We start from the raw sequence: 72,089 nt of genomic DNA, 5'->3' as shown, positions 1-72,089 counted from the left end.
ACAGGGCAGCTGCCCCAGTGCTAATGCTTCTCAGTCACAGGGCAGCTGCCCCAGTGCTAATGCTTCACAGTCACAGGGCAGCTGCCCCAGTGTTAATGCTTCACAGTCACAGTGCAGCTGCCCCAGTGCCAAGGCTTCACAGTCACAGGGCAGGTGCCCCAGTACCAACGCTACACAGTCACAGGGCAGCTGCCCCAGTGCTAATGCTTCACAGACACAGGGCAGTTGCCCCAGTGCTAATGCTTCACAGACACAGGGCAGCTGCCCCAGTGCTAATGCTTCACAGTCACAGGGCAGCTGCCCCAGTGCCAATGCTTCTCAGTCACAGGGCAGCTGCCCCAGTGCTAATGCTTCTCAGTCACAGGGCAGCTGCCCCAGTGCCAATGCTTCACAGTCACAGGGCAGCTGCCCCAGTGCTAATGCTTCACAGTCACAGGGCAGCTGCCCCAGTGCTAATGCTTCACAGCCACAGGGCAGCTGCCCCAGTGCCAATGCTTCTCAGTGAATGGGCAGCTGTCCCAGTGCCAACGCTTCACAGTCACAGGGCAGCTGCCCCAGTGCTAATGCTGCACAGTCACAGGGCAGCTGCCCCAGTGCTAATGCTTCACAGACACAGGGCAGCTGCCCCAGTGCTAATGCTTCACCGTCACAGGGCAGCTGCCCCAGTGCTAATGCTTCACAGTCACAGTGCAGCTGCCCCAGTGCTAATGCTTCTCAGTCACAGGGCAGCTGCCCCAGTGCTAATGCTTCACAGTCACAGGGCAGCTGCCCCAGTGCTAATGCTTCACAGTCACAGGGCAGCTGCCCCAGTGCCAACGCTTCACAGTCACAGGGCAGCTGCCCCAGTGCTAATGCTTCACAGTCACAGGGAAGCTGCCCCAGTGCTAACGCTTCACAGTCACAGGGCAGCTGCCCCAGTGCCAACGCTTCACAGTCACAGGGCAGCTGCCCCAGTGCCAACGCTTCACAGTCACAGTGCAGCTGCCCCAGTGCTAATGCTTCACAGTCACAGGGCAGCTGCCCCAGTGCCAACGCTTCACAGTCACAGGGCAGCTGCCACAGTGCTAATGCTTCACAGACACAGGGCAGCTGCCCCAGTGCTGATGCTTCACAGTCACAGGGCAGCTGCCCCAGTGCTAATGCTTCACAGTCACAGGGCAGCTGCCCCAGTGCCAATGCTTCACAGTCACAGGGAAGCTGCCCCAGTGCTAATGCTTCACAGTCACAGGGCAGCTGCCCCAGTGCCAACGCTTCACAGTCACAGGGCAGCTGCCCCAGTGCTAACGCTTCACAGTCACAGGGCAGCTGCCCCAGTGCTAACGCTTCTCAGTCACAGGGCAGCTGCCCCAGTGCTAATGCTTCACAGTCACAGGGCAGCTGCCCCCGTGCTAATGCTTCACAGTCACAGGGCAGCTGCCCCAGTGCTAATGCTTCACAGTCACAGGGCAGCTGCCCCAGTGCTAACGCTTCACAGGCACAGGGCAGCTGCCCCAGTGCTAATGCTTCACAGTCACAGGGCAGCTGCCCCCGTGCTAATGCTTCACAGTCACAGGGCAGCTGCCCCAGTGCCAACGCTTCACAGTCACAGGGCAGCTGCCCCAGTGCTAACGCTTCACAGTCACAGGGCAGCTGCCCCAGTGCCAACGCTTCACAGTCACAGGGCAGCTGCCCCAGTGCCAACGCTTCACAGTCACAGGGCAGCTGCCCCAGTGCCAACGCTTCACAGTCACAGGGCAGCTGCCCCAGTGCTAATGCTTCACAGACACAGGGCAGCTGCCCCAGTGCTAATGCTTCGCACTCACAGGGCAGCTGCCCCAGTGCTAACGCTTCGCAGTCACAGGGCAGCTGCCCCAGTGCTAATGCTTCACAGTCACAGGGCAGCTGCCCCAGTGCTAACGCTTCACAGTCACAGGGCAGCTGCCCCAGTGCTAACGCTTCTCAGTCACAGGGCAGGTACCCCAGTGCTAATGCTTCTCAGTCACAGGGCAGTTGCCCCAGTGCTAACGCTTCACAGTCACAGGGCAGCTACCCCAGTGCCAATTCTTCTCAGTCACAGGGCAGCTGCCCCAGTACTAACGCTTCACAGTCACAGGGCAGCTGCCCCAGTGCTAACGCTTCACAGTCACAGGGCAGCTGCCCCAGTGCTAACGCTTCACAGTCACAGGGCAGCTGCCCCAGTGCTAACGCTTCACAGTCACAGGGCAGCTGCCCCAGTGCTAACGCTTCACAGTCACAGGGCAGCTGCCCCAGTGCTAACGCTTCACAGTCACAGGGCAGCTGCCCCAGTGCTAACGCTTCACAGTCACAGGGCAGCTGCCCCAGTGCTAACGCTTCACAGTCACAGGGCAGGTGCCCCAGTACCAACGCTACACAGTCACAGGGCAGCTGCCCCAGTGCTAATGCTTCACAGACACAGGGCAGTTGCCCCAGTGCTAATGCTTCACAGACACAGGGCAGCTGCCCCAGTGCTAATGCTTCACAGACACAGGGCAGCTGCCCCAGTGCTAATGCTTCGCACTCACAGGGCAGCTGCCCCAGTGCTAACGCTTCGCAGTCACAGGGCAGCTGCCCCAGTGCTAATGCTTCACAGTCACAGGGCAGCTGCCCCAGTGCTAACGCTTCACAGTCACAGGGCAGCTACCCCAGTGCCAATGCTTCTCAGTCACAGGGCAGCTACCCCAGTGCTAACGCTTCACAGTCACAGGGCAGCTGCCCCAGTGCCAACGCTTCACAGTCACAGGGCAGCTGCCCCAGTGCTAACGCTTCACAGTCACAGGGCAGCTGCCCCAGTGCTAACGCTTCACAGTCACAGGGCAGCTGCCCCAGTGCTAACGCTTCACAGTCACAGGGCAGCTGCCCCAGTGCTAACGCTTCACAGTCACAGGGCAGCTGCCCCAGTGCTAACGCTTCACAGTCACAGGGCAGCTGCCCCAGTGCTAACGCTTCACAGTCACAGGGCAGCTGCCCCAGTGCTAAAGCTTCACGGAGTCGACTTTGTTTGATGGAAAACTGGGATATTGTCGCCGTTACAGGTTATTGGCTGATATTAACCAGCATTCCTAGGAATTTCAGATTGTAAATCAGAGCTCCAGACCAAGATGGAAGTGAACTGCACCGTGGCACAGTGGTTAGCACAGCTGTCTCACAGCACCAGAGACCCGGGGTCGATTCCCGCCTCAGGTGACTGTCTGTGTGGAGTTTGCACATTCTCCCCGTGTCTGCGTGGGTTTTCTCCCACAGTCCGAAAATGTGCAGATTAGGTGAATTGGCCATGCTAAATTGCCCATAGTGTTAGTTGAAAGGGTAAATGTAGGGGAAAATGTCTAGGTGGGTTGCTCTTCGGAGGGTTGGTGTGGAACTGTTGGGCCGAAGGGCCTGTTTCCACACTATAAGTAATCTAATCTACTCGCTGTATTTGGCTCATCAAATCTAACATCTTGTGAGACAGTAAGGGCTGCAGAAGCTGGAAGCCAGAGTCAATAGGCACGGTGTTGGAAAAGCACCGCAGGTCAGGCCGCATCCGAAGAGCAGGAAAATCGACATTTCGGGTATAAGCCCTTCATCAGGTTTGCTGCTGTGCTTTTCCAGCACCACACTCTCAACTCTGATCTCCAGTATCTGCAGCCTTCACTTTCTCCTCCCTGTTTCTATGAGAGCCGAACATGATTCCTTTACGGCAGAGCTCACTGCTCTCCTGGACACATTACCGACTGGAATGGACTGCAGCCTTTTAGAGATAAAGTTATAATAGGCTAGCAGGAATTAATTAGATGTGATATGAAATTTCTGTTTTTTTGTCAATGGGTAGTGATGTTGAGATTAATTCACTTAGATTGTTATGTATCAGACCATAAGATATTGGAACAGAATTAGACTATTCGATCCATTGTGTGTGCTGATATTTCCCAGCCTCATGACGAATCAAGAACTGATCCATCTCTGTGTTAAATACACTTAATGACTTGGCCTCCACAGCCCTCCGTGGGAGTGAGCTCCACTGGTTCACCACCCTCTGGCTGAAGAAATTCCACCTCATCTCAGTTCTAAAGGGCCATCCCTTCACCCTGAGGCTGTGCCCTCGGGTCCTAGTCTCTCCTACTGGTGGAAACATCTTCCCCATGCTATCTGTGCCTTCAGCTCCATCATCCAGATCATCATTGATGGGCTGAATGGCCTAATCCTTGTCCTATAGCTGTGGCCTTATGGTCTTGTTGCATTTCTAATAATCAGCTCAGGTGAAAGTAGATAAGAAGTAAGGCATATGTATTTTTTTGTTGTAGGAAAACACCACAAATGTTTACAGTAGGCTTTCTGAATGATATTGAGGAAACATCAGTTAGCACTGTGTCTAAATGTGCAGTCTTTCTCAACTTAGAACTGAAAAAACATACACAAAATATAATCCTGAAAGACAATCCCGGATAACATACGAAATGTATGATATCATTTTCCCTTTCACATTTTGAAGTTAGCATGACATTCTTTTTTTTTAGATTAGATTAGACTTACAGTGTGGAAACAGGCCCTTCGGCCCAACAAGTCCACACCGACCCGCCGAAGCGAAACCCACCCATACCCCTACATTACCCCTTACCTAACACTACGGGCAATTTAGCATGGCCAATTCACCTGACCCGCACATCTTTGGACTGTGGGAGGAAACCGGAGCACCCGGAGGAAACCCACGCAGACACGGGGAGAACGTGCAAACTCCACACAGTCAGTCGCCTGAGTCGGGAATTGAACCCGGGTCTTCAGGCGCTGTGAGGCAGCAGTGCTAACCACTGTGCCACCGTGCCGCCATTTATGTGACAATATGCACCAGCAACTCTTTATCACATCAAACACTAAGCTCCAAATTATTACCAGCAAATCTGCTGTAAAGATCAACCTATTACTGAAATGATAAGCCAACATAAGAACAAAAGTAAATATTGGAAGAGAACAAACAAAAGGTTTGTCAAACAGAAACTCTATTGTAGGATAAAATAATACATGGATGTGAACACTTACCTGGTGGCAATAGGAAACTAAAAGAAAATGAATGTCTGTTTTTTTTTAACAATAACAGAATCCTAGCGATTTTGTACAAACTTATTTATTCTACTCTGTATAATGAGCGTTGACTGCTCAGACTGCATCAGGTGGTCTGTTAAGTGCACAGCGGTATAATACAACAGAGAACCTCTGTTGAGGCTGTCACATTAATACAGCAGAACAAGGGCATTTAAAGCTGGTCTGCTAATGCTGCATCATCAGTGACATCAGATCACATGGAACAGGGGCATGAGTGAAGAGCATTCCAATACAGTCCAACTGACCCATGTCTGTGTAAATAATCATGAAACAGCCATTAATTTGTAACATGTAGTTTCAGTTAGGTCACATACCTGGCTGGTTGGTTTTTGATGCAGATTGACATCATCAGCACAGAGTCATAGAGTCATAGAGTCACAGAGATGTACAGCATGGAAACAGACCCTTCGGTCCAACCCGTCCATGCTGACCAGATATCCCATCCCAATCTAGTCCCACCTGCCAGCACCTGGCACCATATCCCTCCAAACCCTTCCTATTCATATACCCATCCAAATGCCTCTTAAATGTTTCAATTGTACCAGCCTCCACCACTTCTTCTGGCAGCTCATTCCATTCACGTACCACCCTCTGTGTGAAAAGGTTGCCCCTCAGGTCTCTTTTATATCTTTCCCCTCTCACCCTAAACCTATGTCCTCTAGTTCTGGACCTCCTGACCCCAGGGAAAAGACTTTGTCTATTTATCCTATCTATGTCACTCATAATTTTGTAAACCTCTATAAGGTCGCCCCTCAGCCCCCGATGCTCCAGGGAAAACAGCCTCTCCCTGTAGCTCAATTCCTCCAACCCTGGCAACGTCCTTGTAAATCTTTTCTGAACTCTTTCAAGTTTCACATCTTTCCAATAGGAAGGAGACCAGAATTGCAGGCAATATTCCAACAGTGGCCTAACCAATGTCCTGTACAGCCGCAACATGACCTCCCTACTGCTGTACTCAATACTCTGACCAATAAAGGAAAGCATACCAAACACCTTCTTCACTATCCTATCTACCTGTGACTCAACTTTCAAGGAGCTATGAACCTGCACTCCAAGGTCTCTTTGTTCAGCAACACTACCTAGGACCTTACCATTAAGTATATAAGTTCTGCTAAGATTTGTTTTCCCAAAAAGCAGCACCTCACATTTATCTGAATTCTCCATCTACCACTTCTCAGCCCATTGGCCCATCTGGTCAATCTGAGGTAACCCTCTTCGCTGTCCAATACACCTCCAATTTTGGTGTCATCTGCAAACTTACTAACTGTACCTCTTATGCTCACATCCAAATCATTTATGTAAATGGAAAAAAGTAGAGGACCCAGCACCGATCCTTGTGGCACTCCACTGGTCACAGGCCTCCAGTCTGAAACAACAACCCTCCACCACCACCCTCTGTCTTCTACCTTTGAGCCAGTTCTGTATCCAAATGGCTAGTTCTCCCTGTATTCCATGAGATCTAAACTTGCTAATCAGTCTCCCATGGGGAACCTTATCGAACGCCTTACTGAAGTCCATATAGATCACATCTACCACTCTGACCACATCAATCTTCTTTGTTGCTTCTTCTAAAAACTCAATCAAGTTTGTGAGACATGATTTCCCATGCACAAAGCCATGTTGACTATCCCTATTCAGTCCTTGCCTTTCCAAATACACGTACATCCTGTCCCTCAGGATTCCCTCCAACAACTTGCCTACCACCGAGGTCAGGCTCACCGGTCTATAGTTCCCCAGCTTGTCCTTACCACCCTTATTAAACAATGGCACCACTTTAGCCAACCTCCAGTCTTCCGGCACCTCACCTGTGACTATCGATGATACAAATATCTCAGCAAGAGGCCCAGCAATCACTTCCCTAGCTTCTCACAGAGTTCTGGGGTATACCTGATCAGGTCCTGGGGGTTTATCCACCTTTTTGCATTTCAAGACATCCAGCACTTCCTCCTCTGTAATCTGGACATTTTGCAAGGTGTCACCATCTATTTCCCTACAGCCTATATCTTCCATATCCTTTCCTACGGTAAATACTGATGCAAAATGCTCATTTAGTATCTCCCCCATTTTTTGCGGCTCCACACAAAGGCCGCCTTGCTGATCTTTGAGGGGCCCCATTCTCTCCCTAGTTACCCTTTTGGCCTTAATGTATTTGTGAAAACCCTTTGGATCCTCCTACTCTGTAATATGAACATTTTGCAAGTGGTCATGATTTCCTATGCACAAAGCCCAGCTGACTATCCCTAATCAATCCTTGCCTTTCCAAACACATGCCAATCCTTTCTCTCTGAATCCCCTACAACAACTTACCACCACAGTTGTTATGCTCACCGGTGTGTAGTTCTCTTGCATTTCCCTGCAGTCTTTCTTGGATAATGACACATTAGCCACCCTCCAGTCTTCTGGAAATTCCTTCATGCTGTTGTAACTGTACGGTATGGGAGTGGGCGGACCCCATGTTGGTTCAGACTCACCACATTGCAGCAAGTGCTAGATGTTTGAGGAACTCCAACTCAACGTTGATGAGCTGGAGTCTGAACTTTGAACACTGTGATGCATCAGGGAGGGGGAGAGTTACCCGGACACTGTGATGCATCAGGGAGGGGGAGAGTTACCCGGACACTGTGATACATCAGGGAGGGGGAGAGTTACCCGGACACTGTGATACATCAGGGAGGGGGAGAGTTACCTGGACACTGTGATACATCAGGGAGGGGGAGTGTTACCCGGACACTGTGATACATCAGGGAGGGGGAGAGTTACCTGGACACTGTGATGCATCAGGGAGGGGGAGAGTTACCCAGACACTGTGATACATCAGGGAGGGGGAGTGTTACCCGGACACTGTGATACATCAGGGAGGGGGAGAGTTACCTGGACACTGTGATGCATCAGGGAAGGGGAGTGTTACCTGGATACTGTGATGCATCAGGGAGGGGGAGAGTTACCTGGACACTGTGATGCATCAGGGAGGGGGAGAGTTACCCGGACACTGTGATACATCAGGGAGGGGGAGAGTTACCTGGACACTGTGATCCATCAGGGAGGGGGAGAGTTACCCGGACACTGTGATACATCAGGGAGGGGGAGAGTTACCTGGACACTGTGATCCATCAGGGAGGGGGAGAGTTACCCGGACACTGTGTTTCAAGAGGCAATCTGACCCCTTTGATTAACTATTTCAAATTCAGTCAGTTGCCAGGAACAGGGCGGTGTGTGATTATGAGTGAGGCAAGTAGAGTGTTTCAGCCCTTGAGCTTGTCTAATAATTTTTGCACAGTGGTTAGCACTGCTGCCTTACAGCGCCAGAGACCCGGGTTCAATTCCCGCCTCAGGCGACTGACTGTGTGGAGTTTGCACGTTCTCCCCGTGTCTGCGTGGGTTTCCTCCGGGTGCTCCAGTTTCCTCCCACAGTCACAAAGATGTGCTGGTCAGGTGAATTTGCCATGCTAAATTGCCCGTAGTGTTAGGTAAGGAGTAAATGTATGGGTGGGTTGCTCTTCGGCAGGTCGGTGTGGACTTGTTGGGCCGAAGGGCCTGTTTCCACGCTGTAAGTAATCTAATCTAAAATTCTTGGTCCCTGTGTGGATGACAGCGAAAGCTATCGGGAGAATGAGCAAACTGACCACAGCATCATGGCACAGGGAACCATTGAAGAGGGGATAGAAACACCAAGTGTAATTGTAATTGGGATAGTCTCGTCAGGGAAATAGACACTGTTCTCTGTGGCCAGGATTGAGAGTCCCGAAGGCTGGGTTGCCTACCTGGTGCCCAAGTTCAGGATTATCTTATCTGAGCTGCAGAGTAATCTGGAGTGGGAGGAGAAAGATCCAGTCTAGGTATATTCAATATACCATATATACTCAAGTGATAGTTGAATTTTTCATTTACTTATGGGCTGACTATTACATGGATAATATTTTTCAGTGGGGCTGAAATTCCTACCCATCAAAATTCATACCATATCATTAGCAAAAGCCCAACTGATCTCTAAACAAATAAAGAAATGAAAGCACAACGAACTACGGTAATTCTGGAAACCCGGAGCAGAGTGTCACGGGAGGCAGACTGACTCGTACAGGTTGAACTGTTATCTGTGAAGAACTGGGGTCAACTTTTAAACGAGATATATGGAAAAACATTCCAGATTTTGTAACTAAAAATAGAAGGGTCAACTCTGACATGAGATCAACTATTACTCAAGTATATACAGTAGGTCGCAAGAGAAAAGAGAGAGTGTGAATCAATAAGGTAATAATCTCTGGGTTACTCCCAAAATCACGAGCTAATTGGCACAGGGTCAATAAGATTAAATAGGTAAGGATGTGGCTCACAGACTGGTGTGGGAGAAACAGATTTCAATTCATGGGACCTTAGCTCCAGTCCTGGAGAGGGAGGGAGCTGGTCTGATGGGATGGGCACCACCTGAATTATAATGGGACAAAAGTCCTGGAGAATCACATAACCAAGGCTGTACATATAATAGCTAAGGGCTGGTGGGTGGGGGCAGTGTTGGCAGAGGGGGTTATGGGTGGTGGGGGTGGGATCTTGGAGGTGGGGATGGTGTTGACAGAGGGGGTTACCAGTGGTGGGGGTGGGATATGGCAGGGGGTGGTGTTGAGGAGGATATTGGCTGGGGAGAGTGTGTGGGTTCAGTTTGCATGGATAATTATAAAAATAAAGTTAAAAATCACACAACACCAGGTTATAGTCCAACAGGTTTAATTGGAAACACACTAGCACATTAGCTCATCAGGTGATAGTGGAGGGCTCGATCGTAACACAAAATTTATAACAAAAATTTACAGTGTGCTGTAACTGAAATTATATATTGAAAAATTGATTGTCTGTTAAGACTTTCATCTGTTAGAATACAGTGATAGTTTCACTTCTTTCATGTGTAAATCACAAAATCGTTGTTTTAAAAGTTGCATTCTCGGGTTAGCTGTTAACAATGGTGATAGCTAGACAATATGTTGAAGGTGTTGGCCCCCTGTGTTCTCTGTCTATGCCATGATGTTTAGATTGATTCTAATCTAAAAAGTGAGATAATGGAGTTTTACAAAAATTCATACAGTTTTTGAGCTCAGAGTTCTACATGAATGCATGTTGTTTTTTGAGCAAAGTACAATGTAACTCTGCAAGTACAAATTTACCCCACAAAATATATGTGTGCATGTGGGTCTTTGTCTGTCTGTGTGTCTGTCTGTCTGTCTGGGGTGGGGGTTGTGAGTGTGAGAAAGTGTAGGTGTGTGTGTAATGAGTGCACAGCGTCTTAAGTCTGTGAGGGGGTGCATGTGTGAGTGTGGGAGTGTGTGTGTGTGTGTGTAGTACAATGGTGGTCACCTACAATGTGACATGAACCCAAGGTTGTAGGATGGTGTTTGGAGACTGGCAGTTGGTGTTGAGTACTGAGGCTGTTGCTGCGATGCCATCCTTGTGGGGGGTGCTGGTGTAGAGTGCGGAAACGTCCATTGTGACGAGGAATTTTCCTGGTTCGACTGGTCTGTGGGTGTTGAGTTTCTGTAAGAAATCCGTAGTGTCGCGACAGAAGCACTATCCTACAGCTCATCTGCTTTATCCTCAATCATAACGTCTTCACCTTTGAAAACCAATTCTTCATCCAGACACAAGGAACAGCCACGGGGACCAAATTTGCACCCCAAAATGCCAACATTTTTATGCACAGGTTCAAACAAGATTTCTTCTCTATGCAGGATCTCCAACCAATATTGTACACCAGGTACATTGATGACATTTTCTTCCTCTGGACCCATGGTGAGGAGTCACTGATAAAACTACACAGTAACATCAACAAGTTTCATCCCACCATCAAACTCACCATGGACTACTCTCGGCTATCTGTCTCATTCTTGGACACATGCGTCTCCATCAAGGGTGGAGACCTCAGCACCACACTCTACCGCAAACCCACAGACAACCTCACAATGCTACACTTCTCCAGCTTCCACCCAAAACATATTAAAACAGCCATCCCTATGGACAAGCCCTACGCATACACTGGATCTGCTCAGATGAGGAGGAAAGTGACGGACACCTGGAAGTACTCAGGGATGCCCTCACAAGAACGAGGTACGATGCTCAATTCATCGACCGCCAGTTCCGACGTGCCACAGCAAGGAACCGTAATTACCTCCTCAGGAGACAGACATGTGCTGCAACTGACAGGATACCCTTCATTGTTCAGTACTTCCCAGGGACTGAAAAATTACGCCATGTTCTTCGTAACCTGCTACACATTATCAATGAGGATGAGCACCTCACCAAGACCTTCCCCACACCTCCACTACTTGCCTTTAAACAACCGCCAAACCTCAAACAGATCATTGTTCGTAGCAAACTGCCCGGCTCTCAGGACAACTCCATACAACCCTGTCACGGTGGACGCTGCAAGACGTGTCAGAGTGTGGCCATAGATACCACTATTACGTGTGGGAACACCTCCCACCTTGTACATGGCAGGTACTCATGTGACTCAGCCAACGTTGTCTATCTTATACGTTGCAGGCAAGGATGCCCGGAGGCATGGTACATTGGGGAAACCGAGCAAAGGTTACAACAACAGATGAATGGGCACCACACAACAATCAACAGACAGGAAGGTTCCCTTCCAGTTGGGGAACACTTCAGTGGTCCAGGACATTCAGCCTCAGATCTTTGGGTGACCATCCTCCAAGATGGACTTCAGGACAGGCAGCAGAGGAAAGTGACCGAGCAAAGGCTGATAGCTAAGTTCGGTCCCCATAGGGAGGGCCTCAACCGGGACCTTGGGTTCACGTCACATTACAGGTGATCACCATTGCACTACACACACACACAGATATTACACACGGACACAGGTACACACAGACGCGCACACAGACACCCACACACACCCTTATAGGCACACACACTCCCACACTCACACATACACCCCCTCACAGACTTAAGACACTCTGCACTCACTACACACACACACCTACACTTTCTCACACTCACAACCCCCACCCCAGACAGACACACACACACAATCAGACAAAGACCCACATGCACACATATATTTTGTGGGGTAAATTTGTACTTGCAGAGTTACATTGTACTTTGCTCAAAAACTACATGCATTCATGCAGAATTCTGAGCTCAAAAACTGCATGAATTTATGTAAAACTCTGTCATCTCACTTTTTAGATTAGAATGAATCTAAACATCAGGTCATAGACAGAGAACACAGGGGGCCAACACCTTCAACATATTGTCTAGCTATCACCATTGTTAACAGCTAACCCGAGAATGCAACATTTTTAAAAAAAAGGTTTTGTGATTTTCACATGAAAGAAGTGAAACTATCACTGTATTCTAACAGACGAAAGGCTTAACAGACAATCAATTTCAGTTACATCACACTGTAAATTTTTGTTATAAATTCTGTGTTACGATCGAGCCCTCCACTATCACCTGATGAAGGAGCGTCGCTCCGAAAGCTAGTGCTTCCAATTAAACCTGTTGGACTGTAACCTGGTGTAGTGTGATGTTTAATTTTGTATACCCCAGTCCAACACCGGCATCTCCAAATTATAAAAACAAAAATATAGCAGAAGGGAGGATTTCTGGTTGGTGATGAGGTGGAGTGTAATCAATTGTTCTTCCAGCTTCCTGTTTGTCTACGAGAGAAACTCAATAACAGACGCAATGTACCTTAATGCACAAAGCACTCACTGTATCGTGGATTGCTGGTGCAAATTGAGGTAAATCAAGATCACAAGGACTTTAAATAGCTTTAGTGGGTGGGAGGGATTCAGGAATGGAAAAGGGTCAGGAATGTAACCATAGGCACAACAGATGAAGGAACTATGGGAAGGGGAACAGTCAACACAGGACTGAGGGTGTTGTACTGAAATGCACACAGTATACGGGAGAAGATGAAGGAGTTTGTAATGCAGATTATAATTGCCAGGTCCAATGTTGAGGGTATCATAGAGGCATGGCTGCAAGGGGATCAGGGCAGGGAACTAAATCTCCAGGATGTACATCCTACCTGCCTATCTCCTTTTCCACCGATCCACTCCACCCTCTCCTCCCTGACCTATCACCTTCATCCCCTCCCCCACTCACCCATTGTACTCTATGCTACTTTCTCCCCACCCCCACCCTCCTCTCGCTTATCTCTCCACGCTTCAGGCTCACTGCCTTTATTCCTGATGAAGGGCTTTTGCCTGAAACGTCGATTTCGCTGCTCGTTGGATGCTGCCTGAACTGCTGTGCTCTTCCAGCACCACTGATCCAGAATCTGGTTTCCAGCATCTGCAGTCATTGTTTTTATCCTCTCAAAAGGGCAGGCCAATTGTCAAAGGGCCTGGGATTGCCTTGTCAGTAAGAAATGAAATTAAATCAATAACAAGAAATGATATAGAGTCGGAAGGCTTAGAATCTGCGAGGGTAGAGTCGAGGTACCACAAAGGAAAAAAGACCCTGATAGAATTTATGTTCAGGAGCCCCGAGCAGTAGTCAGGAAAAGGGCAGAAAATAAATCAGGAGATAGAAAATGCACATAAGGAAGGCCCTGTGACAATACATGATAACGTCAATATGCAGGTGCACTGGGAAAATCAGGTTGGTGACAGATCTGAAGAAAAATATTTTGTGGACTACGTGCACAATGACCTTTTAGGAGCAGCTTGTAACAGAGCCCACTAGGGAACAGGCAGTTCTAGACTGACTGCCGCGAGGGGTCAGAGTTTGAAGATATTAGGCGGAAGGTATAGTGGGATGTTAGAGGTAGGTTCTTTATATAGAGAGTTGTGAATGTATGGAATGCGTTGCCAGCTGTGATGGTGGAAGCAGAGACATTAGGGACATTTAAGTGACTGCTGGACATGCACATGGATAGCAGTGAGTTGAGGGGTGTGTAGGTTAGGTTATTTTATTTTAGATTAGGATTAATCCTGGGCACAGCATCGTGGGTCGAAGGGCCTGTTCTGTCCCGTACATTTCTGTGTTCTGTGTTCTCAGAGCCTTTTTAGATATCTGCAAGGTGACAGAGAGGCAAGACATTGAACTGCTGGAGTAGTCATAATGGGGAACAAAGAAATGGTGGAGGAACTAATTAGGTATTTTGCATCAGTTTTCACAGTAGAAGACACCAGTAACATACCAGAACTTCAAGACAGTCAGGGGGCAGAGGTGAGTGCAATGTCCATCACTAAGGAGAAGATGCTGGGGAAGCTGAAAGGTCTGAAGGTGGATCAATCAATTGGACCAGATGGACTACACCCCAGAGTAATGAAGGAGATAGCTGAGGAGATTGGACAGGCATTGGAGGTGAGCTTTCAGGAATCACTGGACTCAGGGAGGGTCCTCAAGGTCATGAAAATGGCAAATGTAACACCCCCCTCCCCCGGTTAGGAATGGAGGGTGGCAGAATTCCTCATGAAGGGCTTATGCCTGAAACATCGATTCTCCTGCTCCTTGGACACTGCCTGACCTGCTGTCCTTTTCCAGCACCACACTCTCGACTCTGATCTCCAGCATCTGCAGTCCTCACTTTCTCCTCCCGACAGGAAGCTATTGGCCAGTTAATCCGACCTTGGTCATTGTTAAAATTTTAGAGTCCATTTTTATGGATGACCTTAGAGATTATTTGGACATTCAAAGTAAAATAGGACTGAGTCAGCGTGGGGATTTGTCGGTGGTGGGGGAGTCATGCCTGACGACTCTGTTAGTATTCTCTGAGAAGGTAATGAACAAGTTAGAGAAAGGAAAGCCAGTGGGTGGGATCGATTTGAATTTCCAGAAGGTCTTTGACAAGGTGCCACATGGGAGGCTGCAAAATAAGATCAGAGCCCATGGTGTTGGGGGCAAGGTACTGGCATGGAGAGAGGATTGGCTGACTGACAGAAGGCAGAGAGATTGGGGATAAAGGTTTGGTTAGAATTTTTGAAATGCTTTGTAGCTCGGGTTGGGGGTGAGGTGGGTAGTTTATCCGCTGAGCTGATGTGTTTTTCTGCATAGGTTTCATCACCTCACTAGTTGACATCATCAGTGCACCTCTGTCCCACCTAGTATTTCTGTGTCTCTGTTTTCTGGTATTTCCAGTATACAGGGTCCACTTCAATATGTTCATTAATCGAGTTCCATTTTGAGTGCCAGACTTCAAGGAATTCTCTGGCATGTCTCTGTTCAGCCTGTGCTGGGATGGTTACATTGTCCCAGTTGAATTTATATCCTTTGTTGTCTGTATGTTTGGAAATGAGAGAGCGCTGGTCGTGTCTGGGAGCAGGGAGCTGCTGTTCATGCATTCGTGTGTTCAGTTTTCTTCCTGTTTGTCCAATGTTGTGTTTTTCACAGTCCTTGCTGGGTACTTTGTAGATAACACATTCATCCTGTTGGATGTAGGTCAGAGAGTCATAGAGATGTACAGCATGGAAACAGACCCTTCAGTCCAACCCGTCCATGCTAACCAGATATCCCAACTCAATCTAGTCCCACCTGCCAGCACCCGGCCCATGTCCCTCCAAACCCTTCCTATTTAGTTACCCATCCAAATGCCTTTTAAATGTTGCAATTGTACCAGCCTCCACCACATCCTCTGGCAGCTCATTCCATACACCTGAAAAAGTTGCCCCTTAGGTCTCTTTTATATCTTTCCCCTCTCACCCTAAACCTATGCCCTCTAGTATGGACTCCCCAACTCCAGGGAAAAGACTTTGCCTATTTACCCTATCCATGCCCCTCATAATTTTGTAAGCCTCTACAAGATCACCCCTCAGCCTCTGACGCTGCAGGGAAAACAGCCCCACCCTGTTCAGCCTCTCCCTGTAGCTCAGATCCTCCAACCCTGGCAACATCGTTGTCAATCTTTTCTGAACTCTTTCAAGTTACGCAACATCTTTCCGATAGGAAGGAGACCAGAATTGCACGCAATATTCCAACAGTGGTCTAACCAATGTCCTGCTTAGCTGCAACATGACCTCCCAACTCCTGGACTCAATACTCTGACCAAGGAAAGCATACCAAATGCCTTCTTCACTCTCCTATCTATCTGCAACTCTACTTTCAAGGAGCTATGAACCTGCACTCCAAGGTCTCTTTGTTCAGCAACATTCCCTAGAACCTTACCATTAAGTGTATAAGTTCTGCTAAGATTTGCTTTCCCAAAATGCAGTATCTCACATTTATCTGAATTAAACTCCATCTGTCACTTCTCAGCCCATTGGCCCATCTGGTCCAGATCCTGTTGTAATCTGAGGTAAACTTCTTCGCTGTCCACTACACCTCCAATTTTGGTGTCATCTGCAAACTTACTAACTGTACCTCTTATGCTCACATCCAAATCATTTATGTGTCGGATCTTTAATCTTTGTGAGGAGCTGGTGAAAGGTGTTTACTGGTTTGTGGGCTATTAAGATTTCTCAGGGTCTGAGTAGTTGGATAGTCATTTCTGATATTCCTTTGATGTACAGTATGGTTACTATTGTGTCTGGTCATGTAGTATTTTCTTCTTTGGGTTTGTTCTGTAAGTATCGGAGGATGGTGTTATTGGGGTACCTTTCCATTGAAGTTCCTTGAGTCAATGTTCCTGTTCTGCTTTCTGTAGTGTGTCCTTACCCATTTTAATAACGTCCAAATGCAGCTCCATCTGTGGATGCTCAGAATGGCAGCCAGTGACTGGTAGAACAAGGTCAGTGTTGGAACCGACACTATTCACATCATACGTTAATGATGAGGAACAGAGGGCACTGCTGCTAAATCTGCAGATAACACAAAGATTGGAGGGATGGATGGGTAGTGTTGAGGAAGAGGGAAGGCTGCAGAAGGAGTTGGACAGGAGAGGAGGTAAAGACATGGCAGATGGAACACAACATGGGAAACTGTGAGGTTGTGCACTTTGGTCAGAAAAATCGAGGCGTAGACATTTCCCGTTTTCTTAATGGGGAAAGGCTTCAGAAATCTGCAGCACAGAGGGGCTTGGGAATCCTACTTCAAAATTCTCCCAAGGCAGGTTCAGTTGGCAGTTAAGAATGCAAAGGCAGTGTTAACATTTATTTCAAAAGGGTTAGAATACACGAGCAGAGATGTATTGCTGAGGCTGGATAAGGCTCTGGTCAGACTGTGTTTGGAACATTGTGAGTGGTTTTGTGCCCCCTATCTAAGGAAGGGTGCGCTGGTGTTGGAGGGGGTCCAGAGGATGTTTCCAAGAATGTTCCCGGGGATATAGACCTTGTCATATGAGGAGTGGTTGAGGTCTCTGGGTCTGTATTCAATAGAAGGATGAGGGAGGATCTGATTGAAACTTAGAGAATACTGAGAGGCCTGGATACAGTGGGCATGGAGAAGACATTTCCATTCATAGGAGAGACTAGGACTCAAGAGCACAGCCTCAGAGTGAAGGAACGACCCTTTAGAATTGAGATAAAGAGGAATTTATTCAGCCAGAGGGTGTGGAATCTGTGGAACTCATTGCCACAGAGGGCTGTGGGAGTCATGTTATTGAGTGTATTGAAGACAGAGATAGATAGGGTCTTGATTGGTAAAAAGATTAAGGTTACAGAAAGAAGGCAGGACAATAGACAATAGGTGCAGGAGTAGGCCATTCTGCCGTTCGAGCTTGCACCACCATTCAACATGATCATGGCTGATCATCCTTAATCAGTATCCTGTTCCTGCCTTATCTCCATAACCCTTGATTCCACTATCCTTGAGAGCTCTATCCAACTCTTTCTTAAATGAATCCAGAGACTGGGCCTCCACTGCCACTTTACCAAAATTAATTCCATTTAGGTAGTAATCTGCCTTCCTGTTCTTGCCACCAAAGTGGATAACCATACATTTATCCACATTAAACTGCATCTGACCACTCACCTAATCTGTCCAGGTCACCCTGTAATCTCCTAACATCCTCCTCACATTTCACCCTGCCATCCAGCTTAGTATCATCAGCAAATTTGCTAATGTTATTGCTGATACCATCTTCTATATCATTAACATATATTGTAAAAAGCTGCGGTCCCAGCACGGATCCCTGCGGTATCCCACTGTTCACTGCCTGCCATTCCGAAATGGAGCCATTTATCACTACTCTTTGTTTCCTATCAGACAACCAACTTTCAATCCAAGTTAGTACTTTGCCCCCAATACCATGTGCCCTAATTTTGCTCACTAACCTCCTATGTGGGACTTCATCAAAAGCTTTCTGAAAGTCCAATTACACTACATCTACTGGATCTGCCTCATCCATCTTCTGAGTTACATCCTCAAAAAATTCCAGAAGATTAGTCAAGCACGATTTCCCCTTCATAAATCCATGCTGACTCTGTCCTATCCTGTTACTACTATCCAGATGTGTCGTAATTTCATCCTTTATAATAGACTCCAGCATCTTTCCCATCACTGAGGTCAGACTAACTGGTCTATAATTTCCTGCTTTCTCTCTCCCACCTTTCTTAAAAAGTGGTACAACATTAGCCACCCTCCAATCCGCAGGAACTGATCCCGAATCTATCGAACTCTGGAAAATAATCACCAACGCATCCACGATTTCTCGAGCCACCTCCTTCAGTACCCTGGGATGTAGACCATCAGGCCCTGGGGACTTATCAACCTTCAGACCTAACGGTCTCTCCAACACCGATTCCTGGCAAATATAAATTCCCTTCAGTTCAGGTCCTTCAGCCACTGTTACCTCAGGGAGATTGCTTGTGTCTTCCCCAGTGAACACAGATCTGAAGTACCAATTCAATTCTTCTGTCATTTCTTTGTTCCCCGTAATATATTCCCTTGTTTCTGACTTCAAGGGCCCAATTTTAGTCTTAACTATTTTTTTGCCTTTCACATACCTAAAAAAGCTTTTACTATCCTCCTTTATATTATTGGCCAGTTTATCTTCGTACCTCATTTTTTCTCTGCGTATTTCCTTCTTAGTAATCCTCTGTTGTTCTTTAAAAGCTTCCCAGTCCTTCGTTTTCCCACTTATCTTTGCTATGTTATACTTTTTCTCTTTTAACCTTATATGTTTCTTAATTTCCCTCATCAGCCACGGCCACCCATGCCTCCTCCTGGGATCTTTCTTCCTTTTAGGAATGAACTGATCCTGCAACTTCTGCATTATACAGAGAAATATCTGCCATTGTTCCTCCACTGTCATCCCTGCTAAGGTATTGCACCATTGAACTTTGGCCAGCTCCTCCCTCATAGCTCCACAATTCCCTTTATTCAACAGAAATACTGTCATTTCTGATTGTGCCCTCTCCCTCTCAAACTGCAGATTGAAGCTTATTGTATTATGGTCACTACTTCCCAATGGCTCCTTCACTTCGAGGTCCCTGACCAATTCTGGTTCATTGCACAATACCAGATCCAGAATTGCCTTCTCCCTGGTCGGCTTCAGCACCAGCTGCTCTAAGAATCCATCTCGGAGGCACTCCACAAAGTCTCTTTCTTGAGGTCCAATACCATCCTGATTCTCCCAGTCTACCTGCATGTTGAAATCCCCCATAACAACTGTAGTAACATATTTGCGACAGACCAATTTCAGCTCCTGATTCAACTTACATCCGACATCCAGACTACTGTTTGGGGGCCTGTAGATAACTCCCAAGAGGGTCTTTTTACCCTTAGAATTTTTCAGCTCTATCCACACTGACTCTATATCCCCTGATTCTAGATCCCCCCACGCAAGGGACTGAATATCATCCTTTACCAACAAGGCCACCCCACCCCCTCTGCCCGTCGGTCTCTCCTTACGATAGCACGTGTAGCCTTGAATATTCATTTCCCAGGCCCTGTCCACTTGAAGCCACGTCTCAGTTATCCCCACAATATTGTATCTGCCAATTTCCAAAAGAGCCTCAAGCTCATCCATCTTATGTCTAATGCTTCTTGAATTCATATATAATATTTTTAATTTGTTACTGCCCTCACCCTTCCCATCAACTCCTACTTCACTCAACCTTACAGCATGATCCCTTTCTGAGTTTTCTGCCTCATTGATGCAGTTGTCTTTCCTGACTTCCCTTGTTCTACTTTCCCTCCAATTTCCTCCTTAAACATCCAGTTTGTCCCCTTCCTCCCCCGCCCCCCCCCCCCCCCCCCCCCCCCCCCCCCCCCCCCCCCCGCTACTTAGTTTAAACGTAGCTGTGTTGCAGTAACAAACCTGCCCGCCAGAATGCTGGTCCCTAACCTATTAAGGTGCAAACCGTCTCTCTTGTAGAATTTATGCTTACCACAAAACATACCCCAGTGATCCAAGAATTTAAATCCTTGCTTCCTGCACCAGATTCCCAGCCACACGTTCAAGTCCATTATCTCCCTGTTTCTGACCTCACCAGCCCGAGGAACTGGAAGCAAACCAGAGATAACCACCTTGGACGTCCTGCTTTTCAGCCTTCTTCCTAGTTCTCTGAAATCCCACTGGAGTATGTTCCTCTTCTTCCTGACAACATTTGTGCCGACATGTACCACCACCTCTGGCTCTTCGCCTTCGTCCTTGAGGATTTCCCGCACTCTGTCTGTGATGTCTTTAACCCTGGCACCAGGAAGGCAACACGCCATCCTTAAGAGAAATGTATCTGTCACGATCACATGACAGAACAGATTCGACTTGCTGAGTAGCCTATTTGTGCTTTGATATTGTTTGTCTGACAGTGTTACAGATCAGACAGCCCAAGAAAAGATCTGTCCAGCTCCCTGACTTGTACCTATGCATCTTCTTGACGACATTAGTCATACTCCAGGACTGATGGCGATGAAACCAACAGAGTGACCATGACCCCGTTCCTGCCAAGTAGTGGACTCCAATCTCCTGGATTAGTGTGGAATTCATGATGGTGGCAGTGCATCACTCTCTTTAAAGTTTTCTCTGGGACCAGCACTTTCCTTAACAATGAAAAAGAGTGCCAATTAGGAGCATGTTCTTTCAGAAAGATGAAGATCAGTTTAACTTTCCCACAGCAGTCAATTCTGTCAAATTGGTATCAGAATCAAAGAGTGTGGTGCTGGAAAAGCACAACCATTCAGGCAGCATCCAGGAGAGGGGAGTTGATGTTTCGGGCATCAGCCCTACTTCAGGAACCCGAAATGATGACTCTCCTGCTCCTCGGATGCTGCCTGACTGGCTGTATTTTTCCAACACCACACTGTTTGTCTCTAATCTCCAGCATCTGCAGCCCTCACCTTCACCAACCTGGTATCAGCCAGGATACAGCTGACAGAACTTGTGCTGTAGATGCTCAGCTTTGGGGCTGAGTGGTTAACACCAACAACCCAAAGGATCTGAGTCCAAACCCAGTTTTACTGAGTTCTGAAAATGAGATGGTATAATAGTGGGGATGTTCCTGGAATAGTATTCCCATGGTCGGTTTGATGTTCTTATGACTCACATTCAAATAGCAACAGGAATTGACTTTCAACTAATAAATTTTGGAATCCCAAGCTAGTCTCAGTCTTGGTCACCTTGCCAAAGTTTGCAAACACCTTTTGGTTCACATTGAGGAAGGAGCATTGTCTTCACTCAGTCTGCTCAGCGTAAGGTTCCACATCCACAGAAATCTGGTCAACTCCGATAGGCCCTCTCAAATTATTGAACAAACCAATCAGTTGTAACATACCAACTTACCAAGTTGAAAAAGAATGACCTGGTCAGTGGAAATGACATCTACAAACTTAACTCTGTCAACCCCACAAAGTCCCCCTCACTAGGTCCCCGGGGCCTGATGATCTACATCCCAGGGTACTGAAGGAGGTGGCTCGAGAAATCGTGGATGCGTTGGTGATTATTTTCCAGAGTTCGATAGATTCGGGATCAGTTCCTGAGGATTGGAGGGTGGCTAATGATATACCACTTTTTAAGAAAGGTGGGAGAGAGAAAGCAGGAAATTATAGACCAGTTAGTCTGACCTCAGTGATGGGAAAGATGCTGGAGTCTATTATAAAGGATGGAATTACAACACATCTGGATAGTAGTAACAGGATAGGTCAGAGTCAGCATGGATTTATGAAGGGGAAATCGTGCTTGACTAATCTTCTGGAATTTTTTGAGGATGTAACTCTGAAGATGGATGAGGCAGATCCAGTAGATGTAGTGTACCTGGACTTTCAGAAAGCTTTTAATAAAGTCCTACATAGGAGGTTAGTGAGTAAACTTAGGGCACATGGTATTGGGGGCAAAGTACTGACTTGGATTGAAAGTTGGTTGTCTGATAGGAAACAAAGAGTAGTGATAAACGGCTCTATTTTGGAATGGCAGGCAGTGACCAGTGGGGTACCGCAGGGATCAGTGATGGGACCGCAGCTTTTTACAATATATATTAATGATATCGAAGATGGTATTAGTAATAACATTAGCAAATTTGCTGATGATACGAAGCTGGGTGGCAGGGTGAAATGTGAGGAGGATGTTAGGAGATTACAGGGTGACCTGGACAAGTTAGGTGAGTGGTCAGATGCATGGCAGATGTAGTTTAATGTAGATAAACGTATGGTTATCCACTTTGGTGGCAAGAACAGGAAGGCAGATTCCTACCTCAATGGAATCAATTTAAGTAAAGGGGCAGTACAGAGAGATCTGGGTGTTCTTGTACACCAGTCAATGAAGGTAAGCATGCAGGTACAGTAGGTAGTGAAGAAGGCTAATAGCATGCTGGCCTTCATAACAAGAGGGATTGAATATAGAAGCAAAGAGGTGCTTCTGCAGCTGTACAGGGCCCTGGTGAGACCACACCTGGAGTACTGTGTGCAGTTCTGGTCTCCAAATTTGAGGAAAGATATTCTGGCTATTGAGGGATTGCAGCGTAGGTTCACGAGGTCAATTCCTGGAATGGCGGGATTACCTTACACTGAAAGGCTGGAGCGACTGGGTTTGTATACCCTTGAGTTTAGAAGACTGAGAGGGGATCTGATTGAGACATATAAGATTATGAAAGGATTGGACACTCTGGCAGCAGGAAACATGTTTCCGCTGATGGGCGAGTGCTGAACCAGAGGACACAACTTAAAAATACGGGGTAGACCATTTAGGACAGAGATGAGGAGAAACTTCTTCACCCAGAGAGTGGTGGCTGTGTGGAATGCTCTGCCCAGAGGGCAGTGGAGGCCCAGTCTCTGGATTCATTTAAGAAAGAATTGGATAGAGCTCTCAAGGATAGTGGAATCAAGGGTTATGGAGATAAGGCAGGAACAGGATACTGATTAAGGATGATCAGCCATGATCATATTGAATGGCGATACTGACCAGAACACCAGCAACATCCTTGGAGCTGTCCTGTCTCTGACCCACTAGACATGGAGGCATGGGCTGTACAGTTAGAAGGAAGTTGCCTTACAAGTCCGTAAGTTTGACCCCACTCCCCATGAAGTGTCAATTCAGCTGATCAATCAATACCTGTCCAAAGAAGCACTGGGAGGCAAGGGCACTGATTACTCTTGGGGAGAGAACATTAATGCCCATCAGTAGATGTGGATCAGTGGCACAATCACTGACCACAATAACTGTCTCATTCTAACATAACGTCCTCCTGTTGACTCCGATAACAAAGACACTTGTTTCCAGGCAATTGAATTCCTCCTACGTGCTATTAAGAAATGGCTGAGACTTGTGTGACAAGGATATTGCCTCAGAAGATGACAGAGGTAGTGTCATTGAATGTTTTAAAGCCAGAGGTGAATAGACTCTTGGTAACCAGAGAACTAATGCTTTATTGGGGGGTGGACAGGAATGTGGAATTTGAACCACAAACGGATCTGCCATGATTTTATTGAGTGGTGTGTAGGCTTGTAAGTTTGAATAGTCTCCGTTTGTCCCCATTGTATATGGTCCATATATTCACAATGAACACGGCAATGGCTGTGGGCTCTATCCACATTCTACCCAATAGTACTTGTGGTCCCAAACTAGTCTAGACCCGAGCCAAGCTGTTACTAATCCTGTAACAGGTAACGTGAAAAATTGCTCAAAGGTTCTGTCCAGAAAAAGCAAGAAAAATCCAACTTGGCCACTTACTGTCTTGTCAGTTTTCCCTTTATCATCAGCAAAGTGATGGAAAGTGCCATTGAAAGTGTTATACACCTGCTGGGCTACAACCAGTTCAGGCTGCTCTCGGCCAGGCCTCCAGCTTATTATCTTCATAACAACCTTCCAAACATGGACAAAAGGCCAGTACCCAAGAGAAGCGATGAGAGTTGCTGCCCTTAATGTCAGGGATGGCATCAAGGAGACCAAGAGAAAGTGAAGGTGATGGGAATCGGAGGGAAACTCTCCAGTGGCCTCAGTCCTTCAGGGCACATCAAACAGATGATTGTGATTGTTGGAGATCTAAAATCTCAGCCCCTGGACAATATCAAAGCTTTGGCTGTTAGATGATAAAAGCATTCATACCACACAAGTGCCAGGAAAAGACTACCTTTAACAAGAGAAAAATTCAACATCTCTTCCCGTAGATTGTAGAAAGAGTGTCAGTGGACGAGGTAGATGAACATTTCCTTCTGCATACTCACAGCATGTACCCTCCCAATCTATAAATCCTGATTCCCCGACTGATCAAGAATTGATCTATCTCAGCCTTAAATATACTCAAGGACCCTGCCCTCCCCCCTCATGTGGCACGGAGTTCCAAAGACACTCTTTCCTCTAAGAAGAAATTCGTCCTTATCTGGAGGTTAATTGCAGGTTATTGTTTCACTTGCTATTCAGTTGTTGACATTTACTCACATCATCTGATCTTGTAATCACCTGCAGAGACGTATTAACACTTCACTCACGCTGTGTAATGATCTTTTGATTTCTGTGCCTTTACATTTTGTGTTTGTGCACTTCTCTCCACTCCACCTGACAAAGGAGCAGCGCTCTGAAAGCTTGTGCTTTCAAATAAACCTGTTGGACTGTAGCCTGGTGTCATGTGACTTCTAACCTTGTCCACCCCAGTCCAACACCCGCACCTCTACATCATGCTTGAAGTAAAACAACTCCAGCGCATCTAACCTTACGCTCAGACACTCTGCCCCAGGCAGCATCCTGTTAGACCCTCTCCACTGTAATCACCTCCTTCCTATAAAGTGGGGACTGTACAATATTCCAGCTGTGCCTAACCACTGTTCAACAGTTCCAACAAAACCTCCCAGCTCTTGTATTCTATGCCTTGACACAGCAAGGTAGGTATCCAATGTACCTTCTCAATTACATTCACCGACCTGCCTTGCTATCTTCAGGGATCTATAGATATGAAATATCAAGGTCTCGTTGATCATCACTACTTTCCAGGATCAAGCCACATTGTGTAATCCCTGCCTTGTTAGCTTTTCTCAGATGCGTTATCTCCCAGTTTTGCAGGTTGGCACTGTGTTGCCTGCCTGCCCAGTCTATTGATGCCCTCCTGAGGTTTATAGCTCCCTTCCTCACTTTTTACCACCTGACCAATTCTCCTGCCATCCACAAAGCTCTTGGTCATCCCCCTATTCATGAATGGACACCACAAGCAGAGGCCCCCAGCACTGTGTCTTCTGGAACCCCATTGGAAACTGCCTTCCAGTCACAGTAACGACCCTCTTGCATACCCTCTGCTTCCTGCCTCTCAGTCAATTTTCAATTCAAAGTTTGTTACCTCATGGGCTCTTACTTTACTTATCATGAGGGACTTTATCAAAAGCCTTGTTAAAGGCCATACAAATTCTATCAAATATATTATACTATCAACCATTCTGTCTGACACAACAGAAAATTTAATCAAATTTGTCAAACACAACCTTGCCTTAACAAATCCATGCTCACTCTCCCTGCTTAACCTGTCTGTCTTCAAGTGCAGTTATATTCTGTCCCTCAGAATTATTATTTCTAATAACTCCCCCACCATCAAGATGAGGCTGGCTGGCCTATAATTTCCCGATCTGTCCTTCCTTCTTTTTTGTTAGCAGTGCTCCAGTCCTCTGACACCTCACCTGTGACCAAAGAGGATTTGAAAATTGTTATTGGAGATCCCATATCTCCTCCTCATCTTTCCCAACAGCTGGGGACACACATCATCCCAGTCTGTAGATTTGTCCACTTTTAAGGCTGCTAAACCCTTTAGCGTGTTCTCTCTCTCCACGTGAACTTCTCCTGATAGTACCCAGTTCTCCAACTGCCATAGAGATTGTTGTTGTCCTTTCCCATTGTGACGCCTGATACAAGGTATTCACTGAGATCTGTCCCCACACAGATTGCCTCAGTGACCCCTGATGGGCATTACCTCTCTGCTAGTTATTCCCTTGGTCTTTATTTAAAAGTAAACCTTTGGGTTTTACCTCTACTCTCCCTGCCAATTCTTTCTCATGCATTCTCTTTCATTTCCTGTTTTAATTTACCCACTACACATATTATTTTCATCTAAGCACTGCCAATTTGGTTCCTCCGTGTCTGCTATATAAGCTTCATTTTCTCTCTTAATCCTAACCTTCGTGCTTCCTACATCCAGTATTTGCCAACTTGGGTCCTTCCTTTTGTCTTAGCTGTACTCTCATTATTTTCTCCTTGAATACCTCCCTCGGGTCTGACACAGTTTTATCAGAAAGCTGCTGCTCCCAGTTCACTTGCACTATGTTGTACCTTATATCAGTAAAATTAACCTTTGCCCAATTCAGAACTTTTAATGCCAGTCCACTGTGCTCCTTGTCCAGCATTATCCTCAATCTAATTGAATGGTGATCACAAAGTGCTCCCCTATTATTATGTGTTCAATCTCCCAGGGCTCATTTCCAACAATTTTGTCCAAGACTGCAGCATCCCTTGCTTGTCTTCCTACAGACTCGTTAAAAAAAAGCACAGAAACATTGAAAATAGGATAGGAGAAGGCTATTCAGCCCTTTGAGCCTCATGCTTTATGTTTCTCCTCTTTGTAGATCCTCCTGTCCCCTTTCACAATTTTACAGTAATCCCCCCAGAGCCAGCAGTTCCCAATCAAAGACTCAGTTGCCAGAGCCCAGTCCCACGACAATACAGATGGACCCAATGGACTGACCATGCCCCACCCTCTTGACTGACATGACTGGACAGCCCTAGCCAATATGTGCCCAGACCCCTGACCGATGTATGCCATATCTCCCCGAACATGTAGTCTCTACCTACTGCACTTGCCACTATGAAGCCGACAGACTGATTGTGACTCACTCCCGTAACCACGGGGGCACAGCCCCCTAACCATAAACATCTCGAGTGACACATCGCCATGGCCAATGTCCCAGACTGATATTAGAAGCTGCCCTTGACTTGCTGACATGACTGACTGTTCTCAATTCAGATCATTTCCTGCAGCAGGTTTTCTGAATCCAAAAATAAATTTTAAGTTTGTAACGCAATATCTCTCTCACATAGAATCACTCAAACAAAGATTAGAAACAGATGAGGAAAATCAGTATCATTTCCCGTTATAATGATTTTAGACACTTTTGTCAAACGTGTAGTTGCGTAGCTAAATTGTTGCTTTAGCCAAAGTAATGATCAGGTAAAAGCAAAGGATTCTCAGTAAACTGCAAACTGTTTGGAATAGAATTGCTTGGAGATTGTCTCTCAAAGTGAATAAATGATTTAACAGTTTTCAGATGATGTTTCAAATCATATTTATCATGGAATTTTATTGATCAGAACAGCTTCTTCTGTTATTTAAAGACAAATATGACTGTCTTAACAATGTTGCGAGTGTGTTGCTGGAAAAGCACAGCAGGTCAGGCAGCATCCGAGGAGCAGGAGATTGACAATTCGGGTATAAGCCCTTCTTCCCAGCCTCATTCTTGATGAAGGGCTTTTGCCCGAAATGTTAATCTCCTGCTCCTCGGATGCTGCCTGACCTGCTGTGCTTTTCCAGTGCCACACTCATAACCCTGATCTCCAGCAGCTGCAGCCCTCACTCTCTCCTGTCTTAAGAATGTGACTATTGTGAATCCAAACTTGTTTTTCCACAGTAGGTCATGGATTGGGCCAATCCTGGCCTGAGTTATGACCTTTCATTTTCAGTGAGTCAGAGGCTTCTGTTTAAGTTGGAAACATCAGAATTCAATGAAAAATGAGGAAGACTCATTTCATATTTGTCCAATACCCATTGTGTTTCTGCTCCTCTGTGGTTTGTGGGGAAACTACAAGGTGAATCATCAGTTATATTAGATTTCAATTTGTCTACAGTTCATCTTACCAAAACATTTTATGACTTTTTACAAGAGATTGACATCTCTTCAATGAAACCAACACTGCTGTCACCATATTCAAAAGGTAAAATTGGCAATGTGTCCATGTGTGGCCAAGACATCTCCTTCTGCAAAGAAAGAACAGAATTCTCTTGCAAATTTCACCAGGTTTCCTTGTGAGGTGAATTACCAGTGGGTACCTACTCTGCACACTTAGTTAGATTTTCAACTCCCTTATCTGACACTTAGAGACTCCCTGTTGATTGAATTCTCTTATTAATTACAGTTCTGTTTTAATTGATGAATGTTTATTAAATTCAGTACACAAGATTTCAGGAATGGTAGATTTACTACAAACATGATACTCAATGCATTGGACACTTGAAGAAGTTCAGAATCCCTGCTGGCTGGTTGGGAGATGTCACTTTTCACCTGAACTTGAAAAGTTTTGACACATGCCATTCCAACTGCTTTGTTGTGAGGTCTATGTAGTTCTTAAACTTTAATCGGTGGCTCCTGAAATTCATGAGTCTGTTAAGTTTGTTTCTATTTCCTGATGGCTTGTATTTCCAGGGTAATGGTGTGTCTGGCGTTGTACTCCCCACCCCTGTGTGTCTGGGGTTATACTCCCCACCCCTGTGTGTCTGGGGTTATACTCCCCACCCCTGTGTGACTGGGGTTGTACTCCCCACCCCTGTGTGTCTGGGGTTATACTCCCCACCCCCGTGTGCCTGGGGTTGTACTCCCCACCCCTGTGTGACTGGGGTTGTACTCCCCACCCCCGTGTGACTGGGGTTGTACTCCCCACCCCAGTGTGTCTGCACCTTTTTTTGAGTCCTGCTGTGGGTAGTCTTGAAGTGTAAGCTGCTGCATTTGTATAGTTTTAACATTTGAAATGCATTCTTTGAAGCATCAGCAATAATTCTTTGTTAGCTGCACTTGAATTCCCAAGTTGCTGTCACAAGAACTGATTATCCCAAAGTTATTTACGTGTTTGTTTCTGTGACTTTGGAGATTTGTTGGTTTCTTGTTTGTTTCATAACGTTTAACACAGACAGCTGTCTGACCGCTGCCTTGTTGCCTCTTCTGCACTTTCCAATATCTCCCTCGTTTTTGTTGGCTGTGTTCATATATCCATCCAAATGCCTTTTAAATGTTGCCATTGTACCGGCCTCCACCACATCCTCTGGCAGCTCATTCCATACACGTACCACCCTCTGCGTGAAAAAGTTGCCCCATAGGTCCCTTTTAAATCTTTCCCCTCTCACCCTAAACCTATGCCCTCTAGTTCTAGACTCCCTGACCCCAGGGAAAATACTTTGTCTATTTATCCTATCCATGCGCCTCATCACTTTATAAACCTCTATAAGGTCACCCCTCAACCTCTGACACTCCAGGGAAAACAGCTCCAGCCTGTTCAGCCTCTCCCTGTACCTCAAATCGTCCACCCTGGCAACATCCTTGTCAATCTTTTCTGAACCCTTTCAAGTTTCACAACATCTTTCCGATAGGAAGGAGACCAGAATTGCACACAATATTCCAACAGTGGCCTAACCAATGTCCTGTACAGCCGCAACATGACCTCCCAACTCCTGTACTCAATACTCTGACCAATAAAGGAAAGCATTCTAAACACCTTCTTCACTATCCTATCTACCTGTTACTCCACTTTCAAGGAGCTATGAACCTGCACTCCAAGGTCTCTTTGTTCAGCCACACTCCCTAGGACCTTACCATTAAGTGTATAAGTCCTGCTAAGATTTGCTTTCCCAAAATGCAGCACCTCGCAGTTATCTGAATTTAACCCCATCTGCTATTTTGGAAACTTTCTATTTCTCTATTTAAATCTGAACAAGTGCCTCCTAATCAGACCTTTGGTTCAGTTCCTTCACTTATTCTAAACTCCATTTCCTTTGGTTTCTTTTAGATCAACTAGCCTGGTTTTGTCCACTTAAATTTTGATCTTCTATCTAAGCTCCATCTAACTTGGGCGGCACGGTGGCACAGTGGTTAGCACTGCTGCCTCACAGCGCCTGAGACCCGGGTTCAATTCCCGACTCAGGCGACTGACTGTGTGGAGTTTGCACATTCTCCCCGTGTCTGCGTGGGTTTCCTCTGGGTGCTCCGGTTTCCTCACACAGTCCAAAGATGCGTGGGTCAGGTGAATTGGCCATGCTAAATTGCCTGTAGTGTTAGGTAAGGGGTAAATGTATGGGTGGGTGGCGGGTCAGTGTGGACTTGTTGGGCCGAAGGGCCTGTTTCCACACTGTAAGTAATCTAATCCTATCTAAAACTTCAAAGTATCGCTCCTGGCCTCCAGAAAATTCTGTCATTTCTCTTCTATATCCTTCTCCTTTGATGATGCTATTGCTCCCTCCAGGATGGTAGAATCTTCCTTGGTTTTTGGCAGCTGGACATTGTTGACTTGGTTTTTCCTGCTTCCCCAGGTCTCATGGACTGTATTCAGGCACCTGGCACAGCATGTAGTTTTTCTAGTCATTTCTTAGCAATAGTTCTGTCCCCTCCCACCCTCTACTAGGATAATCCTGACTGTCACTGCCCCAGTGACATGCTCATTCTGTCAGTGAGATTTTGAACATGGGTCAGTAAGTCCCTTCACTTGTGTTCGTCCTGTTTTTGGACAATACATCAGTGATTTCTATTTGAAAACATCTTGTATCTCAGAAAATAGCTCTATTTTTGCTCTTCCAAAATCTCAGCATATGAAATGGATCATGTTCATTGCCATGGAGGAAGCGCAGCAATGGTTTTTCACATTGATTCCTGGGATGGCAGGTCTGAAATATAAAGGGAGACTGGATTAGTTGGGACTGTATTCACTAGAGTTTAGAAGAACAAGGGGCGATCCCATGGAAACTTGTAGGATTCTGACAGGACTGGTCAGGCTAAGCACAGGAAGGATGTTCCCAGTGACAGGGGAGCCCAGAACTGGAGTCAGAGTCTGAGGGTACAAGGTAGGCCAAGGTTCTTAAGGCTAAGATAAGGAGAAATGTCTTCACCCAGACAATGGTGAGCCTTGGGAATTCCCTGTCACAGAAAGTGGTTGAGGTCAAAACAGTGAATGCTTTCAAGAAGGGGATAGACATCATTCTTAGAACCAAAGGGAGTAAAGAGTATGGGGAGAACGGGGTAGCATGGGACTGTGTTGGATGATCAAACATGGTCGTCTTGGCAGAGCAGGCTTGAAGGATCATAAGGCTACTCCTGCTCCTATATTCTATCTTTCTACGTTCTTTTTCATGGGGACTTAGTTTGAGTTTTGAACCGTTTCATTTCTGTGCCTCGGTACAATTCAATCCAATTTAATTCTATCTGAGTCTGGACTGGCTACTTTCAATACCGTGAACACAGCTCTGACCACAGCCCCCACTCTTGGGTTTCTTGGTGAACGAGCAGTGACCTGCTGACCACAGGAAACCCCAGCCTCTTGTGAACCTGCTGGTTTACTTACTCAGTTCTCTTTTTAAATTTGGAGATTGGCCAACACTGTTTTCCCTACTCTCTTTCCACTGGTGTCTGTTTACGTTCCATTTGTTTAACCTCATTGTCTTATCTGTCCCTTGCTAAGAACTCCCTGATTTAGATTTGCTTTGGTTTAGAGGTTTAGGAGATAAATCATAGTCATCCGACATAACAGATCCATCTTTGAAAATTTGAAAAGCCTTTGTCTTTCTGTGAGTTTGAGGCCTTTGTCATTTATTTTGTAATGTATTCATGCCTGTACATTACATGACAGAAAAAAAATCACTAAATCATGATAATTACCAATTACATCCCAACATTTTGGGCAAAAAAAATTAAAATTTATTGTTATTAAAAAAACAATCGATTTGTATCTGATTCCGTAATTTTCCCAAAATCTCTTTCTTACCGTTATGAGCGTGAGGAAAGAGACAATGAAAACAGAATCCCATGAGAATGGCGTGAAGTCTTTCTGCAGAAGATTTCCTCCAGGAATTAAAATCAGAATGATGTGTAATACAAGATTTAAAAAAAAACAGAAAATGCTGGGAAACACAGTAGAATTCATAGAAAGCATGGAGAAAGAAACATAATATTTTAAGTCAGTTATAACATACTTCCCTTTATGCATACCAGTACATCAGCTCCACAATCCCCCAAAAAATCAAATTATTCGAAATGTATAACAAGACTTCAAGCATTTGGAAATATTAAAAATAGATGATGAGTTCACAGCAAACAGTTTGATATTCAATGCATCAGCCGGTTGCTCTTTCCTGGCCAAGGAAAATAGATCGGTTGCATATTTGCACCAAATCCTATTTTTAATTCCAATTTCTAGCATTTTATTAACTTGTTTTTCACCCTATAATAATTACTTTGTGCAATATTTTGGATAAAAATAATTAATGCAAAATTAAAACATAAATTCACTGGCACAACTTTACCGAATACAATAGCTACTCAACGAAGAGTCTTCAAATGTTCTTTGCTTGTTTATTCCAGTACTAAATATTTTAACAGAATAAAAAAAACACTTGAGTAAAGGCTAGGTCTCTCAGTACAAGACAACAGCGAGACTCAGATGAGAAAAGAAAAAGATAAAGCTTGCTACCTTCCCATTGGATCAAATGTAGGGATTTTCCAACAGAAACCTCATGAAATATTAACAACTAACTTCCACTGCGTTTAGTACACGCAAAAACAAAAATCGCTGGAGAAACTCAGCAGATCACTGGATTCAAAATTTTAACTTTGCTTCTCTCTCCACAGATGCTGCCAGACCTGCTGAGTTTCTCCAGCACTTTCTGCTTGTTTCAGATCTCCAGGATCTTTGTTCCATTCTTTGTCTTGCAATAACTTATCAATAAAGTTCTTGGAATTATTGCAAAAAGGTATAGGTTTGTTTTTTTTTATTTTTGACCTGCTAAAATGCAGACGTGGTGAGCAACTAAAGAACTATACTCTACCCAAAGGGAGCATCAGGTCTTGCTCCATCTGAGTTTAAGAAACAGTAAAGTTTTAGCCATCATTGGCTTTAAGTGAGAAGAAGGCTGACTATTCAAATTGCAGAGGGATTTGAGAAGGAACTGAGAAGCCAAAGCTGGGACAATAGACTGTCAACTAAAGTAAAGGAGGATCCTAAAGTCTCCTGTTGGATAATAGTGATGAAGGGTAGGAAGAGGAGGTGAGCTGCCAGCAAGTAACTTTATGAAGGTGAAAGTGCATGGCCGAGGTATTAAATGGCAATCTTGCATCTGTTTTAAGCAAGGAAGAAGATGTATTTTTGTTCTTTTTTGAGGACTGTGGCAGTGCCATCCCTGACCTTCTAACAATTTGATGGTCAGTTGAAGTCTTGAACGACAACATTGGTACTTACACCCACAATGCTGTTTGGAAGGGATTTCCAGGACTTCCACCACTCAGCAGTGACTACATAGTTTTCAATCAAATCATTCTATAGTTTGTGGGCAGGTTATGTCCCTGGCTGTCTGCTGCCCTCGTCCTTCCAGATGGTGGCTCTCCTGGTTGTCTGAGATTCTCTCGAGGGAGTCTTGGTGTAAATGATGTGATGTAATGTTGTACATAAATATATAATCAGAGAAGAACAGAGAGTAGCAGGGGAGGGGTGTATTTCTGACTGGAGATCTATGCCCAGTGATGTTCCGCAGGAATCAGTGTTAGGACCCCTGTTGTTTGTAACATATAGAAGTAATTTGGAGGAGAATGTGAGTGGCCTGATGAGATTGGGGGAGCTGCAGATAGTGAGAGGATTGCCATAGGACACAGCAGGATATAGATCGGCTGGAGACTTGGGCAGAGATATGGCAGATGGAGTTTAATTCAGACAAATGTAAGGTAGTGCATTTTAGAGGATCTAATACAGGAGGGAAATATACAGTAAATGGCAGAATCCTCAGTAACATTAACATAGAGAGGGATCTAAGTATATAGGTCCACGGTTCCCTGAAAGTGGCATCACAATTGGATAAGGTGGCCTAGAAGGTATATGGCATGGTTACCTTCATTGGTCAGGACATAGAGTATAAAAATTAGCTAGTCATGTTGCAGATGTGTAGAACTTTAGTTCGGCCACGTTAGGAATATTGTGTACAGTTTTGAACATCAAAGGATGAGGAGTGACTTGATAGAACCTTACAAAATTGTGAGAGACATGGATATAATAGATTGTCAGAGTCTTTTTCCCGAAGATAAAAATAATAATTGCAAGGAGACACAGGTTTAAGGTAAAAGAGAAAAAGTTTAAAGGAGATGTAAGAGACGAGGTGGATCCACTCAAGGTCAATACTGGGTCCATTCAGGTCTGCTCTGGGCTTGACTGAGATAGAAAGTGATCAGAGCGGCCAAGCTCCAGCTCAGGAACTCTACTCCACCGCCATCTTGTTCACCTTCTGAAAAAAACATTCAGAATAGAATCAATAGACACATGAAAAAAAAATGAGTTAATTTGGAAAATCCAAAAAGAGATTTCTTAAAAAGAAATCATGTTTAACTAACTTGCTGGAGGTTTTTGAAGAGGCAGTATTTGATTTGATTTGATTTGATTTATAATTGTCACATGCACCTATCTACAGTGAAAAGTTTTGTTTGTGTGCAGTACAGGTGTATCATACCATGCAAAGTGCATTACGGTAATTGAACAGAACAAGGAATACAATGTTATGCTGCAGAGAAGGTCCACAATGAGCAGGATCAATGTTAAATTTAAAAATTGAGAGGTCCATTCAGAAGTCTAATAACAGCGGGGAAGAAGCTGTTCTTGAATTTGTTAGTACGTACAGAAAATGTTGATGAGGGAAGGTTGTTGTAGAATCTACTAGACGTCCAAAAACATGATCGATACAGTGCCATACAAGAGATGTGTGAGAAAAGTTAAAATTCATTTAATAAATGACACAGGAGCAACATGGATATCAAATTGGTTGAAGAATATGAGACAGGAAGCTAATAGGTGTTTTTTGAATTGCAGGAAGGTTTCTAGAGGAGTGTTCTCAGGATTTGGTTTGGTGATACTTGTTTTCCCGATATATAGTAACGAGCTGGATCTTGGTGGGCAGGGACAGCTTCCAAGTGAGCAGCTGCTACAAATTGGGGAACATTGTAAATGATGGGAAGGAGAGTGTCAGACCACAAAAGGATATTGACAAGTTGGTGGAATAAGGAGATAGTGTTCAATGAAGAGAAATGTGAAATGATGCATTTTGGTGGAAAGAACCAGGTGTGTTGGGATAATGAGTGCTCCCTAAACAAGCCTGGAGAGCAGAGAGAGAGAGAGACAGAGAGAGAGAGAGAGACAGAGAGAGAGAGAGACAGAGAGCTGCATGTACACATAGATATACATATATACAGGATGAATGCACCAGTAAAAGGTGGGGGGTGGGGGTGGGGGGGAGACAGGGAGATCAAGCATTTACTAAAGTATGCAGTATCCTCAGTTGTGTTAATAGTGGTACAGGAATAAGGGCTTAAGAAGCTGCAGACGATGCTAGTTAGCAGTATTGTTGTGTAAAGGTCTGGGTGCCATACAAGAGGACCTCTGAACAAGGAGCAGGAGTAAGCCCTTGAGCCTACTCCACCATTTAATATATTCATGGCTGATCTTATCTCAGCCTCAACTCCACTTTCCTGCCTGCTGTCCATAACTTTACAATTAAAATCTGTCCACCACCTCCTTAAATTTACTCCATGTCCCAGCACCCACCACATTCTGAGGGAGTGAATTCCACAGCTTCATGACCCTTTGGGAGAAGTAATTTCTCTCAACTCTGTTTTAAATCTGTTATCCTTTATCCTCAAACAATGACCTCTCATTCTAGACTGCCCACATGAGGAACCATCCTTTCCACATTTACTTCATCAATCTCCTTTAAAGGGACAAAAGAGCAACTAGGGAGAGAATAGGGCCCCTTAAAGATCAGCAACGCCATCTCCATGTGAATCCACAGAAGATGGGAGAGATACTAAATAAATATTTTGTATCAGTGTTTACTGTAGAGAAGGATATGAAAGCTAGAGAACTTGGCGAAATAATTAATAATATCTTGAAAAGTGTACATATTACAGAGGAGGAACTGCTGAAGATCTTAAAACATATAAAGGTGGATAAATCCCCAGGACCTGATCAGGTGTACCCTAGAACTCTGTGGGTCCCTTGCTGAGATAATTGTATCATCGATAGCTACAGATAAGGTACCAGAAGACTGGAGGTTGGCTAATGCAGTGCCATTATTTAAGAAAGGGGGCAAGGAGAAGCCAGGGAAATATAGACTGGTGAGCCTGAAACAAGTGGTGGATAAATTGTTGGAGAGAATCCTGAGAGACAGGACTTACTTGCATTTGGAAAGGCAAGGACTGATTAGGGATAGTCAACATGGCTTTGTGTATGGGAAATGGTGTCTAACTAACTTGACTGACATTTTTGAAGATGCAACAAGATTGACGAGAGCAGAGCAGTGGACATGACCTAGATAGGCTTCAGCAAGGCATTTGACTTGGTTCCACATTGTAGGCTGGTGAGCAAGGTTAGATCACATGGAATACAGGGAGAATTAGCTACTCGGATCCAAACTTGCCTTGAAGGTCGGAGAAAGAGGGTGGTGATGGAGGGTTGTTTTTCAGACTGGAGGCCTGTGACCAGCAGTATGCCACAAGAATCAATGCTGGATCCATTGCTTTTCATCATTTATATAGTTAGGAAGTTTGCAAATGACACCACAACTGGAAGTGAAGTAGACAGTGAGGAAGGTTACCTCAGATTACAACAGGATCTTTATTTCAGATGAGCCAATAGGCTGCGGACTTTAATTCAGATAAATGTGAGGTGCTGCATTTTGGAGAAGCAAATCTTAGTAGGACTTATGCCCTTAATGGTAAGGTCCTAGGAGGTGTTGCTGAACAAAGAGACCTTGGAGTGCAGGTTCATAGCTCCTTGAAAGTGGAGTCGCAGGTAGATAACATGGTGAAGAAGGCGTTTGGTATGCTTTCCTTTATTGGTCAGAGTATTGAGTACAGGAGTTGGGAGGTCATGTAGTGGCTGTTCATGACATTAGTTAGACCACTTTTGGAATATTGTGTACAATTCTTGTGTCCCCCCCCCATAGAGATTTATAAAATCATGAGGGGCATGGATAGGGTAAATAGACAAGGTTTTTTTCCCTGGGGTTGGGGGAGTCCAGAACTAGAGGGCAGAGGTTTAGGGTGAGAGGGGAAAAATATAAAAGAGACCTAAGGGGCAACGCTTTCACACAGAGGGTGGTACGTGCATGGAATGAGCTGCCAGAGGAAGTGCTGGAGGCTGGTACAATTACAGCATTTAAAAGGCATCCAGATAGGTATATGCATAGGAAGGGCTTAGAGCGATATGGGCCAAATACTGGCAAATGGGACTAGATTTATTTTGGATATCTAGTCAGCATAGGTCTGTTTAGTGCTGACCATCTCTATGACTCTATCAGCGAGGATGTCCAGCCAACAGCCATCAGCACTGAAACCAACTCAAAAACCATTCAGGATCTGGCATCCCAATTGGTCTTCTGAGTAGGCTGGCAATTCTTGAGTCTCATTATCTGACTGGTACAGCCCCATTCGGAGGAGTGGGCACTGCTGAGGTAGGTGAAAGATTGTCCCATGTTCATGAAGCCTGATCCAATTCCCTGGGGGGAGTCAGCGGGACTGCATTCCAAAGCTGGGCCAACCCAACCCCCCCCATATATCCCAGCTCCCTCAGGCAGAAGGCCATCATCATGTGGTGGGGGAACATCAGTCTTGATGCCTCAGTGAAGCAACATACGCCTTTCAGATCCAGGCAGAAGTATTGGAAGGATGGAGGCCTGATAGATCAGTGCATTGGTAGGAATCTCATTTCCGCTTTTCCCAGACTTTCCAAGTGTTTAATTTCTGAAGGTGATAAGCTGGTTCAGTTCAACACTGTCTGGCTCATCACATCCCTCAGATGATAAATAAATAAAGAACTATGAATTTAATGAGGCAGTCATGGGCCAATAATCTACTTTTATTGAATGTGTTTTATTTTTCAGTTTCGAATACATCCAATAAAAAATGACCTCTCATACAAGTCAAGTTTGACCAACAGACAGCAGGGCAATGACTCTCGGTTTCCTGGGTGAGAATCATTGCAAGGTTTTGAAAATCTTCACCAGTTTTTGATTCTGAAAACAAACCATCGTGTAAAAGTATAAGAGGACATTAATCATCTTAAAATCCCCCTGAGACCAATTCAAGTTCTGCATTACCGTCAAAAAATATAACTCTGTGACTCCACGACTCTCATTTACACACACCAGTTAGATTTTCCCTCATTCTTCTCAACTCTGCAGGACATTGGCCCAGATGGTCAATCTCTCTTCATGAGATAAGCCCCTCATCTCTGGTGTCAATCTACTTAAACTCTTCTGAACTGTCTTTAATACAGTTACATCCCTCTTCCAGTAAGGACCCCAATATTGTATAAAGACTCCAGGTTAGGAGTCACTAAAAGGAAGGGTTATAGCTGAAACGTTGCCATCTCCACTTCCTGATGATGCCTGGCTTGTTGTACTCTTCCAACCTCCTGCTTGTCTACTTTGTAAAGTTACAGCAACACTTCCTTACTTTTATACTCTCCTTCTGGTAATAAATGTCAAAATTCCATTTACCTTCCTTATGACCTGCTGTACCTGCATACCAGATTTCTGTAAATCATTGGGAAACACGGTGTATTCAAAAGAGCACAGAAGAGATTTATGAGATTAATTCCAGGAGCAAAAGCATCAATAATCATGATAGGTTGGAGAACTTGTGGCATTTTCCCCAGAAGCAGACCGGTTAAGAGGATAATTGAAAAAGGTTTTCACATTCTTAGGGATAAACAGAATAGTTAGTGATCAGCTCTTCCCTGTCACAAAAGGATCGAGGGCAAGAGGGAACAGGAATGAGATAATTTGCAAAAGAAACAAATGTGATGCAAAAAAGTCATATTTCCACAGAGTGAGTCAAGAGCATGCTGCCTAGAAATGGGTAGAGACAGGTTTAATTGAGACATTCAAGAGGGCATTAGGATAAATATCTAAATAGAAACAATATTCCAGACTTTGGGGAAAAGCAGGAGAAGTTATTAAATCATAATGTTCACTCAGAGAGTCGGTGCAGACATCATGGGCTGAATGGCCCAGTTCACACACGACAAACTCTGGGATTCTGTACTACAGTCATCTGAACAAGGGACACGGAGTTTCTTGAGAAATGTTAATAATTTAAACTTGGTTTCACAGAACATTTTATCAACATGTGCGAACAGTACAAATTGTGAACTGTGAAGATGACTGTGATAAACCTCAAGAGGACATCATTGCCTGGCAAATAAGTGGTCACCCGGTCAGTGTAATTTAGTGCAGGAAAGTGTGAAGTGAAACATTTTGGGAAGAAAGATGATGACAGACATTATACACTAAATCAAAGAATTCCAACAGGTTTGCAGGAACAGATACATCTGTTGCATTACAATCAGAATACCTTTACAGACTCAGAATGCAAGTATATCTTTAAGGGACATGCAGATGGTACCATCAGTGTTTAAAGATCTCAGACTCCATCTTAGCTCAGGCTACTTGAAGCATAATGCATTATTGGAAAGTTGCTGATTTTTTGGCAGAACAGTTTAATGTTAGTCCATGAAAACACCATTTGTACATATTAATCTGTTTTGATCCACATCCTGGTTTCTTAGAGGTATACAGCACAGAACAAAAAAAACCCTTCATTCCATTGTGTTCACAACAGGTAAGAAGAACCATCTAATCCTTCTAATCCCAAATTTCAGCACATGGCCATTGTCACAAATGCACATCTAAATATTTCTTCACTGTGGTGAGAGGGTCTGCCTCCCCCACCCTCACAGGTAGGCAATTCCAGATTCCCATCACCCCCTGGGTGAAAAAGATTTTCTACACATCCCCGTCTCAACCTCCTGCCTCTTTCCTTCAACTTGTGCCCCCTCCCTGGTCATTGACCCCTCCATCAAGGGGAAAGGCTTCTGCCTGATTTCCTTATCTATGTCCCTCATCATTTTATACAACTCAATCATATTTCTCTTCTCAATCTCCTCTAATCCAGAGAAAACAACCGCAGTTTGTCCATTCGCTGTCCATAACTGAATCGCTCCAGCCCGGCACCATCCCCTCGACATTCTCTCTCGTGCTGTCGCATCACTCCATCATGTGGATTTCAGAACTGCAAACGAGACTGCAGGAACTTGAAGGATACAACACAAATTGTTGGGAGAGAGGTCTTCACACTGACTCCCTCCATCCTGCTGTGAGTATCTCTTGTCCAGCACTGATACTCTGGCTCCTCAGTCCCGACACTTGGTGACTCACTTTGTGAGTTCCAGTGCAGCCATTGGGGCTTGACCCATTTCTCAAGTTGAGGGGTTCAGGGATTTCCAATGCAGTCGAAGACATAATTTTTGTCGTATCACACAACTTGTTTACACATGTGGGGATGTGGGCATTACTGGCTGGGCCAGCATTTACTGTCCCATCTCATAGAGAGTCATGGAGTCACAGAGTCCAACAGGACAGAGACAGACCCTTCAGCCCAATCTGGTCCACGCTGACCAAAATGTTCTTCTATGCTAACCCCATTTCCCTGCACTTGGCCCATATCCTTCTAACCCTTCCCTATCCATGTATTTGTCCAAATGCCTTTGAAATGTTGTTAATGTACCCCCTCAACCACTTCCACTGGCAGCTCATTCCATATGCGTACCACCCTCTGTGTAAAAACATTACCCCTCAGGTTCCCTTTTATTCTTTCCCCTCTAACATAATGCCCTCTAGTCCATGATTCCAAAACCCTGGGAAAAAGACTGAGTACATTCACCCTATGTATGACACTGTGATCTTACACTCCTCTATAAGACACCCCCTTAGTCTTCAAAGTTTGTGAGACGATTTGTAGCTTGGGTGCTCCTTGTTGTGGTTCTATTCGCCGAGCTGGGAATTTGTGTTGCAGACGTTTCGTCCCCTGTCTAGGTGACATCCTCAGTGCTTGGGAGCCTCCTGTGAAGCGCTTCTGTGATCTTTCCTCCATCATTTGTAGTGGTCACTATAAATGCCGGAGGAACGATCACAGAAGCGCTTCACAGGAGGCTCCCAAGCACTGAGGATGTCACCTAGACAGGGGACGAAACGTCTGCAACACAAATTCCCAGCTCGGCGAATAGAACCACAACAACCCCCTTAGTCTCCTACGCTCTAAAGAGAAAAATCCTAGCTTGTCAAACTTATCCCTATAACTGTGACCATTGAGTCCTGCACTCTTTCCAGTTTAACATCTTTCCTATAGCAAGATGACCAAAACTGAACACAATACTCCAAGTCAGGCCTCACCAGCATCCTGTATAATTGCATCTTCTATACTCAATGCCCTGATTGATGAAGGCCAGTGTGCCAAACACTTTCTTCATTGCCCTGTTTACCTGGGACTTTACTTTCAGAGAAGCTAAAGAGATAAGATTAGATTACTTACAAATCCACGCCGACCCACTGAAGCACAACCCACCCATACCCCTAACCTAACACTACAGGCAATTTAGCACAGCCAATTCACCTGACCCACATATCTTTGGACTGTGGGAGGAAACCCACACAGACACAGGGAGAACGTGCAAACTCCACACAGTCAGCCGCCTGAGTCAGGAATTGAACCCGGATCCAGGCGCTGTGAGACAGCAGTGCTAACCATTGTGCCACCCAGCTTTTATTGGTAGAGGAATTGAGTTTCGGAACCATGAGGTCATGCTGCAGCTGTACAAAACTCTGGTGCGGCTGCACTTGAGAGTATTACATACTGTTCTGGTCACTGCATTATAGGAAGGATGTGGAAGCTTTGGAAAGGGTTCAGAGGAGATTCACTAGGATGTTGCCTGAAATCCATGTAGACTATGAGACCATCCTGCCCTTGTCAACCTTCCTGGTCACTTCATCAAAGAACTCTAACAAATTTATGAGGCATGATGTCCCACTCACAAAGCCATGCTGACTGCTCCTAATCAAACCCTGCCTTTCCAAATGTATGTGCATCTGACGTCTCAAAACCGCTCAAGTAACTTACCCTCCACAGATGATAGGTTTAGTTGTCTATAATTCCCAGAATTTTCTTTGCAGCCCTTCTTGAATAAGGGCACAACATTCAATACCCTCCAGTCTTTCAGGACCTCACCTGTGGCTAACGGTGATGCAGAAATATCAGCCAAGGCCTCTGCATTTCTTCTCTAGCCTCTGGTAGTATTCTTGGAAATATCGGGTGAGGACCAGGGGATTTATCCACCTTCATTATTCTAACACAACAAACACCTCTACTGTGAAATTGACTGTCCCCAGGATATCAGCACTAACTTCCTCAAGTTTCCAAGTCTTCATATCTTTCTCCACAGCAAACACAAAGGAGAGATGTTCAGTGAGGATCTGGCCCATCTGCTGCGGTTCTATCATACATGTCTACTTTGGTAATTAAGGTGTCCGATTCTCTCTCTAGTTACTAATTTATTTTAATATACTTAAAGAACCTCTTTAAATTCACCCTAATCTCCTCAGTCAAGGATATCCTGTGCCCCTTTTTGTCCTCCTAATTTCCGTCTTCAGTAAACTCTTCTATCCCCTGCCTCAAGTTACCCCTTCAGCAGATGGTGGTGAGCTGTCTTTCTGAGCCGCTGCAGTCCATGCGCTGGAGGTCAACCCATGTTACCCTTCGGGAGGGAATCCCATGGTTTTGACCCAGTGACAGTGAAGGAACAGCCATCTTTTTCCAAGTCAGGATGGTGAGTGGCTTACAAGGTAACATGCAGGCAGGAGTGTTCCCATGTATTTGCTGCTCATCAGTCAACTCTCAACCATCAGGAAAGTGATGGAATGGATCATCAACAGCTCCATCAATCAACAATAACCTGCTCAGTGACACCCAGTTTGGGTTCTCCCAGGGTCACTCAGCTCCTGACCTCATTACAGCCTTGGGTCAAACCTGGACAAAGGAGCTAAAGACGGAAATGGTTATGGATCTGGAAAGAGCTGTCCAAGGATCTTTGGTGAATTTCTTCATTGCATCTTGTTGATAGTACACACTGCTGCTAATAAGTTAATAAGTGGATGTTTACAGATATTCTGCCAATCAACAGGCTGCTTTATCTTGAATGTCAAGCTTCTTGAGTGTTGTTGGAGCTGCATCCAACAACGATTACAGCAATGTTGTGCCAACCTGTGGAACCATGCTGAAGCCCATCTAACCGACACCATTCCATTTCCATCCAGATGTTTATCCAATGACCATTTAAACACCCTTAATGTTGGCGAGTCTACTCCTGTTGCAGGCAGTGCATTCCATGTCCCTACTACTCTTTGAGTAAAGAAACTACCCCTGTCATTTGTCCTATATCTATTACCCCTCAATTTAAAGCTATATCCCTCGTGCTAGCCATTATCATCTATCTAACCCTCTCATTATCTTATATGTCTCTAATAAGTCACCTCTCAACCTTCTTCTCTCTAACAACAAAAGTCTCAAGTATCTCAACCTTTCCTTGTAAGACCCTCCCTCCATACCAGGCAACTTCTTAGTAAATCTCCTCTGAACCCTTTCCAAAGCTTCCACATCCTTCTTATAATGTGGTGACCAGAACTGTACACAATACATCCAGGGCAAGTGGGGAGTATACCATCACATATCAGACTTGTGCCTTGTAGATGGTGGACAGGCTTTGGGGAGTCAGGAGATGAGTTACTAATTACAGTATTCCTACGCTCTGACCTGCTCTTGTCGCCACTGTATTTATCTGGTGAGTCTAGTTGAGTTTCTGGTCAATGGTAACCATCAGGATGTTGATAGTGGTGGATTCAGTGTCATAGAGTCATAGAGTCATAGAGATGTACAGCACGGAACCAGACCCTTCAGTCCAACCCGTCCATGCTGACCAGATATCCCAACCCAAACTAGTCCCATCTGCCAGCACCCGGCCCATATCCCTCCAAACCCTTCCTATTCATATACCCATCCAGATGCCTCTTAAATGTTGCAATTGTACCAGCCTCCACCACTTCCTCTGGCAGCTCATTCCATAGACGTACCACCCTCTGCGTGAAACAGTTGTCCTGTAGGTTTCTTTTATATCTTTCCCCTTTCACCCTAAACCTATGCCCTCTAGTTTTGGACTCCCCCACCCCAGGGAAAATACTTTGTCTATTTATCCTATCCATGCCCCTCATAATTTTGTAAACCTCAATGAGGTCACCCCTCAGCCTCCGGCGCTCCAGGGAAAACATCCCCAGCCTGTTCAGCCTCTCCCTGTAGCTCAGATCCTCCAACCCTGGCAACATCCATGTCAATCTTTTCTGAACCCTTTCAAGTGATGGTAATACCTTGAATATCAAAGGGTTGTGGTTAGATTGTCTCTTATTGAAGTTGGTCATTGCTTCCAGCAACCACAGCATCTTCCTATTTACCACCTTTGACTCCCCTGATACCCATTGATTCCAGTTTTGCCAGGATTCCTTGATGCCACACTCAGTTGAATGCCACTTTGATGTTCAGTGTTGTCACTCTCACCTTACCTTTCAGTTCCTTTGTTCAAAAGTGGATTGATGGGGGTAGTAATTGGCTGATTTGGATTTGTCCTACTTTTTATGCACAGGATATACCTGGGCAATTTTCTACATTGTCAGGTCGATGCTGGTGTTATAACTGTGCTGGAACAGCTTGGCTAGGGGTACAGCACATTCTGGCGCACAAGCCTTCAGTCCTATTGCCAGAATATTGTCAGGGTAGTAAAAACAAGGGCTACAGATGCTGGAACCAGAGTCTAGATCAGTGTGGTGCTGGAAAAGCACTGCAGGTCAGGCAGCATCCGAGGAGCAGGAAAATTGACGTTTCAGGCAAAAGCCCTTCATCAGGAATAAACTCTATTCCTGATGAAGGGCTCTTGCCCGAAACATCAACTTTCCTGCTCCTTGGTTGCTGCCTGACCTGCTGTGCTTTTCCAGCACCACTCTGATCTAGAGAATCTTGTCAGGGGCCTATTACCTTTGCACCATCCAATGTGGAGTGAATCAAATTAGCTGAAGACTGGGATCTGTAATGCTGGAGACCACTGGAGGGGGCTGAAATGGAATGTCCACCCTGCATTTCTGGCTGTAGATCGCTGCGATAGGCTCAGCCTTACCTTTTACCCTGAGGTGCTGGGCTCTTCCATCATTGAGATGGGGATATTTGTGGAGACTCCTCCTCCAGTGAGTTGGCTAATTGTCCACCACCATTGACCCCTGAATGTGGCAGGAATGTAGAGCTTAGACCTGATCTGTTTGCTGTGGGATCACCTAGCTCTGTCTATCACTTGCTGCTAATGCTGTTTGTTACCAACTGGTCCTGTTTGGTAGCTTCACCAGGTTGGCATCTCATCTTCAGGTCTGCCTGGTGCTGCTCCTGGCATGCCCTCCTGCACTCTCCATTGAACCACGGTTGATCCCCTGGCCTGATGGTAATGGTTAAGTGGGGGATATGCCAGGCCATGAGGTTACAGATTGTGCTGGAGTATAGTTCTGCTGCTGTTGATGACCCACAGTGCCTCATGGATGCTCAGTATTGAGTTGCTAGATCTGAACAGAAATCTCTGCCTTGTTAGTGTCTGCCATTGGTGAGTTTTAGAATGGATTTTACAAGCTGATACTTCATCTGTTTCCCTGCATGATGAATGCACCAGGTCCTAGTGTGGAGCTCCAACCCAGACCCATGGCTCAAAGACAGGAACCTTCTCACTGTACCACAATAACTCCGTATACTGCTACTATTCCTCACATGTGGATTTAAGTATTTTCTATTGCTAGATATTAGACCACCTTTGATTTTTCTTTTCACTCATAGGACATGAACATCATTGGCTGGCCCATCTCTAGTTGCCCCTTAAGAAGGTGGTAGTGGGTAAATAGACAAAGTCTTTTCCCTGGGGTCAGGGAGTCCAGAACTAGAGGGCATAGATTTAGGGTGAGAAGGGAAAGATATAAAAGAGACCTAAGGGGCAACTTTTTCACACAGAGGGTGGTACGTGTATGGAATGAGCTGCCAGAGGATGTGGTGGAGGCTGGTACATTTGCAACATTTAAGAGGCATCTGGATGGGTATATGAATAGGAAGGGTTTGGAGGGATATGGGCCGGGTGCTGGCAGGTGGGACGAGATTGGGTTGGGATATCTGGTTGGCATGGACGGGTTGGACCGAAGGGTCTGTTTCCATGCTGTACATCTCTATGGCTCTATGACAATGCCTTTTGGGAGGGAATTCCAGGATTTTGACCCAATGATACTGAAGGAACAGCAATATATTTCCAAATCAAGATGGTAAGTGGCTCAGAGGGAAGGTACAGGTGACAGTGTTCCCATATATCTACTGCCCTGATCCTTCTAGATGGAAGTGGTTGTGGGTTTGGAAGGTGCTGTCTGAGGATCTTTAAATTTCTGCTGTGCATCTTGTAGATAGTATACATTACTGCTACTGAGTGTCAGTAATGGATATTTGTGAATGTGGTACCATTCAAGTAGACTGCTTTGAAAACAAAAACAGAAATTGCTGGTGAAATACAGCAGGTCTGGCAGCATCTGTGTGAAGAAAGCAAAGTTAACATTTTCAGTCTGGTGGTCTTTCATCAGACAGCTTTGTCCTGGATGGTGTCAAGCTTCTTGAGTGTCATTGGAGCTGCACCAATCCAGGCAAGTGGAGAGTATTCCATCACACTCCTGACACATGTCTTTTGTTGGTGAACCATATTTTGGGGAGTCAGGATGCAAGGTATTCACAGCAGGATTCCTAGTGTCTGATTTGCACTTGTAGCCACAGTATTTATATGGCTTGTCCAGTTCAGTTTCTGGTCAATGTTAACTCACAGGATATTGGTTCAGTGATGGTAAAGCTATCAAATCTCAAGGGATGACGATTGGATTCGCTCTTGTTGAAGATGGTCGTTTGTTCAGAGCAAATATCACTTGCCATTTGGCAGTCCCAAGCCTGGATATTGTCCAGGTCTTGTTGCATTTGATCATGGACTGTTTGAGGAGTTGTGAATGGTGCTGAACTTTGTGCAATCATCGTCCAATATCCCCATTTCTGACGTTTGATTGGAGGGAAGGTCATTGATGAAGCAGCTGAAGATAGTTGGGCCTAAGGAACTCCTACAGAGATATCCTGGAGCTGAGATGATTGATCTCCAACAACCACAACCATCTTCCTACGTGCCAGGTCTGACTCGAACCAGCAGAGACCTGATTCCTCTATTGATTCGGTTCCTTTCTTATTGGCTCCAGTTTTCCTCGGGCTCTTCAATGTCTCCCAGTCAAATCCAGCCTTGACTTCAAGGGCTAACTTTTCAGCATTTACATTATTTCATGGGCATGTTAGCTGCATAATAAATTTTAAATAAACCTTTTTGCCAGGATGTTGTAAAACTGGCAGTTTATAACCATTTTAATGAAATTACAGTCAGGCAAGTTGAACATTTCAAAACCAATTATTTTATTTACAGCTGGCCAGTGTGATGAGAAAGATGCTGCTCCTGTTTCTCATTACAAGTGGAATGCCAGGTAAACATGCCTTTAGACCGATCAGCACACAACCGCTATTAGAAACTTCTGTCTGTGTAATTGATGATCTCTGATTCTTGTTTTATTATTGTCAGATTTGTATGACTCGTAGGAAACATCATTAGCAAATGAATAAGAATGGCCAATGGATTGTGCAATTTGGCATAAATTTATTCCTAATTTGAATAAAAATAAGGATATTATTAATTTAAAGCTTGGTTCATTATAAATTATGTAAAACAGTTATGTAAAGGAACTGAAATACTAAAAGGCATTCTTCAAGCGGGAGTAGGAGTGAGTGTAGGATTTTTTTGTAGCTGGTCTGTATTGTCTCTGTCTTAAGCAATATATTCAAACAGACATCAGTTAATCCCGGAATGTTTTACTGAAGCAATCATTCCAACACCCACAAACAAAGCTGCATTAGAACTTTATTACAATGAGCCACCACACACTGTAGCACAGAGGAACTACGCAGAGCAGAGAAAAATCACCTAAACAGTGTATTCAAAAAGAACAGGTACCCAATAACACAGCCCACCAATTTCTCAGCGGATACATGAACACCAACTAGCTACAAAAAGGCATAACCTTCTCTCACTAGTATCCTCACATACGGATGAGGAAGGACACCACTTCGACTGGGACAAACACATCCATCTAGGACAAGCCAAACAGAGACACGCAGAGAATTCCTAGAAACGTGGCATTCCAACTGGAACTCTATCAACAAACACATTAACTTGGATCCATTTACCACTCCCAGGGAAAAAAAACGGAAATGACATCACCACAGGAAATGACATCACCAACCCAAGGAAACTTAAATACATAAATAGAAAGCAGGCCATGCAACCAGTGCTTCATCTGGAGGCTCGTAGATGATGTTACCTTGGATGGTATCTGAAAACAAATTTTCTAACTCAGTGAGCAAACCCACATCCACCTTGAGCTACAAATCTTCTCAAAACTCACTAACACACAATAGCTTTTCACAGACTAAAACAAATAAAATATCTGTTAACTTTAATTTTTTACTCTCTGAACTTTTGAATGCACAGGGCATCTAAATATATTAAAGAAAATACTCTTTCAATTTAGTATTCCAATATACGAATCATATAAGCTGTCTCTCAACGGCCCAGCACAGCCTCAGCATGAACTTCCAGCCTCAAGGTGATTCCAGAGGGGCCTGGAATCAAGGCCCAGTGTGCACTGGGTTGGAAGGACTGTTATTCTGAACTCTTTATTTCTTCATTTTTCTAATTTTTTTTCAAACAATTTGTATTTAAGATTCTGTGTGCCTTTGTACCTAAGATGGCACTGTAAGTGGCAACTTGGAAACTTTTCACTCGACTCATTTGAGTACATGTGATAATAAAGCTCATTCTAGTTCTAATTCTAATAAATGGAGATGGTCATGGAAAGGATCTAATATTCTGAAGATGATGGTCTTTCTACACCGGGTCACTTCTTTGCCAGCTTCCTGCTGAGATCCTGCTTTGGCTGGAGTACCAACATGGTCCAGTCTCTCAGAATTGTTGTTCCTCAAGCAATGACAGTGTTTCACTGAACTGATAGTTCCAGGAAACAGAACCTGAATCTCGGCAAAAGATTAGAATTCTCTTGGTGATCACTGATGCTGAACTCTCTGTGACATTTTCATTAATTTATAATATTTTAAATGTAACATTTTGAGTTATCTGGTATCTGAATACTTTGACATATTATGTATACTGCTTAAATGTTGGATTTTGTTGCACTTTGTTCCTGAATCCTGATTGGTAGTGACAGAAAACAGCTTTCTGAACAAATTAAAATTGTTAGGTGATCAGTTTCTGGTTACTTCAGTTAACTATCAAATTGTGAAATACACTTTGTAGTATTTTAGTTAAGGATTCACATTCCTAGATAAGGCGTGAGAAATGATATGCTAGACATTTGGTTGTGTATTTTGTCTACATATGAAACTTTTGCTGTAACTTAGCAAAAATAGCTTGACAATTGTCAAAATCAGCTGTAATACTGTCAGACAAAATTAGAGAAAAAAAAACTTCTGCCACTGCTGAACTGCACTAAAAAGAACATCTGGAACCTGAATTATTCATGTTTCTGAGAATAATTTCTCACATTAATGTGTAATTATGTGGTCATTACAGAAAGATTTCATCGTTTGATTTAAATCTGGGTTAAAAATGGTTTGGACTGAATTTGTTGTTTGATCTTATTTTGAGGACATCTACAGAGTGAAAACAGAATATATCTTGTTTTCTTAGTTCAGTTTGCTTCATGCTTGCAACATGGAACCTCAGGATTTTAACACGTGATATTTCTCTTACAAATTGAAGTGGAAATTTATAATTATGTTGATATATAAAGATGACCATCAAAATCATCCAACATTGTTCTTGTTGTGAAGAGCTCTGTTTCACTGTACAGTCTTTCTCCCCAAATTGTTGTATTAAATTAGAGAGCAGAAGAGGGTTCAAAATCTCACATCAGGCAGATGTTGCCATTTTAAGCAGGGTTGATTACATTATGAATAGAGCAGACTCGATGTCTGCCATTTCTCATCAGTTTCCTGTGACCTTTAAAGATGAATGCAGTTTCTTTGCCCTATTGAAAATGCAACTGTCTTATTTCAATTATTGGAGATGAATGTTACACGATTCACATATCAAATTTACAGCACACATTACTACACCTGTACAGTAACCACCACACAACTAAAGCAGCTCTTTAACAACATGAAACTAAATCCTTTCCAGCAGCACTGCTAAAATTGAGTGCTTAATCTCTATTAGTTTTGTCTTCCTTACTTATTCTCCCTGCTGAATCTGTTAATGTTTGAACAAATGTCTGGCTGTTGTTCACAAGAGGCCACAGATTAATGAAACCTGCTCATACAATATGTCACTCTTGCTTTTCTACATAGAATTCTTCCAAATTTTAAGTAATTATGGGCCTCATTAACGTAAATATAGATGCCCACCTAGGCTGTTTACATAGCAAAAAATAGATTAAATGTATTTGTTTGCTGGTTCAGAAAGCCTTGTTCTCTTAGTTGCCCCTTGAGGCATTTTGCTTTGAGGGAACATTGTAAGACATTGTCCAATAATATAAGCCTAACTAAGCCATTCATCAATTTATCCACTCCTCTCTGTGATTTAATAGCTCCCCTGAAATCATACCACTTTGCTGGAGGATTGATGTAAGTCTGCAGCAATTATAATAATTACAAGCCTGATTATCCACTAATTGCATTATGAGTATTTTGTTATTTGCGACACAAATTAAGGAAAATTAAAAAGAAGCAAGATTTCATAGTGTAGGATGTTTGCTGCTTCTGCTTCTTAGATTTCCATATTCATGTAGAAGGAAAAGATAAACTCTCTTTTTAACCGTCCGCAGCACAGGTATTATTAAAACAGCAGTCTTAAAATTGCGCTCATGTTTAGAAAAATTGTATTTTCTCCAAAGGTGTAGGTCATTTTCTGAGGATTATCTGACAAATCCTTGGATAATAATTGGGAGAAAACTGCAGGTTTCATTAACAAATGGAACTAAAATATAATAGCATCTTGTAGAAGTGCTGTAAAGAATGCAGATTTCATTTCAAATAGTTTTTAATAGTTTCCAATTAAATCAGTTGTTAAAATCTAAAGGCGAATAAGGAGAATAGTATTATAGATGTTATAATGCAGTCACATCTAAACAAATCTGAATTGTCTCTGGCTGGGACGAATATTTCTGTTCAAACTAAATTTAACAGTAAATTCAAATCATCATAACCTTGGGCACAATTCAATGAACAGTAACTAATCCAACAATCTCAGTTCCTTGAGACTGGTTTTATTTTACTGGTGGCGTTGATGATGGCGATGGAAGCATGTGGGTCTGAGGATCTGCTGAAATTTATTGAACATGAGTATATTTTCCCAAAGGGCCCGTTGGTCCATACGTAATGCCTCCACTTTTGTGAAATGCAAACATATTCATTTGGAGTAAGTTGTGGTAAGTCAAATTGCAGGGACCCTCCCACAAATCCACACTAAGCAGCCATTCAAGATAACCAAGGAGGACACAGTGTGACTGACTTGGGTACCACCTCTAGCCCCGCAGCCAATTTGTTTTTTTTGTTTTTAACGGTTCCACTTGAGATTTTCTCAAAGCTTAATGTTTGGTTTCTGTGGACTACCTAATGGCTTTTGGGAGCAACTTTTTTCATTCAGACTGACTCATTTATTCAGTGATGCTGTCATGTAGTAACAAGATGTTTTATAATTATGTTCACTACAGGGTTTTGGTACTCAAACATATCCAGAATTTGAATAATTCATCAATATCTGAAGTAATTATTAACTCTTCATCAAATTTAACGCTGCAGTATACAAAGAAAGCATCAATTTCCGAGATACTTAAGTGTCCACAAGTTAACAAGCATGTTAACCAGTTTTTTTCCAAACTGACAGACACACACATGCACATGAGAAACTAACGCAAAGGGTGATGTCACAGCTGTTGTTCAGAGTCGGAACGTTTTAATCAGGCAGTTACCATCATATTTACTGCATCTCACATCTCAGTCACAGATTTAAATGGAATTATTGACTACCCAATACGTTAGGATCCATGACACGTTTTCCAGGAACAATAGCTTTTGGCCTTATGGAACCCTAAACTAGATGTTATCTGTGTTCATTTTGCAAATAATTCATGACCTCAGTACTCAGAAGTCCTGTTTTATGGAATCCCTACCAGGTGGAAACAGGTCCTTCGGCCCAACAAGTCCACACCAACTTTCACAGACCCATTCCCCTATCCTATATTTACTCCTGACTAATGCACCTAACCCAGGCATTCCTGAACACTACGGCAATATAGCAAGGTCAATCCAACTAACCTGCACATCTTTTGACTGTGGGAGGAAACTGGAACACCCGGAGAAAACCCTCACAGAGATGGCGAGAATGTGCAAACTCCACACAGACAGTCACCTGGGGCTAGAATCAAACCCAGGTCCCTGGTGCTGTGAGGCTGGATTCCATTTCATTTAGGATTCCCTTGATGACCAGTGTAAAACTATGCTCCCTCATTTGCATGTTGCCTCTACCCCAGTCTTTCCTGCTTCCTCTCCCAGCCTCTGCTCCTACCATCTACCTCTTGTGGCCTCCATCTTCCCTTCACCTATGCCAGGCCCCATCACTCCCTTTGCAGCACCCTCCCTCAGTTTTGCATCACTCTTACAGCCTCCATTCTCTGACCCCACCCCACAAATAAAACATATGTCTCCCTTTCACACTCTCCTCCTCCTATCCCATTTCACCATTGGCTGATGCCCCCAGCCAGACCCCAGATGAAACTCTCACCCACAGGTGACCATCCAGAGGATATTTTGCCACACCACCCCATTTCTCAGCCAAGTCTCAGTGCCTCCCTTCTTGCTCTGAGCCCTTCCTGGTCATGGAAATGACATCATTCCCCCATCCCCCTTCCCCCATTACACATCTCCCACTTCACCCAGCCCCCAACTCTGCCCACAACCCCCCACCTCCCACTCCCCCAAACCCCATCCCCATCTCCAACCTCCCACCTCCCATCCTCCAGGACCCATCCCCACCCTCTGTCTTCTTTCAGCTAGCCAATTTCTGACCCAAACCACTAGATCACCTTCGATCCCAAAACTCTATTGTGTGCAATAGCCTACCATGGGAAACTTCATCAAACCCCTTACTGATATCCATAAACACCCAAATCAACCACTTTACCCTCATCCACCTGTTTGGTCACCGTCTCAAAGAACTCAACAAAGGTTTGTGAGGCATGACCTACCCTTCACAAACTGGGTACACTATCCCTAATCAACTTGCTCCTCTGTAGATTATTATAAATCCTATCTCTTATCACCCTTTCCAACCTTTACCCACAACCAAAGGCTCATTGGTCTACAATCACCAGGATTGTCTACAATCACCAGGATTGTCTACAATCACCAGGATTGTCTCTGCTCGCCTTCTTGCACAAGGAGACAACGTTTGCTATCCTCCAGTCTTCTGGCTCTGTTCCTGTCAACAGTGACAACATAAAGATAAAAGCCAAAGGCTCTACAATCTCCTCCCTGGCTTCCCAGAGAATGCTAGGATAATCTCATCCAGCCAAGGGGACTTATCTATTTTCAGACTTCCCAGAATTGCTAACATTTTCTCCTTATGACCCTCAACCCGTCTAGTCTAATAGTCTCAGTATTCACCTCCTCAACATTGTCTTTTTCCAGTGAATACTTACAAAAAAACTATTTAGCATCTCTCCTATTTTTCGGATTTCCCGCTACTGTCCTTGATTGGCCCTAATATCACAGAGTTGCTCTTTACTGGACTAGAAAGTTGCATTTCTTCATCTACCTCTGGTAAATGCTTGTTGCTTCAATGTTGTCATGATAAAACTTTAAACGATGCTTACACTCACTTGCATTGTGGATGAAGTCAAAGAAACAAAAGAGAGAAACACATGGAGACTTTGGCAGAAGACTGATGTCTAAAACATGAATGTTATAAATGTCAACAGCAAAATATGTGGAGTAGACAGGTTCATGGTCGGCTTTTGCCCAAACGTCGATTTTCCTGTTCATCGGATGCTGCCTGACCTGCTGTGCTTTTCCAGCACCACACTAACCTTTCATTCCTGATAAAGGGCTTTTGCCCGAAACGTCGAATTTCCTGTTCCTTGGATGCTGCCTGACCTGCTGCGCTTTAACCAGCAACACATTCTCCACTCTAACCTAGACTCTGGTTTCCAGCATCTGCAGTCCTTGTTTTTACCTACTCTCATGGTTGGCAGTGGAGTTTATGGAATAAACATTTAATAATGTAAGAGGAAGACTACAGCCTGCCTAATATCTCTGAATACCATTCATTATTGTAATTAGTTTGTTTTTCTTGTAGCTTCGTAATAGGGTCACTACCTTTGAGCCAGGAAGCCTGGGTTCCAGTTTCATGTTCTCTCAAGGTGTGTAGCACCATCTCTGACCAGATTGATTAGAAATGTATACAATGAACCGTGTTATAAAGATTCCTTCAGTTAACAAGCTGTGGCTCACATTTGGATGCAAATGTGGCGTGTACCTGTGTTAGGTTTAAAACATGTACAGCTGCAAATGTGTTGCTGGTCAAAGCACAGCAGGCCAGGCAGCATCTCAGGAATAGAGAATTCGACGTTTCGAGCATAAGCCCTTCATCAAAACATGTACAGCTGAGCTGCCAATCTAAATGAAGATTTGTTGTGGTTTTGGGATTTTATTGTGTTATTATGACTCTCCCACCACAGCAAATCAATTAAATTTGTGTTAAATTTGCAGATGACACAAAAAATTGGGGATGTAAGTGGACAGTGAAGAAAGTTACCTCAGAATACACTGGGACTTTGATCAGATGGGCCAAAGGGACAAAGAGTGGTTGATGGCGTTTAACTTAGCTAAATATGAGGTAGTGCACTTGGGAAGGCAATTCAGGGCAGAACTTATCCATTTAATAGTTAGGTCCTGGTGAGTTTTCATAGCTCCTTGAAAGTGAAGTCACAAGTAGATAGGGTGGTGAAGAAAGCATTTTGCAAACTTCCCTTTATTGGTCAGTACATTAAGTACAGGAGCTGGGAAGTCATGTTGCAGCTGTACAGGACATTGGTGCATTTAATTCTGGTCTCTCTGCGATCGAAAAGATGTTGTCAAACTTGAAAGGCTTCAAAAAAGACTTACAAGGATATTGCCAGGGTTGGAGGGATTGAGCTATAGGGAGAGGCTGAATAGGCTGGGGCTGTTTTCCCTGGAGTGTCGGAGATTGAGGAGTGACCTTATAGAGATTTGTAAAATCATGAGGGGCATGGATAGCATAAACAGACAAAGTCTTTTTTCCATGGTAGGGGTGTCCAAAGCTAGAGGGCATAGGTTTAAGGTGAGAGCGGAACTATTTAAAAAGGACTTAAGGGGCAAAGTTTTCATACAGAGGGTGGTACATGTATAGAAGGAAATGCCAGAAAAACTGAAAGAGGCTGGTACAATTAGAACAGTTAAAAGACATCTGGATGTGTATATGAGTAGGAAGGGTTTGGAGGGATATGGCCCAAGTGCTGGCAGGTGGGACGAGATTAATTTCGGATTTCTGGACGGGTTGGACTGAATGAACTGTTTCCATGTTGTGTGATAATTGTATAAAAGATTGAGGTCATAATGTTCTAACAACCCTCAGTGGTTACAGAAATAAACCACTAGAGGCAGGATGGGATAGTCAACATGGCTTTGTGCGTGGGAAATCATGTCTCACAAACTGGATGGAGTTTTTTGAAGAAGTAACAGAGGTTTGATGAGGGCAGAGCAGTAGATGTGATCTATATGGACTTCAAAGAGGTGTTTGACAAGGTTCCCCATGGGAGACTGATTACAAAGTTAGACCTCATGGAATACAGGGAGAACTAGCCATTTGGATACAGAACTGGCTCAAAGGTAGAAGACAGAGGGTGGTGGTGGAGGGTTGTTTTTCAGACTGGAGGCCTGTGACCAGTGGAGTGCCACAAGGATCGGTGCTGAGTCCTCTACTTTTTGTCATTTACATAAATGATTTGGATGTGAGCATAAGAGGTACAGTTAGTAAGTTTGCAGATGACACCAAAATTGGAGGTGTAGTGGACAGCAAAGAGGGTTACCTCAGATTACAACAAGATCTGGACCAGATGGGCCAATGGGCTGAGAAGTGGCAGATGGAGTTTAATTCAGATAAATGTGAGGTACTGCATTTTGGGAAAGCAAATCTTAGCAGGACTTATACACTTCATGGTAAAACCCTAGGGTATGTTGCTGAACAAAGAGACCTTGGAGTGCAGGTTCATAGCTCTTTGAAAGTGGAGTTACAGGTAGATGGGAGAGTGAAGAAGGTGTTTGGTATGCTTTCCTTTATTAGTCAGATATTGAGTACAGGAGTTGAGAGGTCATGTTGCAGCTGGACAGGATATTGGTTAGGCCACTGCTGGAATATTGCATGCAATTCTGGTCTGGTTCCTATTGGAAAGATGTTGTGAAACTTGAAAGAGTTCAGAAAAGATTTACAAGGATGTTGCCAGGGTTGGAGGATTTGAGCTATAGGGAGATGCTGAACAGGCTGGGGCTGTTTTCCCTGGAGCGTCAGAGGCTGAGGGGTGACCTTATAGAGGTTTACAAAATTATGAGGGGCATGGATAGGGTAAATAGACAAAGTCTTTTCCCTGGGGTCAGGGAATCCAGAACTAGAGGGCTTAGTTATAGGGTGAGAGGGAAAAGATATAAAAAAGACCCAAGGGGCAACTTTTTCACACAGAGGGTGGTACGTGTATGGAATGAGCTGCCAGAGGATGTGGTGGAGGCTGGTACAATTGCAACATTTAAGAGGCATCTGGATGGGTATATGAATAGGAAGAGTTTGGAGGGATATGGGCCGGGTGCTGGCAGGTGGGGCTAGATTAGGTTGGGATATCTGGTCGACATGGACGGGTTGGCCCGAAGGGTCTGTTTCCATGTTGTACATCTCTATGACTCTATGTTAAAGACTTCCTCATGAGAATTTTCCACGTAACTATGATTACTGTAGTAACAAAGCCATTTGAAGAAGGAAGAATCAAGACAAATCATACAGTTATTTCCTTTGTTTTCTTAAAATATTGTTTTGTACATAATTTAAGGAAAGAGTTTAGATAAATGGTTAACTTCAGAATTTTAAGATTGAATTACCAAATTTAGCATTTCATTTCTGGCCAGATGAAATATTATTTTAACACATGAGTGAAATTTTAATTCTGAATAACTCCTATTAAATGCGTATTGATATGAATTGGCACCTTAGATAAAATAATGAAGCTTTGTGATTTTTAAATACTGAAAGAGTAATGTTTTTTAAATGAAAAGCATCTGAAGATCTGTGAAAGCTGACATCAAAGAATATGAAACCAAAAACATCAAACCCAATGAAGGAATATTAGTCTGTCTTCTGTTTTTAGAACAGAATGCACACAAGACTTCTGTCTTTGAAGGAAAACAGGAGCAATGACATAGTTACATGGAAACATGTTTGCCCTATTTGTAATGGACTAGGCCAGACCCCTCTAAACATTTTTAAGCAGGTAGCCCAGAACGTAACTTTGCTATTTGTTTTTAGCAAAATGTATAAACCATATTCCCCAAGTAAATTAGCTGGTTCGATTGCCAAGTTTTAAACAAACAAAATTTATTTACAGAATTATGGAATGGAACCCAAAGAACAGAAAACAGAACACCAGATAACTTATCCTATCCAAACCCGACTTACTGATGCTGTTCCGAAAACAGTTGCAACAATCCCAATACACACATTCCTTAGGACAAACAGTACAAAATGGTATAGGTAACCTACAGTTCGAAATCAGAAGGCCAGAGAGAAGGCTTCCAGCTTCCTCTATGATTCTTACTCAACTCACTCCCGAATTGAATTGAACTGCACAGCTGGAGAATTGGCCATGCCCCTTAACTGTACCACTAGCTGTGAGAGTAAAGAACAAGCTCCTATGAACCATTCAAACTTCAGATGCGTTGGAGTCTGGCCAATTACCCTCTCCTCTGAAAAAAAACTCAAGAGCAAAGTAACTTTGTACAAGACCAACAATGTGACATGTTCCTTTTTCTGTCGGTAAATAATTGACCAGTAACAGTTTAAGTTGATTACACAACTCTTAGAATTTATGACATATTTTAAAAGTTTTAAGTATCTGAAATCCAAGAATCCCAACAGTGTGGAAGCCGGCCATTCAGTGCACTGAGTCCAAACTGACCCTCCCAGTCCCACCACCCTACACACTATGGGTAATTTAGTACAGCCAATCCACCCAACCTGCACACCAGTGGATTGTGGGAGGAAACCAGAGCACACCCACACAGACACAGACACAGACAGAGACAGAACATGCAAAGTCCACACATATAGTAACCTGAGGGTGGAATCGAACCCTGGTCCCTGGAGCTATGAGGTAGCAGTGTTAACCACTGAGCCACTATGCTACCCCACTGGCTATCACCAATGTTTAGATTAATTAACACATTCTGCCTGAGGTACAATGGATGGATGTTGTTTTTGTTTTTCAGATGCAGCAAGTTTTCAAACAGTTTCTAGAAGATCTGAATGTTTTCAAACTTTCAACATTACAACACAGTGATGGACAAATAATCTTTAACCCATCCAAGCTATTTGTTAAATGTTAAATATTAAGTATCAGGCATTTCAAAACCATTACACCTGGACACAGAATCATGTTTTAAAGAGGAATTTTTATAAACATCCACATGGTATTCTAAATCATTTAAAGGGAACAGTTGACCAAAATTGGAGGTGGAGTGGACAGTGAAGAAGGCAATCCCAGAATACAATGGGGCCTTGATCAGATGGGCCAATGGGATGAGGAGTGGCAGGTGGGGTCTAATTTAGATAATTGTGAGGTGCTGCATTTTGGAAAGGCAAATCAGGGCAGGACTTATACACTTCATGATAAGATCCTGGGAAGTGTTGCTGAACAAAGAGACCTTGGAGTGCAGATTCATAGCTCCTTGAAAATGGAGTCACCGGTAGTTGGATAGTGAAAGTGGCATTTGAAATGCTTGTCTTTGTTGGTCAGTCCATTGAGTACAGGAGTTGGGAGGTCATGTTGCAGCTGTACAGGACATTGGTTAGGCCACTTTTGGAATATTGCGTGCGATTCTGGTCTCCCTGCTATTGGAAAGATGGTGTGAAACATGAAAGGGTTCAGAAAAGATTTACAAGGACATTACCAGAGTTGGAGGATTTGAGCTATAAGGAGAGGCTGAACAGACTGGGGCTGTTTTCCCTGGAGCATCGGAGGCTGAGGGGTGACCTTGAAGAGGTTTATAAAATCATGAGTGACATGGATAAGGTAAAAGGTCTTTTCCCTGGGATGGACAAGTTCAGAACTAGAGGGCATTGATTTAGGGTGGGAGGGAAAAAGGTTTAAAGGGGACCTAAGGGGCAACGTTTTGGAACAAAGGGTGGTGCGTGTATGGAATGAGCTGCCAGAGGACGTGATGAAGGCTGGTACAATGACAACATTTAAAAGGCATTTGGATGGGTGTATGAATAGGAAGGGTTTGGAGGGATATGGGTCGGGTGCTGGCAGGTGGGACTAGATTAGGTTCAGGTATCTGGTCGGCATTGGATGGGTTGGGCCGAAGGGTCTGTTTCCAGGCTGTACATCTCAGTGACTTGTTACCTGAATTTCAAAGGGTTTCTGAGAAACAAGTAAAATACACACACAATCTCAGTGGTTTCAATATATAGAAGAATCATTACTTTTTTCTTGTAGAGAAATAAATAACATATTTAAGGGAACAGATGTTAGCCAACAATGATTTTTGAACTTGAGAAAGTCTTGAGCTGTGAAAAAATATCCAGAGTGATTTATCAAGTAACTTTGGAAAATAAAGTTATCCAAGATTAAGAACAGCAAAATATAATATTAATTGAAATGTTTAATTTCTATTTTAAAAACATTACAAGAATATTTTATTAGACAGTAAAAATTCCACAATGGTCATGAATGAGATAGGAATTTGTAAAATTAAATGCGAAAAAGTGATTGAGACGGAAGGCAGAGATAGACATGGCACTAAGTGGGAATTAGAACAATAGTCCCTTGTGTAAACAGGGGTAAATTTGATATTAATCTGCATTTTAGTGAACATGAAGCTTAATTGAGAAATTAAATTGATAACTTTCTTTTGGTAATGTTGAGTCCTTTTCATTTTAAAGGGAACTGAATTTGAACCACCAGGACCATTCATGAAGAGATAAGTAAAGATTTCCCAGATCTCTCACATGAGAATACATGACATACTATCGGGACACTGTGTCAATGTGCGAGAATAAACTAGAAACCAGGACAAAGAACAGGAAAGATTGCACTGAGTAATGGTTTCTATCACATGCTACTACTTGATATCTATCTACTTGATGACCAGCATGGCTTGAGATGGCTAATGTGGCCGGTACATAACATCTCTTAACCAGCAAAGTGTTGTGTTATGGATCAGACAAAAATCCTTCATAAAATGTCAAGGAGATAGTCCAGACCCTAACGTTTTCTGATTTTAAAAGCAATTGCCAAGCATCGTGTTCTGAATGCAATCCAATTGATCAAACTATCAGGCTTGAAGCAAAACACACTTTATTCATAAACCCAAGTTAAAACATAAAGACAAAAAAGGAATGGAATAACTTAACTTGACTGGAAAACCTAACAGAATAATAAATTAACCATTCAAAGTTTGTGCGAAGATTTGTAGCTCAGGTGCCCATTGTTGTGGTTCTGTTCGCCGAGTTGGGAATTTGTGTTGCAGACGTTTCGTCCCCTGTCTAGGTGACATCCTCAGTGTTTGGGAGCCTCCTGTGAAGCGCTTCTGTGATCTTTCCTCTGGCATTTGTAGTGGTCAAACAAGCTTAGCAAACAGAACCACAACAAACTAACCATTAATTGTTCCAATATAGTCCCATCCCATAAGTACACCCTTCGTAAAGGCCAATTCAGTGAAATCGAATGCCTCATTTGTAATTCAAGCAGCAGGAAGAGAACCCCCAGCTTTTCTCTGTAACAAGGAGAGGAATAAGAGCTTCAACATCCAGCTTCAAGACCCCAGCAACTGCTACTGAAAGCTAGGATTAAAAATCCTGGTTCCAAAGGAGCTTAACCCCCACCCTTCAGGCTGCTTCTATTGTTCCAACTTTAAAACAAAACTCACAAGCTGTTTACTTTATTGGCTTGAAGCAGACCATTCTTTCCTCTGTCTCACCCTTAGTTCATTTTTTAAAAAATGGACAAAATACACCTCTTAAAGCCTTCCTTCAACACATATGACATTTACTCCTTTGTGAAACTGACAATAAAACAGTTTGTATAGAGTTATACTCATTTAAGCCTGCTAAAGTGAATAAAATTAAAGAAAAAAGGAGGAAAATTTGAATTTGAACTTGAATGATGGAGGCCCCAGGAGTCCAAACACTGAGTAAGAAGTATCTTCAGGAGGAATCCAAACAAAGGGAGAGCAGGAGAATTGTGAATTCCATGTCTGATGTTATCTTCATGTTATTGAGTGAAATGATCTGCAGGTGGAAACTGGAGAATGATCAACATAATTCAGAGGCAGAATGTGTTTACACCCCCAGCTGTTATCAGTTAAGATGAGAATAAAGTACAAAATCTTTGTTGGGCAGCATGGTGGCTCAGTGGTTAGCACTGCTGCCTCACAGCGCTAGGGAAATGGTTCAATTCCAGCCTCGGGCAACTGACTGTGTGGAGTTTGCACATTCTCCCCATGTCTGCGTGGGTTTCCTCTGGGTGCTCCGATTTCCTCCCACAGTCCAAAGATGTGCAGGTTATGTGAATTGGCCTTGCTAAATTGCCCGTGGTGTTAGATGCATTAGTCTGGGATAAATGTAGAGGAACAGGTCTGGGCGGGTTGCACTTCAGAGGGTTAGTGTGGACTGGTTGTGCCGAAGGGCCTGTTTCCTCACTGTAGATAATGTAATCTATTCTAAGAAATAATCAGGGAAATCATGCCTCAGCCTGAACCAATTCCTTACTTCTGTGCTCATACTTGAATAAAACCAGTGAAACAAGAACTGAGTCTCGACAGGGAATCAGACAATGTCCTAACTCTGTCTCATAACCCTAATACTTCACAAGCCAAGGTATATATTCATGCATTCGTGCGGAACCTTGAAGAACAGGCCAATCCTGCTCTGAAGCAGATTTGTTTAGATGATAAACAGTGGATGAATTACTCTTTCCTCAGAAAATTATACCATCACTCAATCTAAACGTAATTCAACTTTCCCATACATTCCTGCAGCTACATCAATGAAGACTCTTTCACAGGCACAGTTAACATATCAGGAGCCTACAGAGAAAAGAATGTGTATAGAAATGTTTATGAGAGGGTGAGAAAGCTTTAGGAGGGATGTTGAGCGATGACATCACAGGGCTGCTTCTCATTGAATGTACATAGCAAAACGTGGGTGGAGTTAAACACAAATTGCAAAAGCCTGGAATCTATCATTCAAATGGCAGAAACATGTACAGAGTTCAGATGGTGTATACTACCCAGCATGAGGCGATAGACCTTATAAACTTTCAATAATGTAACGATAAGATTAGAGGCAGGTAGATTTTAAATATCATGTATTAAAATACTTTGTTGTTATAAACAGCATTATAAAAAATACAAGCCTGCAGAAGGTTCTTGGCTTGCCTCCTCTTCAATCATCTGTCTTGAACCTAAACTCTTGAATGTAGGGTGAAAAAAACACACTGTAGATGAGGTCTCAGTAAATTTGGAATGTAAAGTGAATTCCAGTGAGTTGTGGCAGATAGGTTTCTCACCACTTGTTGACAACACACTCAACCCACCCCAACTGAAGTCTATCTCCATGGTAAGCATGTGATATTTTTGCCTGTCACCTGATTCAGTTCATTCACCCCTCTCTTCTGATCGTATCAGAGACTGGACAATGCCATCTGCTATTTGTTACATCCACAGCTCCTAATCCCTGGATACAAAACTTAGTTAATTTACAGTAATATTTCACAGCTATGTTGTTTAACCAAAAAAAGGGTCTGGAATAATTAATAACAAGTCGTGAATCAGGATGAAAATGTCACAAACTGTTGACCTGTGACAAAGTCTGCATTGTGGGTTTTTAAATCTTAATCTTCCAGAGTAGATTAGGCCATTGATTTAATTTGCTGATTGTAAATGAATTAAGATGGGAAAACTTCAGCACAGAAAATATCTCCTCTGCCTGACAAACAGAATCAATATTCCATCAGGATGTGAATCAATATTTTATGTCTCTGCAGTATTGCATACCTTGCTTTTCCAAACTCTTCTGTTAATCCAAAGGTTACAAGGTTTATTATTTGATTTGATTTGGAAAACAGAGTAAATAAACGTCTCCCAAAACTTTCAGTTTAGATTCCACATCAGAAATAAAGTATAACTTGTGCAGCATTTCTGGGATGGACAGATCTGTTTAGCATGACCTCTATGCTGATGATCCCTGATCAAACCTTGCCTTCCAAAATGGAGATTAGTTTTCTGTATAAAACTTTAGTTGTGCTACATTTGGAGAATTGTGTCCAGTTCTGGTCCCCACATATATGAAAGATGTGGAGGTATGGAGAGGGTGCAAAAGAGGTTCACCAGGGTGTTGCCTGGATTGGAGTGTATTCGGTATGAGGAGAGGGTAGACAAACTTGGATATTTTTCTCAAGTATGTCAGACCCTGAGAAACAACTTAATAGAAATATATAAAACATGAGAGGCATGGACAGCAGGTATGATAGCATCATTAAAGAGGCATTTAGACAGACGCATGAACAGACAGTGAATAGAGGGATATGGACCATATGCAGGCAGTTGGGATTAGTTCAGAATGACATCATGGTTGGCACAGACATAGTGGGACAAAAGGCCTGTTCCTGTGCTGTACTGTTCCATGCCCCTTCCCTACTTTTTCCAATAGTTTCTATCACTGATGTGAGATACACTGATCTCGAGCCCCCTGGTCTACCTCTCCCAACCTCCTTGAAAAGTGGAACCTCATTCACTGTTCTTCAGTCCTCTGGCACCTCCCTTGTGACCAGGGATAATTTAACAACTTGGGTCCGGGCCCCTGTAATTGCCTTCCTCATAACCCCTCCCCCCCCCCCACCCCCCCCCCCCCCCCCCCCCCCCCCAGCAACCTAGGATAAAATTCATCTGGAAGTGGAGATTTGTCCAGTTTTAAATCTGCCAGAATCAGTCATACCTCCTCACTTCTGTATCAACCTGATGAAGAACTTCACATTGCATCTTCTTGAATTCTGCACTTGCATTCTCCTTCTCCTGAGTCAAGACTGATGTAAATTAGAAACATAGACTCATATAAATCCCTACAGAGACTATGCTGCCCCGACTCTCTGAAGATCATCCCACACAGACCCCTAACACCACATGTTGTTGGGAGTACCCACTTACCCTGTAAATCCCAGGACACTATGGGGCAATTTAGCATGGTCAATCCACCTAACCTGCACACTTTTTAAAACTTTATAATAGAAGTACTTCATATTGTGAATTGTAAGTAGTAAGACTATTATAATTATGCTGCGTGAAACAAGTTGAATTTTGTTGCAAATGCTGTAACATTCAGGTTGAAATATTTTTATGATGCTTTTACAAATTTTATGAAGTCGGTGTATGTTTGGGGGTAACAAAGCCATGGACTTTGCTGCAGGTAATTTCATCTTATTGTCTGTAGGCAGCCTTCGAAGATTAGGGAGTCCACATGGCGTTTGTTGGGAAGAGACAGAGTCTTGTAGCTCAGTAATTCCTGTGGGAGTTGGGACCAGCCTACTCCACAGCCCCTCACTGCTGCAGGACACAGAAAAGGATAGATTCCAGGGCTGCAACTCAAAGGAGGCAATACCTTCAGAAACAGGCGCTGGAACGTGGAAACAACAGGTGGCAATTCAGCCCGTTGAACTTGCCCTGTCAATCATTACGATCAGGGCTGATTGAACAGTCAGAGCTTTTTACTCACCCACCACTGCTAACAGGAATCGATCAATCTCTACCTTAGACAGACTCAAAAACTGAGCTTCCACATTCCTATGTGGTGAAGAACTCTAAAAGTTCATTAGCTTCTGAGTAAAAGAATTTCTCACCTTAAACCTAACTGGCATCTCCCTGATTTTGAAGTTATGCTCCCCATTCTACAAACTAAGGCTGTAACAGTGAGTGTACATAACTAAGCAGGTATTGTTGAAAGTGGATGTTTTGGGCTTATTATCAGATGGATGCTGGTTTCTTTCCTTTAATTTTGCTGCTTTTAGATTTTGCTGCTGTTGGTTAAGATTTTTTTCTTTCATTTTTATTTTACTTTCTGACTTAAAAAAAATGGTACGGTCCTTTAGCAAAATGTTTCCAACATCTTCAATATTTTTTTTGCTGTCATCCTGTCAAGAATTGATAAGAGGAGAAATATGTAAAAGAGGGAACATGTAAGCTCATCACGGTGAGTGAGCTGTAGTCCAGAAGCATTTGTTATGGATGAAGCATTCTTTAACAGGTTTTTTTTGTAGAAACCTGTAAAGCTGCAAATTTAATGCCTGAAAATGGGAGAATATTTTATATCAGAGGCATTCCTGGTTTAGCCCTCTTTGTGCAGTACTGGAGAGAGTTATTGACATGATGCTGAGTACCATATCAAGGACTTGTTGCATCTGCCATTAAAACCTGGAGGATCAATGGTGAGGATTGGAACTTACTTCAGAAATAGAAAGGTAAGTAACCCTGGGCAGGAAATACCGGCCAGCGAGCAGCACCAATGTCTCATGAGTGATTTGGTTTTCAAACTGGAGTCATTGGAAGACAACAATGTAGATTGTTGGTGAACTGGGGGTTTACTTGTGGCAGAGGTCAGATCATAAATGGTTTTAATACAGATATTTTGTTGCTAAAAATAACCTGACAACAACTAATTAAAACAAATAAAACAAGGCCAAGAAACGTCAAAGTTGTAAGTTTTTTTTATCTTCAATAATCTGTTTGCCATTTTCATTTGATTTTGGTTGTTCAAACAAATCTGAAGGATGTATAAGTTACAGAGTTTAAAATGATATATTAGATTAAAAGGAAAGGTATCAGAATTGAAAATGTGGACACATTAAAGGGCATTTAGACCAGAAGACCATAAGACATAGGAATGGAAGTAAGGCCATTCGACCCATCGAGTCCACTCTGCCATTCAATCCTGGCTGATGGGCATTTCAACTCCACTTACCCGCATTCTCCCCGTAGCCCTTAATTCCTTGTGACATCAAGAATTTATCAATTTTTGCCTTGAAAACATTTAGCATCCCGGCCTCCACTGCACTCTGCGGCAATGAATTCCACAGGCCCACCACTGGAATTCACTTGCTATAAACATGTCTAGAATGGTCTCTCCAATTGTCCAAACTCCCTAGGACTTGGCTCCATAGATATAACTGACCTAAGTATAATGATAGATATTTGGTACCTTGGTCAGAATAGTAAAAAATGAGGTCTGCAGATGCTGGAGATCACAGCTGCAAATGTGTTGCTGGTCAAAGCACAGCAGGCCAGGCAGCATCTCAGGAATAGAGAATTCGACGTTTCGAGCATTCCTGATGAAGGGCTTATGCTCGAAACGTCGAATTCTCTATTCCTGAGATGCTGCCTGGCCTGCTGTGCTTTGACCAGCAACACATTTGCAACCTTGGTCAGAATGATCATCAACTTCACAATCCTCATTGCTGTTCATCATGTATATACACGATTTGGATGAGAATTTTGGAGGAATGGTTAGTGCATTTGCAGATGACACCAAAATTGATGGCATAGTGGGCAGTGAAGAAGGTTATACAAGAGTACAACAGGACCTTGATCAATTGGGTCAGTGGGCCAAGGAATGGCAGATGGTGCTTAATTTAGATAAATGTGGGGTGTTGCATTTTGGTAAGGCAAACCAGGGCAAGACTTACACAGTTAATGATAAGGCCCTGGTGAGTGTTGTCAAACAGAGAGACCCAGGGGTTTAGTTCATTGAAAGTTGTGTCACAGGTATATAGGGGAGTGAAGAAGGCATTTAGCACTCTTGCCTTCATCAGTCAGAATATTGAGGGACATCATGTTGCAGCTGTACAAGACATTGGTAAGGCCACATTTGGAGTACTGTGTATAATTCTGGTCACCCTGCTGTAGGAAGGATGTTGTCAAACTAGAAAGGTGCAGAAAAGACTTACAAGGCTGTTAGAGAGTTTGAGGAGAGGCTGGATAGGCTGGGATATTTTCCCGAGAGCATAGGAGGTGAGGGGTGACCTTACAGAGGTTTATAAAATCATGAGGGGCATGGATAAGTTGAATAGTCAAGGTTTTTTTTTCCCCTATGATGGGAGAGTTAGAACCTGGGGACATAGGTTTGAGGTGAAGGGGAAAGATTTAAAAGGGACATGAGAGGCCATATTTTCACACAGAAGGTAGCACATATATGGACCAAGCTGCCAGAGGAAATGGTAGAGGTGAGTATAATTATAACATTTAAAACACATTTGGACAGGTACATGAATAGGAAATGTTTCGAGGCATATGGGCGATCAAATGGGACTATGGCTGTATGCTCTTTCCCAGACTTATGGGCTCAGCCTGAAATTTATTTTCAGCAGTGGATGAGCCATGGCTCCTTGTTGGAGTGTATGACTCCAGTACACTGTAGATTCATTTGGGGATATGCCTTAACATCCAAGAAAACAGCTACACAAATGCACAAGCCTTGAGTACACCACCTGGAGTTTAGTTTCAAACATACACCAAAGGGAAGGAATTTAAATGACCAAGTTAAGCCCTGTTTACCTCTCTCTGATTTTTTGTATCAACTCCAACTTTAAGTAAACAAATAAATACTTTAAAAATTGCTCATGTCTGAACTGAGTGGCAGCAATGACATTTGTGCCAAAACTAGAAGACAGGAAGCCCATGTGGAATTGGTTTCTGTGTTTTCAGGGAGTCTTTCATAACCCAGTCAGTGCACCAACCCCAAAGAGAGAGCCACAATATCAGGCAGGTCAGAACCCAGCACTGGGCTCACAGTGATTTGTGGTTGTGGGGGGGACTCACTGGAGACCAGGAAGCGCATGTGGCAATTGTTGGCAGCTAGCTAAATGTAGCTTCAATCCAAATCCAGGACCAGCACTTCAATAAATATGTTTATATTTATCCATTTGTGGCAGCATGATCCAACATTCTTCATCAGTTTTCCTGTCAAAGTTTCACACAGAAATGTTGCAAAATTCTGGCTGCAGGTTGTCTTGAAAACATTGGAAAAATAAATAATAAGTTCTTATTTTACTCATTGTAATTAGATAAATAAATATTTATGTGAACTCTGGATTTTTTAAGAATCAAGTATTCCTTTTTCACGTACTTTCTTTCTGATGTGAAATAAACAGGTTTCTGGAAAACAGCTTTTTGTCAAATTTTACCTGAAAAATGTTCTATGGTTTTCATGTTCCAGCTTGTTTAGAAATAACTTGGGGAAAGGCGACTGCATAATGATTCTTACATTCTGCAAAGTCCCAGCAGTATGCACTGACAGCATCATATGAATACATTTTGAGACTTTCACAAGATGCATGCACCCTAAGTATGGCATCTCGAAATCTAGGTGCAACTGTACAGCTTACAAAAATCGAAAGAACGACGGATGCTGTAAATCAGAAACGGCCTAGTTTATAAATCTGCTAGCTGATGGAACAATGGATTTGGAAAGAAGATCTACTCAAAATCTTTTACGAGCGTAGAAAATAATTCATGAGTATTTATCTTACTGACTGCACCTACATAAAGCAATCTGGAGACAAATGTATGAAATTGCATTCTGAATGTTTTGCTTTCCATTAAAATTGAAGGGAAGAGAAGGGTGGACAATGCATTCACAGTCCCCTGACATACGGGTGGGATGAGTGAGGGTTTGTCGTGGGAGTGTGCATTCAGAAGCCCCTTTTTGCAAATTTTAATCTAATCAAAGTAAGAGTCAGGTGCAGAAAATAAAGAAAACCATGCAGTGAATGGGATGTTTGTGTATCAGTGTATGCTGCACACTGTGTACAGGCAGGACCTTGGGAATCTTGGCAGACATCAATATAGCCAGCACCTCCCTTCAGTTGAAACAGTGATAACTCTGTGAAGTGCAGTCATTACAGTTTCAGAATTTTGAGGGAGGCTGACAGCTTCGAGGAAAACAGTAAGTGAATCCACTGAAAGATAAAAAAAATGTTTTAAAGGTATGTGCAGCTGTGTGATGATGAACTAATTATCTTTTATGATTTTATTGCTATCAATCTTGTTTTCGATCTTGAATATTTGAGCTTGTGGAAAAGAAAATCCTGGATGGGAAAAATGAACTGAGAACATTTTGAGCAGTTTCATGGGTTTAGTTTCTGCACATTTCATTGGTATATTTTCACAACTGCTTTCACAGTTACAATGCCAGGAATCTGTTTGAAGTCACACTAAAGAAAACTGTCATTAGCAGGAACTAGGGAAATTACTACTTACTGAATTAACATGGGGCATCACTTACAGTAAATTTGGCAGCAAACACACATAGGTATCGTTATTATTCATTAATTCCTCAAAATAGGTAATAGCTTTTCATACCCTGGGACGAATGAATTGTCTTATAAGCGGAACTTAAACAGGTTGGGATTCTATTCACTGGAGTTTAGAAGAATGAGAGGTGATCTCATTGAAATACACAGGGTTCTTAAAGGGTTTGACAGGGTCAACGCTGAGAGGGTGTTTCCCCTCATGGGAGAGTCTGGGACCAGAGGGCACAGTCCCAGAATAAAGGGGCACCAATTTCAGACTGAGATGAGGAGGGAATTTTTCTCTCAGAGAATTGTGAGTCTCTGGAAGTCCTTACCACAGAGAGCTATGGGGGCAGAGTCTGCGTGTATATTTAAGGCTGAGATATATTCTTGATCATTCAGAGAATCAACAAGGTCAGGAAAGTGGACGTGAGGAATGTTCAATCAGCCACGATCCGTTGGATAGCTGGGCAGGCTCGAGGGACTGAATGGTCTTTGGTCATATGGCTTATTTAAATATAAGACCTATTCAGTCATTAAAATATTTAAGTGACTCCACTCTTTTCTGCACACTAATTTGCACATGACAACTTCACATGCGATGAAAGCCATGAAATATACAAAATGGCATGATCAGGTGGAAAGATACACATGGATATATCACACAAACCAGCAGGAGCGTGGGTAATATGAAGAAATGGGTGCATTGTTGTTAACCTGTCAGCCAGGAGACAAGACAACGCGAGTATAGGAACTTATACAGGTGCCGTGTATGAGCAGGAATATAACGACAAGTTGCAGAGGTACAGTCAGTTGGTAAAAGAAGATTGAGCACTGTGGGGAAAATGTTGCCTCAATTAACAAAAAGCTCAGGGACAGTGACAAAATGAAAACAATTAAAACCACAAAACTGATGCAATTGGGTCTATAACCTCAAAAGAACTTTCAAAATGATTCGGAGATGTTGGAATTGGACAGGGGGTGTACAAAGTTAAAAATAACCCAACACCAGGTTATAGTCCACACTTGCTTTCGGAGCGACGCTCCTTCATCTGGTGGTTATACTCCACAACTGCCTGATGAAGGGACAGCGCTCTGAAAGCTAGTGCTTCCAAATAAACCTGTCGGACTATAACCTGGTGTTGTATTATTGAACTTGTGTTATGATGTGTTACAGATTTTTCTCTTTCCATACTCTTCAGAAAACAGCTCCATGAATGTTTTGTGAATACCAATTTTCCAAGCAACTATTGTCGATGTCTGAATCTAGACAGTGGGCTGACATGTACAAGAAACCAACTATGTGTCAATTCTGGTTAGTTTCCTGGAGGATTTACCTCAGTGAGTACCAGTGAGACATTCTCAAGCCAGTCTCCCAAACAGGTCCCATTAGCTGTTGGGGACGATGCTCATCCTATCTTCCCTCTCTCCAGATGTGGAGGGACTTGCCACTGCTAGGACCTCTCAGGATTCCTGGGAACCAGCGTCCATTTTAAATCCCAGCAGTGAATCTGACCTGGATGTGAGCATAAGAGGTACAGTTCGTAAGTTTGCAGATGACACCAAAATTGGAGGTGTAGTGGACAGCGAAGAGGGTTACCTCAGATTGCAACAAGATCTGGACCAGATGGGCCAATGGGCTGAGAATTGGCAAATGGAGTTTAATTCAGATAAATGTGAGATACTGCATTTTGGGAAAGCAAATCAGAGCAGGACTTATACACTTAATGGTAAGGTCCTAGGGAGTGTTGCTGAACAAAGAGACCTTGGAGTGCAGGTTCATAGCTCTTTGAAAGTGGAGTTGCAGGTAGATAGGATAGTGAAGAAGGTGTTTGTTATGCTTTCCTTTATTGGTCAGAGTATTGAGTACAGGAATTGGGAGGTCATGTTGCAGCTGTACAGGACATTGGTTAGGCCACTGTTGGAATATTGCATGCAATTCTGGTCTCCTTCCTATCGGAAAGATGTTGTGAAACTTGAAAGGGTTCAGAAAAGATTTACAAGGATGTTGCCAGGGTTGGAGGATTTGAGCTATAAGGAGAGGCTGAACAGGCT

Source organism: Hemiscyllium ocellatum, chromosome 4, assembly GCF_020745735.1.
Source record: "Hemiscyllium ocellatum isolate sHemOce1 chromosome 4, sHemOce1.pat.X.cur, whole genome shotgun sequence".
Lineage (NCBI taxonomy): Eukaryota > Metazoa > Chordata > Chondrichthyes > Orectolobiformes > Hemiscylliidae > Hemiscyllium > Hemiscyllium ocellatum.
The sequence above is the reverse complement of the archived record's forward strand: the minus strand, read 5'-3'. Positions refer to the sequence as shown.